The 61,478-nt window shown below is 39.0% G+C and overlaps 4 protein-coding genes across 4 annotated transcripts; 2 read left to right on the forward strand and 2 right to left on the reverse strand.

Annotated features, from left to right (window-relative positions):
* Positions 1-13,224: 13,224 nt before the first annotated feature.
* LOC119661511 (putative odorant receptor 92a) lies at positions 13,225-27,885 on the forward strand. Its single transcript, XM_038070882.1, has 5 exons — positions 13,225-13,257; positions 18,596-19,404; positions 19,474-19,675; positions 27,505-27,660; positions 27,722-27,885. The coding sequence occupies exons 2-5, from the start codon at positions 18,623-18,625 to the stop codon at positions 27,779-27,781; spliced, it is 1,200 nt and encodes a 399-aa protein (XP_037926810.1). The 5' UTR covers positions 13,225-13,257; positions 18,596-18,622; the 3' UTR covers positions 27,782-27,885.
* Positions 27,886-36,314: 8,429 nt separating this feature from the next.
* On the reverse strand, positions 36,315-36,683 carry LOC119650767 (short-chain collagen C4-like). The gene has a single exon (XM_038053911.1). The coding sequence runs from the start codon at positions 36,681-36,683 to the stop codon at positions 36,315-36,317; it is 369 nt and encodes a 122-aa protein (XP_037909839.1).
* A 21,454-nt stretch (positions 36,684-58,137) lies between these two features.
* LOC119650842 lies at positions 58,138-59,337 on the forward strand. The gene has a single exon (XM_038054025.1). It carries the CDS (start codon positions 58,138-58,140, stop codon positions 59,335-59,337), a length of 1,200 nt encoding a protein of 399 aa, XP_037909953.1.
* Positions 59,338-59,847: 510 nt separating this feature from the next.
* Positions 59,848-60,364, reverse strand: LOC119650906. Its single transcript, XM_038054150.1, has 3 exons — positions 60,252-60,364; positions 59,998-60,184; positions 59,848-59,865 (listed from the first exon to the last, which is right to left on the reverse strand). The coding sequence occupies exons 1-3, from the start codon at positions 60,362-60,364 to the stop codon at positions 59,848-59,850; spliced, it is 318 nt and encodes a 105-aa protein (XP_037910078.1).
* Positions 60,365-61,478: the final 1,114 nt, after the last annotated feature.

Here is a 61,478-nt window from a genome sequence, read left to right on the forward strand (position 1 = left end):
ACTTAGATGACATCAAGCTGTATGCTGGGACTGACAACCATCTTAGAAGTCTGGCTGTACTGTTATGGCTGTACTGTAATTGCAACATTGAACGGAAATACGTGGAGAAAAAGGTGAACTATGAGTCATTGGCTCGGGAAATCGAAGAAATTTGACGTCTCGAGCGAGTGGTTGTAGTTCCCACAATATTGTCAGCTACATGTATTGTATCTAAATCCCTCACGGCTTCCCTTGATGTCCTGGGACTTTCTGGTCTGGTTCACACCATGCAGAAGTACACCATTCTGCATACGTGCTCGATGTTGCGGGGAGTACTCGACGGATTCTCCCACTGACCTACCACCGGCCACCACCATCAGCGCCTCTTTAGTTTTTAAGTAAGTAGGATCGTCCGAGCCTAAATGCTTGGCACCTAGTGCTAGTATTAGGTGAAATCCGGCATCTGCCGAGGTTGTGATAACTCGGATAATAATAATAATAATAATAATAATCGTTGGCGCAACAATCCATGTTGGATCAGAGCTTTGAAGTGTGTTAGAGTACTTCATTCAGGCCGTAACGGTACACTACAGTACACTGTAGGAGGCAATGTGGTCAGCATTGCGCTCGCTCGAGATTATTACCCTGATTTGACTCAGATACTCATTCACAGCTGAGTCGACTGGTATCCGACGTCAAATCACGATACAAATTCACTGCCACCAGTGGGATTTTAACCGCGACCTTCCCTACGACAGCCTTGCGCTCTAACCACTCAGCTACCCGGGCACCAATGTCGATACATGCGGTAAATTACATCTGAACTTAGAGGGGGTCTTCAAACATGCAATAGGGGGTGTAATTTCTTTTTCAGCGAATATAGTCATATCGGGTATTAAATGAAAGGTCTCGATTAGTGCGTTTCGAAGTCCTAGTTTTGACATTTGTTTGGAAGGTTGGAAGTCCTGGGGTTGAAATTGATTATTTCTTTAATAGACCCATTCTCAGAAATTAACCAATCGAAAACTTTGAAAAAAAAAAAACACGAAGCTGCCTTTGCATGGTGTCCAGGCCTCAAAATACCCTCTATATCGATATATACTGAAATTAAGTTAATAATAGTGTGAGAAAAATCACATTGGAGAAACTATGTGTGGCGCCAATTTAAATCGTAGTAATGACAATTGGCTAGGACACCCAAATTGTGTAACAGTGGGGCGAATATTTAGTTAGGATAATTGTTAACAGATGCCTCTAATGCTACTAATGCTACTAAGGAGATCTTGTCAAAGGCATAAAGTAGTTTTCTAGCAAAGTGTTTGCATGTGTTTCTGGAACATTCCGTGGGGTATACCAGTCGACTCAGCTGTGAATGAGTATCTGAGTCAAATCAGGGTAATAATCTTGGACGAGCGAAAGGCTGACCACATTGCCTGCTATAGGGTAATGTAATCCTGTAGTGTATCGTTACGGTCTTGAATGAAGTGCCCTAACAAATTTGAAGGCCTCAATTCAACTGGATTGTTGTGCAAACGATTATTATTATCATTACAGTTGTATAATTTAGTGTCAAATAAATGCTTATGATAAAATTATACAACTAGTTTTTGCCTAGTGCAAATCAATCCGGTGATACGGATCTACGTAAAGTAAGTATGTAACAATAGGATATTACTATGTTTTTGGGAAATTGACTAGAAACCCACCTGAGTGTATTCCAGAGTTATAAAAATTTGCAATATTATAGGCTATAGTATGTAGCATGGTATCCACAAATTGGATCAGAATTATACTATTACCGAGCAAGTTGCAGTAGCCCAAATTTCCTTTTTCCGTGTAAATTTACTGCAACCCGAAATACTAAATAACAATACCACATTAAAGAGAGTAGTCTGACTTGCTAAATATACATATACATTAAGGACTACGTATAAATGGGATAGTTTTGCACTCAAATTTACGTAATTAAAACAACTTACATATATTTATTACAATTTAGAAAAACTTCGGCAGACTTACTAGGCGGTTTTTAAGGTGAATACAGGTATATCATACCCATGGCGTGTTGTGAATTATATATAAGGGAGCAAACAACACCTGTAACCTCTTCGGTCACGCTGCTCCCAGGGAAGAGGCAGCGTCTAATGAGGTGCCTCTGCCTTGGATGAAAACACAAGTTATTGTTCTTCTTCTTCATTTTCAGCCTTTGTCCCGTTCAGAAGTGGGGTCGTCTCATTTTGATCGGTTTCGTCATTTTGCTATGTCAAAGGTGTGATCTAGATACAGTCGCGAGGCTTTCAAATCGCCACTAACGGTTTTCTTTCAAGCCACCGTTGCTTTGGTAGGGTTCGGGGCTGGGGAATCAAAAATTCTAGTTTATTCAAATTCAATATGAAATCGTGTTGCATGTTCATTCCATTTTTAAGCAAGTTGCTCGAGATGAGCTTTGCTACGAGATGCCAGGAGAACAGCATCTGCATAGAGCAGTGAACGGGGCGCTAAACGTTGGATGTCCCATGTGACAGTGTCCATGACCAGAACAAAGAGGGATAGTGGCAGAACGCTTCCTTGATGAAAACCGACAGAGACACGAAGCGGTTTTGATATACCTGTCACATTTCGAACTTCATTTTTCGAATTGTGGTAGAGCAGTGGAACCCAACGTGCGATTTCTTCTGGTACTGGGTGTTCATACCAGATGGGTAGTTCCGCAGTGCTGAACAAACCGGCTATTTGAAAAACTTAAAGAATGCGTTCAAAAATATTTTATAATATGAGACACCAACCGAATCGGGCGGTAATTTGAACCCTCTTTTGGTCTACCTTTCTTTTCTGATATTGGAACGGTAGTGCTTTCTTTTCAGTCAGATGGTGGTTTACTTTTTTCAATAACCCGATTGAAGAACTCACTGAGCCACAGTGTTGAGTCCCAGCTCTTCACTTTTCAGAGTTCAGATGCGTCCTGTTGGTTTCCCTGATTTCAATTGTTTTATCGTTTCCTGGACTTCACCTGTTGTAGTACCTGCTGACAGGTACAGTTGGTCCAACTGTCGCAGTGCTTGTGGAATTGTACGATGAACAAATTCTTCCTTCGAAAACTGATCGTAATATTCTCTCCATCTATCCGTTATATCCGGAACTCGCCGATAGGTACACATGTAGCAGACTTCGATATCCTGTGTGCATTGTTGTGGCCTTTAGACAAGTTGATACTGATCTTTCTCACTTCAGCTTATGGTAAAGATCTTTCCAGGACTGCTTGGGTAACAGCAATTGTTATTCTTGCAAATCTGCCAATTGGTCAGCGTCTTATGGTAGAGAATCTTATTATAGAGACGTTACTTTTTACAAATCTTTATTTGGACATCGGACGCAGAAGTTTCACCGTGGACCGAGTTTCTCTGCATGATTTTCACCTTTGGGTGTGCATAAAGTGTCTATTTTGAGTGGTTTCGTGCAGAATACACCACCTTCATTTAAATTTCTCAGCATTTAAAAACTCTAGCTTTTTCTACGAAAATACGCCCGATTGTAAAGCGTGCTGAAAAAACCAATTGCTAAGTCGCAAATTCCTCTTGGTACTTTATCTTCCAAAAAGCAAATAAAGGAACGCAGCTGATAAACTGAATGGTTCAGTTTAATGAGAGGCAGCAATTACCCTACCGGCGAACCAATATTGAAAGAAAAGGTCCTAGGATTCGCAAAAGCCTTGAATTGCCTTGTGATTGAAGTAGACATGGGATCTATGAAAAAAATATATCTGGAGAAAGTGGAGCAATCAACAAGCGGTAGATGATTTCGACTGCTGAAGTCGAAAGAAAGCAGCATTTTCTGCTTATCAAATGACATTTTAGTGCTAATACGAGATATGAGATACGAGATGGCTGAAAGCGTAGCAAAGAATACTGATTAGAGCCAACTGGTTGGGTTAAACAAGTTGAAGTCTTCAATAATAGGGAGAAGTAACAAATCTCGTTGATTTCAACGAATACATTATCTATTAGGTTGTTGCATATGAAATGGCCGTTTTGGCAATCAAGTGAAGTTAGTTGCGATTTTGGTGTACCAAACCACCACCAGTTGGCGCTGTTGATGTTGAATATTGAAGTATAAATACTCCTACATTTAATCAAGGAGTCATTTCAGTTTTGACCATCGTTGGGATAACAGGGAATAGAAAGGAAAAAAGGATGGAAAAGAGTGAAGAACGTATACTTTTTTTGTATGAGTCCAAACTCGGTAATAAAGCGGCGGAGATGACCAACAACACTAACAGCACTAAATGCACAGAAATACTATGCCCAACTCGAGAAAATGCACCAAAAATTGAGTATTCAACGGCCGTGATTAGTCAACAGAAATGGTATGATACTCCTTCACGACAATGCACGACCTCATGTTTCCATAACAACGGTTCAAAAGTTGAACGAATTGCAGTATGAGACTCTGCCTCATCCACCATATTCACCGGACCTTTCGCCAACCGACTACCACTTTTTTAAACATTTGGATCATTTTTTGGCGGAAAAACAATTTAGGAACGAAGAGGCTGTCAAAATTGCCTTCGACGAATTTATCAACAGTTGGACTTCTACGAAATTGGCATACATGCTTTTGAATCTCGCTGGGAGAAGTGTTTTGAATCGACAGGCACCTATTTTGATTAAATAAATAAATTTTTGTAAGCTTTACAGTCGTTCCTAATTTTAGTACAAAAACAGGCATTTCATTTGCAACAACCTAATATCTGTAGAGTATATGGGAAATAAGCGGTCATGGATGGCAGGGGATATTTTTTTCAAGTTGGCTGAGGACAAGAACATGATGGGTAAAATTCAATTAAAGACTTACGGGAACCATCATCATCGTCAACGGCGCAAAAACCGGTATCTGGTCTAGGCCTGCCTTAATAAGGAACTCCAGACATCCCGGTTTTGGGCCGAGGTTCACCAATTCGATATCCCTAAAATCTCCATATAGGTCAGTAGTAGGTTGGACTTGAAGAGGATGGTGAATGTCGCATTTACCTCAGGATCATGGATCACTTTTTCCAGGGTTAGGTTAAAGAGGACGCAGTCTATATTGGCCCTCCGATATTTTCTGACATAGATCAAGGCTAAGAGGTGGGGGCGTTCGATGAGCATGTGGTCAATTTGTGTGTGTTATGCCAACGTATTGCCTGAATACAGGCACCGTCCCTACTTGGCAGTATGATTGTGATATCATATCTGGAACAGGCTTTGAGGGTTCGTTCCACTGCCTCGTAGAAGGTATCCTTCTCCGACTCTGCAGTTTCCTCTGTAGGGGCGTGAACGTTAATGAGGCTTATATTTCTAAATATGCCTCGGAAGCGTAGAGAGCATAGTCGTTCACTTATGTTTTCAAAGCCGATTACATCAGGCACATGGTTTACTGGATGACCACTATAATATATGGTGTGCTCTTCTCCAGGAAACCGGTCCCTGTCCAACACATCTCCTGCAACGCTGTTACATTAGCATCAGCATCAGAAACAAGTTAAAAATGGTTTGCATGTTAACTTGCGGAAAATAAAAAAAATCAGTCAGTACTCAACATAAATCCGAATTGTTGCGTAGTTTTCGAGAAATTTGAGTGGAATGACTTCCAACGCTACTGTACTGCCCAAGTTGAAAATGATCCCTGCTAGCTAATATTCTTGGTGAATCTCAAATTCGAGAGGACGTTTGCCAAATAGAAAGAAACGAGAGCGATGATGAGGATGATATTGATGAAAATACTCGATAGGGAATAAATCAACCAATCTATTGCTAATTTGCAAATAACTTTGCCAATGCTTAATGCACTGTAATATATTTGATAAAAGACAGTAACAAGCCGCTCACACAAAAATAACAGATTACTTTAAAAATTAGGAGATTATACATACATACACGTGCAAGTGATTTAGATTTTTAATTACTTAAGGGGTTGTTCTAGCGTTAAACAAGTAAAACAGAGTCACATTTTAACCATGTTATAAACAAGTCAGGAAACTGGAAGCTAAACGGATCACGTATAAAAGGTTTTTTGTTTCCTGATGTGAGGAATGATGAGCGCATGACAGTTCCGTGGGTACTTAGTTACAAATTTAATTGCCTTCTACTTTCTAAAAAGCCATTTACATAAGTAATTTGATCTGGAAAGCACTGTATTGATAATAGTCAGTTCAATATTATTAGCAAATGTGAAGCAGTTAAGTTAAGATACCAAAAGTGGGGGGGACTTATTAATTATGACGTCAGCATCTTATTTGCATGGCAGATGCTGTAAATTCACGCGAAATTGATAAGTTTGAACTGCTGCAACATTGACACTAACAGACGGATTTCCATGAAACTTGGCAGCAAAATTTAGTACTCATAGGATGAACTTAAGGTGGGTTTTTCAATTTCTAAAAGTTGGGAATGTACTAGTAGCAAGTTTATTGGAGCTGATATCAGAATAGGACATATTTTGAGATTTCATATAAGCGCACGACGAGTCTTAAACAGCTCGAAGAACTGGATGGGTCCTGGTCTGGATCGGGTGCAGAATTTCTGGTACAAGAAATTTATCAGTATACACAGTCGATTGGCACATAGCATAAATCAGATCATTTGTCGGCCGAAGGAATTCCCACGCTTCCTCACTGCGGGAATTGCCTACCTTATCCCTCAAAAGGACACGGTGCAGGCCCCACGGACATAAGACCCATTACTTGCTTACCCTAACCCTCTACAAATTCCAAACGTCCATTATCAGTGGTTAATGCGTAGGTCGAGACCAACAACATTCTGTCCGAGCAGCGGAAGGACTGTTGAGTCGGGTCAAGGGATTGCAAAGAGTAACTTATTATCAACTCGGTAGTTGTGGAACAAACAACTAGAGGCCAAAGAAACCTCTTTAGTTGCTATATCGATTATGCCAAGGCTTTTGATAGCATTCCGCATACCTGGCTAATCGATATCCTACATCTGTATCGCATTGATCCGAAACTAATAAAGTTTTTGGCGACAGTCATGGAAGGGTGGCACCTTATTAGTGCGTACATCTGAGGGTGCTAATACCTCAGAGCCCATCCATATACGGAGGGGCATCTTTCAGGGGGATTCATTGAGTCCTCTTTGGTTTTGTATGGCACTGAACCCCCTTTCATGGCTACTGAATGATGCTAGAGGGTATGCAATGCGAACTGACACACTTGATGTACTTAGATGACATTAAGTGGTATGCTGGTAATGACCACCTTAGAAGTCTGTTGCGAATACTAACTATAATATGTTCAGCCGTGATATTCGGATGGAATTTGGATTAGACAAGTGTCGGATAAAAGCAATCCGTGAGGCGGATGAATCTGCCTGGTGACATCTTAGGCGGGGGCGTAGTTCACGGAGCGGCACAACATCATGGTCATATCGGCTCACTGCGCGCTTATTTTGACAGCAAGGAGCAGGCGAGTCCCTTGCATGCAGCTGTTTGTAAGACAGGCTGTGGGCTGACTACACTTAGTTTGAAGGATTGATCTTTAAATCCTCTGGAGTGAAGTCAGACCAAGAGCGGATCGATGAATGAAAGTCGAAGGCAATGCACGGTAAACACGTGAATTGTGTTTGGCACCCATTTGTCGAACAGATGGCTTTGTGGTGGGGAGCTCTTTGTTGGCAGAGAGGTATTCATGTGTTTCATTCAGGACGCGTGATTACCATCCGAGCTTATAAAAAGCTCGTAATGAAAGAACGGGTGGAGAACGACCAGTGCAGAATGTGTGGTTCGGCGTTAGAAATGTTGGACCATCTCATGCTGCGGGGCAATAGCACCGGTGCAATAGACGAACAGGTATAATGCTGTATGTAAAGTGATCCATCAAAACCTTGCATACAAGCACGGACTGATCACAGGAACGTGTCCGGTTTCCCGATATGAGCCACAAACAATATTTGATAGTTCTGCTTACAGAATGTATTGGGATCGGCAAATTATAACTGATCGCCATACACAACAAGCCTGATGTGCTCCGCGTATATTATTGCTGTTCCTATCAGTCATAATTGCAATATTGAACGGAAATACGTGAAGAAGAAGGTGAACTACAACTGAGCTACTGGCTCAAGAAATCAAAGAAATTTGCAGTCTCGAGAAAGCGGTTGTAGTTCCCATAATATTGTCAGCTAAGGTATTGTGCCTAAATTTCTTATGGTTTCTCTTGATGTAGTGGGACTCCCACACAGTCTGTTTCAAACCATGCAGAAATACACCATTCTGCATACATGTTTAATGTTGCGGGGAGTTCTCGACGGATTCTCCCACTAACCTACCACCGGCCGCCACCACCAGCTCTCTTTTATCTTTTAAGTAGGTAGGATCTTCCGAGCAAAATGTTTGGCACTTCGTGCTAGTATTATGTAAAATCCGGCATCTGCCGAGATTGTGGCAACTCGGATAATAATAAATGTATGTGAAGCTCGATACATTGTAAAGTATTGTTGGATGGGATCGATTGAACTATATAAACACCTGTAGTTTACTGAAAAGATAAAAGGGGTTGCGCGAAATGTCGTTCAAGGTCAGACGTGCTATTTCTTCCCAGTAGCTTATAGTCGAACAAGATTTGCTATTCCAGGTTTTGTGGTTTTTCTGTTTGTGCTAATATTGACGTTTAATTTGGATAAATTACTGTTTGATGTATGGAGGCATGCGAATAATGGCGATTGCAGAATATCTGCAAACCACAACCACATGCCCAATAAAATATGTTACTTTGCACAGTAAGGAAATGTTTCCATTGCACGATTGTTCCGATATACATATGTACATACATAGTTCATTTCATAATAATTGACAGGTAAATCGTTTCTGTAACTTACACTGGTTTTATGTAGATATCACCACATCATATAAGATATCACTGAATCGTTAATAATTTATGCATTCACCACTACGTAATGCTATGGTATTTTGAACTGTTTGTCCTCGTTAGACCTGCAAATCTATATTTACCTTTATGAAGGCACACATATGTCTTTGGGTCGACAAAATATTCAACATTTGAAAAATATATTTTTGATAGACTAATGATGGATTAACGGTTTGTGAGCAAATAGTCAATAAGTCTAAACGAGTCTTTTTTATCTATATCTAGTTATTTGATTAACAATGAAGGGAGAATACTCCTATTACTTATTGTATATAAATGCATATAGAAAATAAAAGGACAACAAAAAATTCTAAAGTGTCAATAACTCTATTTTTGTGAGTGGCTAGGGATCAAGCTAGAGGACGATGCTGCAAACGGTTATAATCCCGTAACATTCTGGGCAAGGGTGATTTGATATTTCAAGTGCCATTGCACGAGAGCTCCTCAAAAATATTAACGTTGCAGGTATTGTGTGATGTGATGGTCATGGTAATGAATTTCGGAGACTATAGAACTGTCCATCAAGCCACTATAAAGTTTGAAAAGGACATATGCGTCAGTCAAAGATCTACGGGATTCCAGAGATGTCAGGTTAAGGAAAGGCAAACGTTCAGGATAGGGACGTTCAGGAATAGGAACCGAGTAAATTTGTTTTGTACAGATTCAATTCCATCGCAATTACAATTGTGGTAAGGGGTGCGTACTACCGAAGCATATTCACGAATATTACGGACGGAGGATGACTGAGGAATGGATTCCCATGAATTTATAGTAGGAACGAAGGGTAAAGCTGAACAGGTCGGCTTAGTGGAATAATAAAAAGTAAATCGGAGTTTGCTGTCAAAGGTCACACCTAGGTTCTTGTAAGAGGTAATTACGGCCAAGGGCTGACCATCAAGATAATTAACGAGGGTCGGGGGAGAAGTTTTTAGTGAATAGCATAGAAAGAAGCATTTTTTATATTAAGTGGCAAGTTGTTACGAACGCGCCACTGAGATAATGTGACATAGGTTCATTGAAGGCTGCACTGATCAGTAGGCGAACCGACAACAGAAAACAATTTTAAATCGTCTGCATATAAAACTACTGGGTCACGCAAACGATATTGAAATTATGGAAGAACAACCCGTACACTGTACATTGTACCTTCATCTAGATCGAGCAAGTGGCGCGAGATCTCGGGCTGCATGCACATTAATGAAGGCAAGACGAAGTACATGGTGGCAACGTCAGCACCAAAAACCAAAGAACGAACAACATCGAATCGCACTGGTCAAACGAAAACAGTAAAGAGAGGAGACTACAACTTTGAGACCGTCGAAAATTTATGTATTCCTCGGAGACCTGGGTTCTTAGCAAGAAAAGTCTTGGCCGCGTTTTAGAGAAGAGTCCTCCGAAAAATTGTTGGCCTCCTACATGAGGATGGACAATTCCGTAGCCTCCATAACGACGAAATCTATGAATGATACTATGACCGTCAGGTTGTTCATAAAATACGGTTCAACAGGTTGGGCGGGTCACCTAATCCGTATGGATGAGGATGATATGGTAGAAAAAGAAGACGAGGCAGACCCTGCCTGAGATGGAACGATGGCGTTGGTCGGGCGCCACACAGCTTTTAAGAATATCGAATTGGTAGATAGATCTCGCAAAACCGGGTTGCCGGGAGTCCCTTAATAAGGCAGGCCTAGGCTGGATACCGGTTGTTACGCCTCTGATGATGATGATACTCGTACATGTTCTAGGACAGTGTTAATGCACCTACGAGGATACTGAACACCAGATGTAAGCGTGAAATACTTCGAAGTAAAAAACATATTAAAAGACTGTATAATTGGTGCGGTTGCTCCCTATGCTCTTCGAATTTACAGACTGGTTGGTTCTCCTAGGCTTTCTTTCTCCATCTGTCGCTTTTCCACTCGACGGAGCTCGTGGTAAGTCTCTGCGCCTGTCCGCGTTCTTTGAGAATGCAACATTACTCGGGAGGCAGCATTCTTCCGTTCCATTGCTAGCTTACGTTCATCGGCGAACGAGCCGTTCCCACTTTTTTTGCACCTGGGGCCAGGCATGTTTGTGGTCGCATCAATGATGACGGTCTTCAGGTGGTTGTGAAGATCATTTGTTGATCCTTCATCTCCAGGACATCGGTTGACTGCGGTTATTGCGGCAGGGTTTTGTTGTGGATGGTTTCATTATTCACTCTCATCTGATTGTTAGATTGTCGCCTACAGTGTTGTAATTCAAACCCGAAGCACTATACCAAAGGTTTAGAGATCCGAGTCTATATTGGCCCATTATATGTTTCGACATTCGGTGGCGGCGTTCAATCAACAGATGGTCAATTTGGTTGAAAGTGGTCTCGTCTGGAGAGGCCCATGTATGATTATGGACAAGTTCCCGCGCAAACCATGTACTTTCGACAACCATTTCGGACGATAGTGCTAACTGAATAATCCGCAGCCCGTTATCATTGGTATCCCAACGTATCGCTTGAATACGGGGTCTCTCCTTACTTGGCTGTTAAAATCCCCAATTATGATCATATCTGGGACAGGCTTCGAGGGTTCGTTCTACTGCCTCCTAGAAGGTATCCTTCTCCGACTCTGAAGTCTCCTCTATGGGGGCGTGAACGTTAATGAGGCTTATATTTCTAAACTCGCCTCGCAAGCGCAGAGTGATAGCCGTTCACTTATGTTTTCAAAGCCGATAACAGCAGGTTTCATTTTTCGGCCGACTAAGAAACCTACTCGGAGCACACGGTTGACTGGATGGCCGCTATAATATATAGTGGAGCAGCTCTTCTTCAGAAAACCGGTCCCTGTCCATGGCATCTCTTGCAACGCTGTTACATCAGCGCTCTTACATCGGGTAGGGAATCAGCTAACTGCTGAATGGCATTCGGTGTGCACCCGTAGGTTTTAAGCGCCATCATGGGTACCAATCCACGTTTCGCCCTGGGCCCTATACTACCCTTTGATCCCCATGCCTAAGTGTAGAGATTTCATTACTCTTTCTAGAAAATCTGTAGACAGTGCTAGCAGATAACTCTACTTTCCTGAGGAGCATGCAATGATTGACGGGTATTCTTACAATAGGAAGGTTTAAACAATTTTGCGGCGTCCACTCCAAGGTCACACTAACCAAAAACTTACACTCACTCAACTGAATTTCCATAGCTAACATTTGTAAAATTCTTGCAATTAATTCATGGTAAAATACTAGTAATCCGTTCATTGTCATCAGCAAACCACATTTATTTACTAGAAAATATTTGAATCCATTACAAAACATAAAGGACTCGAATATGTGCGCGTACAATGTCAGTGTCAATTTTAGCTTTTCATTGCTTCACTCATAGTTCACGTAATCGAAGTAGGATATGCGTAACTTGTTGACCACATGCATAATATCTAACACGATATTCATAGAGCATTTCTTATCACCCGCACAAGTTAAACGTGATATGCATCACGTATGGGAAGATTACAGGTGCGTGAATTAAACGTGCTCACTAAGCAATTTTTGTGAATGAATTAAGGAACAAAATTCAGAAAATATACAATTGTCAAGCGAAACTGTCGTACGTGGAGTTAAGCATTGCTGTTCTCTTTTCCTTGTTCTTGTCTGGAGTTGAGATTTTAGCTACTCCGCCTAAGTCCTTTTGACAAGTGGAGGTACGCGTTGCTGCTCCCTTCTTCAGTTTAGTGTGGAGGTGCTTAGATGCTCCGACTAAAAAGGAAATCCTTCGATCGAAGAGCAAATATTACATGACGACCGTAAATCAATAAAATACTACACATTATTGTGATTTTCTCTTTCTTCACCGTTTGTCCCGTTCACAAGCGGGGTCGACTCTACACATTATTGTGATTAAATATGTCAAACATATCTTCCGGGTATCTTACCAAAAACCACAGGGTTCTTTCAGTTGATGGAATCTCAAATGAAGCGCTACGTCACTGGATGGGTACTTCATCTGAAGCGGAACTGGAAGTGGATAGGTCACATATTACGAAAGGAGGAAAATTCTAATTTTTTTCACTGAAAGCTGCTTTTATTTTCAGAGAGTATTGTAGAGGGGTGAAACATATCTAGATCGGTGGTGTGTTATCCTCCCGTTAAGTGGTTCACAATAGCCATGATTATAATTGAATTGCCTAGCGGACAATATATGCTATCGCTAAACTCCCTAATGATGTCGACGCGTCGCTTCGTATGGATATGGCAATGTTTCTTATATTTACGTTATGAGAAGAGAATGTTCTACAATTTTATCGGAAAAGGATATAAAACCGCAAACACATAGCAGTCGGAATCCAGACACAGTACAGGTAGTACGTGAAATAAGTTCCAACGAGCAGTTAGTGAGTAGTTATTCAAAAGTTGAATTTGGTGAAGTGTCTTAATTTGTAAAGTTTCTTTGCCTGTCTTATATGAATTCAATAGGCAACGATTATTACTTCAGTCACATTCGATTGCAATCAAATTTTTATGTAAAACTTTGCTTTCAATTGGGCTTTGAATTGAGTTTCCTAATTTTAGCAAATGTCATATAGCAACAGACCATTTAGGAAATCATCAGGAATACAGAGAAAATCAACAGATTTTGACTGCATCCATTTCCATTTCTGTTTATATTGTGGAGTTTGTTATCATAAAAATGTCTTATGAGTCAAATCAGGGTAATAATCTCGGGCGAGCGCAATGCTGACCACATTGCCTCCTAGTGTACCGTTACGGTCTTGAATGAAGTGCTCTAACACACTTCAAGACCCTGATCCAACAAGGATTGTTGCGCCAACGATTATTAATATTATTATTATGCGAAAAAAAGCCTTACTAAAATCGCTTCAATGTCTCTCTGTCACTTTGTCTTTCTTTTAAGGGGGTGGAAATCTCCAAAAGACTGTGGGATTTTTACCCAATAAAACCGTCTCTGACTTTCCCTTTAACCCGATTAAGTATTACATCGGGGCGGAGTAAGCTTACTTTATAGCTAAGGTTGCCCCTCTACGTGCGGAGTTCGTAACCGCGCCTTACTCACTTCTTCTGCTTTTCGTAATTTATTCTGCTGCGATCATGGGATTGATCACATTTCAATCCTCCTGACAAGCTACCATTCTCCTGACAACATTTTCTGGTGATAGCGCTTCATCTAGAGTTTCCTTTGGGTTTCTCCTTTCTTCCATCAACTTTGGACATTGGAAGAATGCGTGCATTGGTCCCTCTGGGACCCCGTTGGAGGTGAGGTGTTCATATTAAGTCTGTAGAGGTATTGAAGATATTCACGATGGCCGGTGAAAATCTGGGGGAGATTATAATTGATGCTGCCCGTGCTTTCTGTAAGTCAAATGATCCTTATATGGCTAGCCCCATCGTTGTTCTCTTGCAGCGTTTTTCTCCAAACTGGGACTGCATGCAGATAGAACTTACTACCCTGGTTATGAGCAGCCTGAAAATATGTCGCGGACCTCCTTCATTTGGCATAATCCTTGCCAGAGCCATACTCGTGGTCGATGCTTTTTCGAAGGTATGATCTATGCGATGCTTTAAATTGAGTTTTTCGTCTATCATCACTCCCAAGTATTTGATGGTCAGCTTGGAACTGATGACATGATTCCTAATTCTAATACAGGCGTAATTTCTCTTCCGGCACTTAGCGACGACGGCGGCTTCCGTCTTTTCCTCCGCGAGTGCCAGCCTACCACTCTCTAACCAAGCCTTAACAGCACTGATTGTTTAAATACGACTTAGCATCTTCGAGATGCTTGGCGACCACAACCAGTGCTTTGTCGTAGGTGTAACCCACCACCGAGGTTTCCTCCGGAACCGAAAGGTCAAGTAGACCATTGTATACATTGGTCCACTACTGTGGGATCACCCGCGGAGACAACGCACTCACTCAATGTCCGCTCTTGCAAGTAGCTATCGACAATAGTAGCTAGATTATTGGGAACACCAATCGCCGCCCAGGACTTTCGTTCCGAATGGCCGAGTTGAATGCATTCTTCACATCCAGGGTCACCACCACGCAATATTTGGTGGTATAATCCGTTCTGTGAATTGCATTTTCGGCCAAGCCAGTAACCATTTTGATGGCGCCAATGGTTGATCCGGCTTTACCGAACTCATACAGCCGATCTCAAAGGCCTCCTTGGCTCTCAAAGACCGGTAGTAATCTATTATAAATCAGTAGCTTCAAGATTTTCCTCATAGCGTCTAAAAGACATATGGGCCTATTAAAGGACTATCATGTTTACCAGCCTTAGGCCGCAGCACTAGCTTCTGCCGCTGCCATGATGCAGGAAACGCAAATAAAGACCTTATTCGGTATGCCATCCACATCCGAGGCTTTCCTGTCGGTTGTTCGACGGTAGCAGCTCGTCCCTGGTGACTGGTGCAACCGGCGTTACATTCAGGGGCTATTGGAAGGTGTCGATACCTCCGTCTTGCTAGGGAAAACAAAGCCACTAGCCGCTTGACCCATGTTATATTGTATGGCTTGATGACCACTCGCCCATATTGCCGCTCTACCAGTCGAATCTGTGACCCATACACCTCCGTGAAGGCTTCTGTACGGTTCACTTATGTTGGCAATCTCCATCGCGTATACGTAAGTGGGTTGCGCAAGCAAATCCTATGCGACCCTGCAATGATTGAGGTTTATTTGTATGCACCTCATTTTTCATTGTACTTAACGCCTTCCTAAATTTCGGGCATGTACCATCCCGTCCTTCCTTTCCTTCGTACAAAATGCATTTGGGGTCGCTATTGAACTCTTTGGCAATATGTTCTTTTTACTCACACCTTCGACATCGATCGAACCGATCGATAGCGCTAGTGTATGCCTTCGCGAAATGTTCAAACATCTGACATTTAAAAGACCTCTTTAAAGAGATCTGCTCCCTTAGCCGGCAAACAATTCATCCAATCCGGACTTTCCCCATGCCAATAACTTCTGCAGTGCCTCCACTGGCAGCATTGTGGCCGTAGGATAGGCTTTTCTTAGGCTCACGACAGATTCTTTCCCGAATTTCTCCAACTTGAATTGTTGTTTCAATGCAGTCCGATTCTCTTTTTTGGATGTTACCTCATCGAGATCCGCGCATTGTATTAGGTTGTTGCAAATGAAATGTCGGATTTTTCAATGAAGTGAAGTTAGTTATGATTTTAATGTTTAAAACTGCCGCAAGGTGACTCTGGTGGTATGGGATAATTGAGTATAAATAGTCGTTCGTTCGATCAAGGAGTCATTTCAGTTTCAATCGTCATTGAAGTTCCAAGTAAAACTCAAAGAAAAAAGCATGGAAGGGAATCAAAAACGTCTACTTTTTCTATATGAATTTAAACTTGGTCACAACGCATTTGGAGCTGACGCAGCAAACGAACGAACGACACAGCGGTGGTTCGAAAAATTCCGATCAGGCGACATGACCCTCCAAAGTGAACCTCGTGGACACCCAGGACCATCGATCGACAACGACGAGTTGCGTTTGATAGTGGAATCTGACCCCCGATCATCGATTCGTGACATTGCAGAGAAAATAGGCGTACACTATTCGACAGTATCTCGGCACTTACAACACCTTGGAAAGGTGAAGAAGCTTGATAAGTGGGTTCCGCATGAACTCAACGAGCAAAACATGGCGCTGCGAATGAAAATATCCAGTTCTCTACTCAACCGCAACAGGAACAATCCCTTTTTGCGCAGAATAGTGACATGCGATGAAAAGTGGATATTGTACGACAACCGTCGCAGATCAGCGCAATGGCTAGATGCCGATCAGCCTCCACAACACATGCCAAAACCGAGCCTTCACCCGAAGAAGGTAATGGTAACTGTTTGGTGGTCTGCATCTGGAATTATTCATTATTCGTTTTTGGAGCGTGGTGAAACAATTAATGCAGAGAAATATTGTGCCCAACTTGATGAAATGCACGAGAAATTACGTGTTCAGCGGCCTAGATTGGTCAACAGAGATGGAGTGATACTGCTCCATGATAACGCCCGACCTCATGTTTCCAGAATGACGGTCCAAAAATTAAATGAATTACGATATGAGACTCTTCCTCATCCACCATATTCACCCGACCTCTCGCCAACCGACTACCACTTTTTTAAGCATTTGGATCACTTTTTGGCGGGGAAACAATTCAGCAATGAAGTAGCTGTCAAAAGTGCCTTTGAAGAATTTCTTAGCTCTAGAAACCCAGACTTTTACGAAACTGGAATAAATGTCCTTGTATCTCGTTGGGAGAAGTGCATTGAAGCTGCTGGTTCTTATTTTGACTAATAAAATTAATTTTCATAAAAGTTATAGTTTTTTGAAATTTTACTCAAATATCTGACATTTCATTTGCAACAACCTAATATATAGATCTCATGTTTTTGGGAACGTTCCCCGACATTCTCCTCAAGTGAGTTTGTAACTTGGTTACGAAAGCCGTCAGTGTTTCCGGATTTTGCTGATAGTTCCGTCTAGGTTTCTCAGATCGGGGTCAGCTTTCACCTTTTTCAGTATCCTCGCATGCGCTAAATTTCCTTTTTTGGAGATTACAAATGCCTCTGGGATTCGCACCTTTTTGTTTACGACCTTAGCCCATCTACCGTTTCTATTTTCCTTGAGTTTCCCATCGCTAGTCGGCATTCCTACTTTGGGTATATTCCCCCTTCTGAAGTTTTAGTACGGTTTGTTGGACTTTTCAAGTCGCTTTTTTTTCCATTTTGGCGCCTGTTGATTCCCTAAAGTTCCCCCTATTTGTCTCGCTTCTTTTACTTGATCGGAGTTCGATTACTTTGTGCTTTGGTATCAGTATTGGGCAGAAGTTTTCGGCTTTCCCGTACATCTTCTTTCTTCTTCCTGGGACCTATTATAAAGCACCTTGATATCTCTCACCATGTCTTTAATTGTCTGCTGCTGGTTCTTGAAGAATACAGACAGCTCAACTATTTTAATCTCACGCTGCATGAAAGGTAGTTTTTCCGGGTCAGGGTTCTGCTACAGATAGGTTCTGGCACAACGGCAGATTCACTTGAAATCGTCCGCCATCGTTCTGTCGAAGATTGATTAGAAGCTCTTCAGTGTGATTATTCTTTATCAATGGTGCTGTTTTAATGGCTCAGAGACGTTGTGTTGGTTAAGATCGGTAACGCTGATTCCCGAAAAACATTTGGATGATTTGTCTGTCGATATGCGGCCCGACATGGCCCATCCATGAACCGCATTCTACAAGGTTGGAAGATTTTGGTCTAACCTTATCTGGTCGATAATCAAAGTTCACAATAAAAATCTGCTTCCAGTATAGGGCAGTAGGTTTATTGGGGTGCAAGCTGGTGTTAGCTACTGCTGATTTGTCTGGTTTGATAGCTGCCTTATTCAGATGGAGCAAGGTATTGTGCTTACCTTGACACTTTGAGCAGTTTCTCGATGTTGTCGACACTTAGTCTTATCATTAATGCCATGTCTATGGCAATCATTGAAAAATTATAAAAGGAATCACTGCAAGCTGCATCCTTGTTTTATAAATCACGAGGTTGCTTTGTTGCTGATAATTTCAGATAAGTAGATAGTAAAATTTTTTAAATACTTAAAAGTTTGACTTCAACATATTTAAAAGGCATTTTCTCACATCATACTTTTTAAGATTTAATTTAAGGCGAATTAATATTTAATTTTCACATAAAATCCTACATTTTTATAGGAAACAATTAACCCCGGGTTGACCAGAATGAAGCCACAAGAGAAAATTGTTAAGTTTGGTGATTTCATGGACATTGCGGTTGTTTTCTATAAATCGCTGGGAATCGACGCATTAGCTTCACAAGGAAAACGAAACATTCTGGAGAACATTTTTCAGGTTTCTATCTTCGCTCTAGGGACCGGAAATTTGTGTTTGGCAGTCGTATTGGAAGTCGTCTATCTCATAAAGTCGTTTGGAATATTTAAAAATATTCTCGAAATAACAGCACTGCTTCCTTGCACCATTATTAGCACTGCATCGGTGATTAAAATCGTGACACTTTGGAGCAAAAACGCCCAACTGACCGCAATTTTGCAACAACTCCAGGATATGTTTCCGCAAACTTTTGCTGAACAAGAAAAATTTGACATCGAATGCTATCGAAAGCATATACGGAGGGTGATACTCCCTTGCGCTCTATTGACCATGATGACAGGAGTGATGTTCAATTGTTATGAAATATTTAAGTCTATAATTAATTACATTCGCACTGGAAATTTTGAAAAAACCTATCCTTATTTTTTCTGGTACCCTTTTGATGATCAGACGAATTGGGTCTACCCGGTAATTTATCTGCATCAATTTTATGCGGGTTATGTAACTGTGGTTGCTAATATAACGGCGGATTTACTATTGTGTTGCATTATCACTCAACTTCAAATGCATTTCGACTTTATTTTGAGGCAGCTTTTGGAAATGGTACCCAGAGGGGAGCCAAATGATATGCGTTGTTTGAAACAGTTGATCCAGCATCATATAATGATTTTACGGTAATTAGATTAAATAAACTTAACTCAAAGGCGAAATGTTTTAAATGTCCATTTGTTGGTTTTTCCCAGATTGTCGGACGAAGTTAACGATGTTTTTGGCATTCCGAATCTCTATACCTTTGTCTTCGCTTCTCCGATCATTTGTTTTACTGGATTTCAAGTATCGATTGGCGCTGCCAATAATGTTTTCGGAAAATACATTCTGTTTCTTATATGTCAGTTACTTATTGTGTTTGCGGTGTGCTACCATGGAAATATCGTGGTTGATTCGGTAAGCAACTGGTCAGATATATATTTATATATGTATAAGGTGCGTTTTATAATTACAAGGCACTTTAAAAATCCCTTCATTTTCAAAATAGCAAACTGTAAGGTACCATAATATTCAACAAAGATGATTACGAAGGAGAAATGAAAAAAAAATCTTGCCAAATTTTGTAAATTAAGGGTATTTTTTAAGGTTTTGTGTAAAACAAAGCTTCATTAAAATCTGTCTGTCCATCTGTCTGTCTGTCTGTCACACCCATTTTTATCGGAGACGGTTATAGCGATTGACATCAAATTTGGAAGAAAGATGGGAACTATGAACGCTCACGCATACAGTGAGTTACATGCTTTTACGTTGAATTTAAGGGGGGTTCCCATACATGCAAAAGCGAGGCGTACATTTTTTTTCACCAAATATAGTCATGTTTGGTATCAAATTAAAGGTCTCGATTAGTACTTTTCGAAGCCGGTCTTAGTTTTGACATTTGTTAGAAAAGTGGGGAGTGCGGGGGGTTGAAATTGATCATTTTTTTAAGGGGGTCATTCTCAGAAACTACCCAACCAAAAAATCTGAAAAAAAACCAGGAGGCTGCCACTATGTGGTGCCTGGGCTCCGAAATACCTTCCATACTGATATATGTTCAAATAAAGTTAGTAATAGTATATTACTACAATTGTTAGTAATTGGCTGCAGAATCCCCCTTAAGTTCCGCCTAGCACCACGGAATTTTGCAGTGATGCTATAATACAGAGCACGATATTACCATTGGTGGAAATCGTACTATTACTAACAAAGTTATAATACGTCAAATTTGTTGCTTCTTTGCAAATTCAAGACAATGAATGTTACACGCTGAAACAGCTGTTAGTAATTGGCTGCAGAATCCCCCTTAAGTTCCGCCTAGCACCACGGAATTTTGCAGTGATGCTATAATACAGAGCACGATATTACCATTGGTGGAAATCGTACTATTACTAACAAAGTTATAATACGTCAAATTTGTTGCTTCTTTGCAAATTCAAGACAATGAATGTTACACGCTGAAACAGCTGTGTGACCCTTTCCACCGCTGTTCCATCCGGATCATGGGTTCCCTCCAATGCGGCCAGGAATGTCTCCTCGTCGAAAGCTCCGATAGACCAGCCAACCGCCTTAGCCTTTCCACCTCCAGAGCGTCGTTGACTGCTTCCCCGGTTCCTAATGCGGAGGAAGATGGCCTGGTGGTCACTGTGGGTATAGTGCTCACTCACTTGCCAAGCCTCACCAGTGAAGTGCTAACAAATGTCAGGTCAACGATCGAACCCGACCCTCTTCCTCGAAAGGTGGGCACGCATCCAACGTTGGCCAGCACGATGTCCAGCTCCGCAAATGACTCCAACAGAATTTGACTTCTGGTGTTCGTCGATCGGCTTCCCCACTCCAGGGCCCACGCGTTGAAATCGCCCGCAATGATTTTAGGGCTGCGGTCTCTAGCATCCAACACCAGACTGTCTAACATCTCCTCATATTGTGCTATGGTTGCACTAGGAGGAGCGTAGCAGCTGTAAATATGGACACCGTTGACCTTCGTCCTTATAAAACCGGCTGCCGGGGGGGCCATGACTTCCTGAATGGCCTGTCTTCCGCACGCCCAGATTGCGGCGTTGCCAGACGCATCCACCGCCCAAGTCGCACCGCCGTAGTTTCTGTACGGCTCGTAAATAACCGCAACATCGACATTCGACTCTCGAATGGACCCGAAAGTGGATACTCTCACATAATATATGCATATATTATATTACGTGCTACGTACTAAGAGCTACACAAAAACTTCCGTACCTGAAGCATCCAGTTTCCGGTTTCCCGACTTGTTTAATTCAATTGTACTTACTTCGCCCTTGCTTCAAAATTAAGGTCACACAATAATTATAATCGTTGACAAAAGAATCAATATTGGGTCAATGCCTTTAAGTGTGTTAGAGCACTTCATTCAAGACCGTAATGGTACACTATGAGATTAGATTACCCTGTAGGAGGCAATGTCGTCAGCATTGCGCTCGCCCGAGATTATTTCCCTGAGTTAACTTAGGTACTCACATTCACAGCTGAGCCGACTGGTATCCGACGTCAAATCACGATACAAATCCCACTGCCACTCCTGAGATTCGAACCCCGACCTTTCGTACGACAGCCTTGTGTTCTAACTACTTAGCTACCTGGACACATACATTTTCTTATTATTAACTTAACTGGTGACAAACAGAATTATGTCACCATCTCAGAAGGTTTTCAATCAAATGTTCGTCAATTTTCTGCCACTCATACTGTAGCGCCGTTATGAGCTCTTTTACCGTATCGAATTGCCGATTATCTTTATAAAGCCGCTGTTTAAGTATACCCCATAGGTTCTCAATTGGCTTCAACAAACAGGCCACTCCATAACTTTGATGGATTTTGACAAAAGCCAAGCTTTTGTTTCACGGCTGACATGAACTCGTGCGTTGTCCTGTGTCCATAATGCGTAAGCATTTTCATTTAAAAATGGCACAGACTGTTTTCTAGGATCTGAATGTATCGCTACTTTTCATTCGAGATGTAACGACTTGCAGTGAAAGGCATTTTATCAAATTTACCTAAGTCAAATTTAATTAAATCGAAAATACTTATTCGAGCACAATTTAAGTTGCTGAACTGCAACGCAAATATCAAATCCTGACAATGACTTTATGATTATGAAACCTAATAAAGCGATGCCAACTTGCTAAACAAAGTACCGTTAGTTTTGCACGTGCAGAAGTTATTTGCGTGCTTTTGTTTCTCGCCTCTTGTCACTTTCGTTGAACCTTATGTTACCCTAAAGTCTGCCATTTTGGAAATAATGTGATTTTTAAAGTGACCTTATAACTATGAAACGCGTCTTATAATTTGTTGCCAATGAAATGTTATAAGGTTTTTAACAAAGCTTAAAATTCAGAGTCCATTTAAGTTAACTTTACATCTTGCGATTACAAGTGTTGCATGCTCGCAATTTCTAACTTATTAAGGCTTTGTGTGAAACAGAAACTTATTAGAATCAAGTCAATGTTTGTCTGTCTGTCTGCCACACTCGATTTATTGGGAAGCGGTTCGACCGATTGTCACGAAAATTGGTGAGAACATGTGGTCCTTGGTTTTCTTTATATACAGCAAGTGGGGCCATTTGATTTTAAGTTTAAGGCGGGGCTCCTCATACATGCGGAAGGTGGGTGCAAAATTTCACAGTATGTTACCATGTACGGTCCCATATTTGATCTCGAGTGAAAACTGTAACAGGCCTCGTTCTCAGAATCTATCCAACCGACTCAGCTGTGAATGAGTACCTGAGTCAAATCAGGGTAATAATCTCGGGCGACCGCAATGCTGACCACATTGCCTCCTAGTGTACCGTTACGGTCTTGAATGAAGTGCTCTAACACACTTCAAGGCCCTGATCCAATATGGATTGTTGTGCCAACGATTATTATTATTAATACTCTTGAGTGCAAGTGCTGCGTAGCACTAAAGAAAAACCCGTTCTATAAATTTAATATAAGCATTTATTAAACACTAAATTATACAACCACACTGTATAATTAATTATAGAACAATTCTTTAACTGGTACAATTCGAGACGTATTCATTATCGACGCGATCTGTTCTAACCCTCGAACTAGACTGACTTTGTGGGCGGATTCCCGGCACTTTTATACCCCGCGGAACATTCTAGAAAGGCATGTAAACACTTTACTAGAAAACTACTTTGCGGATTGGACAATATCTTCTTGCAGACATTAGAGTCGTCTGTTAACAATTATCGTAACTAAATATTCACCCTACTGTTATACAATTTTGGCGTATTGGGTAATTGTCATAACTACGATTTACATTGACGTCACACATAATTTTCCAAAGTGATTTTCGTCACAGTATAAAGCCATCATAATATATCAATTCATCAATACTACAACAAATTGAGCTCACATGAATGGCAGAATTCAGATAGATATATTTGAATTCAGATAGATATATTTGTATGATATATTGAACAAGCGGTATTCAATATACAAATTTTATATGTGTACATATGTATACTTTTATGCACGAAGTAAATCGAAAATACGTTCAATTTATATACATGCATATAGAATACAGTATTCGGCAATGCTTGTTTGTTTAATAATAACAATAATCGTTGGCACAACAATCCATATTGGATCAGGGCCTTGAAGTGTGTTAGAGCACTTCATTCAAGACCGTAACGGTACACTACAGTAGACTGTAGGAGGCAATGTGGTCAGCATTGCGCTCGCCCGAGATTATTACCCTGATTTGACTCAGGTACTCATTCACAGCTGAGTCGACTGGTATCCGACGCTAAATCACGATACAAATCCCTCTTCCACCAACGAGATTTGAACCGCGACCTTCCGTACGACAGCCTTGTTTGTTTAGGGTGAGCATAATATCTACGTCTGTAATATATCCTATAGTTTGAAAAAAATATGAAGGAATATTTTGGGTTTTTAGCCATATATAAAAGTAGATCTCTCGTTTCTGGCCCAGATATGATATCAATCATAATTAGCGATTTTAACAGCCAAGTAGGGACGGAGCCCGTATTCAGGCAATACGTCGGCTCCCATAGCTTACATAGGGATACCAATGATAACGGACTGCGCATTATTCAGTTAGCAGCATCGCACGAAATGGTTGCTGGAAGTACCTGGTTTGCGCGGAAAGCGGTCCACAAACATACGTGGGCCCCTCCAGACGAGACCACTTTCAACCAAATTGACCACGTGCTGAATGAACGCCGCCACCTCTCAAACTTGATGAATGTCAGAACATATAGGGGGGCCAAAATAGACTCGGAGCACTATCTCGTTGGCATGGTGCTCCGAGTTCGAATTACGACACCGCCTACAATCCCAATGAATACTGAAGTCATTCACAATTCAGCTTTCCGCAACAGCTATAAGGGCGAAGTGAATACCGCAATAAGCACAGTCAACAGAGATCCTGAAAATGAAGCATCAACAAATGATCTTGACAACCATCTAAAGACCGTTATCATTGATACGGTTACAATCATATTTGGCCCCAGCCGCCAGAAAAGTTGGAACGGCTGATTTGGCGATGAATTTAAGCTTGAAACGGAACGGAAGAATTCCACATACCGAGTAATGTTGCATTCTCAAAGAACGCGAGCACGCGCGGAGACATATCATTCCGTCGAGCGGAAAGCGACTTCACAAACGGAAAAAGGAAGCCTGGGAGAACCAACAAGTCTGCGAACTAGAAAAGTACAGGGAGCAACCGCAACAGGTGCGGAAGTTTTACCAACAAGTCAGCAGGATGAAGCCTTATACACCTCGATGCTTACCCGAGACAAAGAGGAAATTCTGATTTCCGACAGAATGGGCATATTGTGAGTGATGGGTTGAGTATTTCGATAAACTGCTTAACAACCAAAATATCGGCGAGTTGGAGGTCCCGTCAACTGAAGATGACGAACAAATACTGCCACAATCAAGCATAGAATAAGTAGTCCGTGCAATTCATCGGCTTAAAAACCATTACACCAAGCGGTTCATCAACTGATGCTCAAAGTATGGGACAGCGAATCAATGTCTGACGAGTGGCAAAAAGGCATTATCTGTCTCATACATAAAAAGGGAGATATAACGCAGTGCAGCAATTGTAGAGGTATCACGTTGCTGAGTACCATCTATAAGATATTCTCCTCTATCTTGCTAGACCAGATAACTTCGTACGCCCAGAACATTACTGGTCCATACCAAAGAGGTTTCACTCCAGGCAAATAAGCAACAGATCAGATTTTCTCTTTGTGGCAAGCGATGGAAAAACTCTTGAAATATGGCCATCAGTTGCACCATCTTTTCATCGTCATTGTTTGATTTTATTATTAATTCAAATCTATCCGTATGTAACAGGGGCAGTACACCAACCTTCCATTCTCCCAGCTCGGGAACTATGACGGCTGGGAGAATATCCTTAATATCATCCTACTAACGGAGATTGGGATTCTTAGAGTGGAGAACTGGAGAACGTCTGGCCAGAGATCCCTCTCACACTATACTTGGATACTTTTCAGTCTGGATTTTGTCGCAGAGCTCTCCAAACCTTTCAGAGGCCCCAGTGGGATCGACTGGAGGAAGTTTGGTCAAGTTATCAAGAACAAACTCTCCGGTGCGTAAATTGGTAAGATTGGAACGAGAGACGAACAGGAGTCAAAGAACGGGGGTCTGGAGAAAGCATTCGATATCGAGTTTAAAGTCACATGCCCTGCTAAATACAGCAAGAAGACATTGCCAAGTGGAATAAAGATCTGCCCAGCCTCCAGGCGCAAATTAAGGCGGCGCCATCTCTTCGGTGCTCTGGTTAATAGTGATGGATTAAATTTTACGGATATTGGAGAGGAGCGGGGTGAACGTGGTCGCGTATGCCTATGATTTGGTGATATTGTTGTCAGGGATATTTCCTTCCATTATGAATTACATGAAGGAAGGAGCGTTTGGAAAGTTGTGCCTGTGGGCCGCAAGATGCGGACTCGGCATACACCCAACTAGAGCGGAATTGTTGCTATAGCCGCGAACCTCTAATGGCAAAAACTGCTAAGGCACGGATGATAACGTATAATAAAACCCTATCGCGACAGCTTTTGTTCCAGACGTGTGCACACTGCGTACTTTACAATTAACATTGCCGAAGCTACAGAGAAGAGGAGAACCCTCAGGCACTCCTTTTGCGATTGCCCAGCTCTAGCTAGAGTAAGGGCACGAACACTAGATAGACTTCAGAGAGACCTTTAGTTGCAGGGTGGAAGAGCTGCTTTCCTTCGTGAATGCTACGCGTTTTCTATGAAGATCTGAGTCGGCTGAAATTTGGCGCCTTTGCAGTTGTGGTCTTTGGAGTTTGTGAAATCCAAGGTGCGCACTATCAGAACGTCGACTGATTCTTTTCTAATTAGCCAGGGCTATGTAGTCTAACACAGAAAGAACTGGGAACCTTGGTTTTGTTGGTGTGTATTTTCAGTTCAACTCTACTTGCCTCTCTCTTCAAATCGGGAGCCATTTGGCCAAGGTTTAGCCAAGGACCCGGTGCGGGATAGACAGAAGCAAGAATAAATAATATCCGTGATAGAATGCAACCCTGCTGATTCCGCTTTGGATCTCAAAATCCTACGAGATTTTACTTCGGTGCAGCACGTGACAACGACCTACTAGGTGGTAATTTGAAAACGCTACACACCACTCGGACAAGGCCTATGACCGAGAAGGGTGGCAATTACCATGCAGAGGGCCGATCTCGCTATCGAACCGATTGTTGTATAGCTACTTGAAGTCCACGGGAATATATAGTATAAATGCAATAATTTTTTTTACTAGATATTCTGGTTGATTGCTGATTTTCCTCGTACAAATATTCCTTGTATACGCCAATAATTGTCTCTGAGATGTCTGTGCCTTGCTGAGATTTTGTGTAAAGCTAAACTTCATTAAAATCGGTTTACTATCTGTCAGCCCAAAATGCTTTTCTAGAAAATGGAAAAACAATTTTTGAATTGGCATCGGCTGCGAAGTAGGTGGTGAGGTAACGAAATTTAGTCAGATAGGACCTACTCACAAGAACCACCCAACTAAAAATCTCAACGTAGAAGGATATCACTCACTGCATGTCTGGGCGTCCACAGTTCCCACCTTCTCACCAAATTTCGTGTGACCGATAGTCAGACAGACAGACGGACGGACGTCAGTAAAGTAGGTGCAAAGCAGGGGGGGATTAGAAGTTGATGATAAATTCTATATTTTCAGAGCCTTAACGTGGCCGATGCTGCATATGGTCAGGAATGGTTTCAAGCCAGCAAAGAATACAAGAAAATATTGTTGGTGTTAATTACCAGAGCAAATAATCCTTCTACATTGACAGCCACGAGTTTCGTAACTGCTTCGTTGAAAACATTTAGCAGTGTAGGTTAAGGACTCTGATATAAATGGTCGAACTTTCACCTATTGTTTTCATATTTTCTAGGTTATAAGTACTTCATATCAGTTCTTTGCATTGGTGAGGACCATGTACAGCGATGGCTGAGTTGGTGAGAACTGGAGGCTTTGTCTTAAATAAAGTGAAGTGGACCATTTTAATTTCAATTGTTAAAATAATTTAGCTGTTATTGAATAGAGGAAAGTGATGATTAAAAAAGTAGTCGCAAATCATTTTTGTTTGTTTTTTTAAACAAAATCCCACAATTTTTCCTAAGTAGCTAGATTATTTTAAACTCTGAATTTGTCTTGGAATTGAGTAGAATTTTCTTTGTTTATTATTTTTACCCTTCCAACTTCCACCTTTCTCCCAATGTTGAGTCCCCTTGCATGTTTTTTTTACTTTAACGATGCCCTTTAGATTTTGGAATTCCATTTTACTCAAACGTAGTGTACTTTTATTTCTAAATGGATGGAAGCAATTATACTATTTTTTGAATCCAGTTAACAGTTAGTGATCAAAGCGTAGTATAGGCCCCAGGTCGAAACATGGCTTGGTTCTCACGATGGGGCATAAAACCTGGGAAACGCCTGCTAAACCAACATCAACAGCTCTAATGCCAAACCCTATCTGCACCTCCACGTGGTGATCGTTGGGAGTTCTTTCTTTACGAAAAACTGCAGACGGAGAAGAATGAAGGCCCTCGCGTATGAAAACGGGCCAAATGTGCCAACTGGTCCTCAAATGTAGGAGTTTGGGGGCATGGCTTGCAGTTTCACACGGAAAACAACTACTTACGAAGCCACAAACGGAGCCCCGGACTGGACGAATTTTAGAACGACGAACCCGGCAACGAAAAAAGAATAACGATTTCCGCATTTTCTCATTGAACGTGTGCTCCCTGCACAAACAGAATGCTGCTCAGTTAGTCGATGCTTTGTCCCAATATAAGGCTGATTTAATAGCGTTACTAGAAATGCGCTGCAGAGGGACCGGTTTCCCGGAGAAGAGCCACTACACCATATATTATAGCGGCCATGCCGTAAACCATGTGTTCGGAGAAGGTTTTCTAGCCAATCAAAAAATGAAACCTGTTGTTATTGGCTTTGAAAACATAAGCAAAAGGCTATGCACTCTGAGCTTGCGAGGCAAGTTTAGAAATATAAGCCTCATTAATGTTCATGCCCCTAAAGAGGAGACTGCAGAGTTGCAGAAGTATAAATCTTCCAAGGCAGTACAACGGACCCTTGAAGTCTGTCTCAGGTATGATATCAAAATCATATTTGGGGATTTTAACAGTCAAGTGTTGTGTTGTGTGTTGATTGAACGCCGCCACCTCCCAACCTTGATGAATGTTAGCTAGCAACGGAAAGGAAGAATGCTGCATACCGAGTAATATTGTACTAGTTATGTTTTTCACTCCGTTATAAAAAACAGAGTTTCCGTTCCTAAGATCATACGATCTTCTTTATTTCCGAATCAGAACTCCGCACTTACATGTAGGATCTTAACTATTTATACTATATCTACGCAGGCCAAATATTGTTCTTTTCTTATGAAGAACAAGTCATAAAATTGATTTCTATTTTTGACACGCAGGTCAAACTCTTATTCAACCATCTGCGATGGAGATGTCATAATATCTAATACTCGTACATTCCCATCACGTAGTGCACAAATGTTACACTGATTGGGTCAGAGTGCATCTTGTAATCATGCGTTACACAGATGTTACATTGTTTGACGCGCAGGTCAAAGTACAAAGATATCTTATCTTAGAACTATGGTACAAGCAATATAAATAACATATGCTCGTACTGTAGATTTCCTTAAACAAATAATAGAGGAGAAGGTCTAAATTTGGCCCCTGCTGGTATTTTGGCCCCCTACGATTCTACGCGACACAAAACAGCCACAGATAAAAACGCCACTGTGCAACAACCACAATCTTAACAGCTGTTTTTTCATGTATCCATATGTCATTTAAATGACAAATGGTAGAGACAAATTCTAGTTTCTGTTCTTTGTGTTCTTCTAACTTTCTTCCAAGAAGATATTTGTTGTCGGTATTCCTGTAAATGTGGCATGTTTAAATGGTGTTTTGTGCTAAAAAGTTTTTACAGGTTCAGCAGTATTACATATCAAGGTAATGCTGGAGCACGGCTTACTTTTCGTTTTATTTTTTGCTTTTTTTTTCTGTGATTGCATAAGTCTAATATGGCCCCCCGTTCGGTTTCGATTATGGCCTCCGGGGGCCATAATCGATGTTTGAAACACAAAAGTATTAAAGATTGCTGCATTGTTTCCTATAGATGCCCCGGAACAGCATTATGTTAACCGTAGCCAAAAAGAGGAAAACATGGGACCCGGAACAAATGAAAAAAGCTATAGATGCAGTCAGGAGTAAGACAATGGGTTACAAAAAAGCCGTAAAAATGTTTGGCGTACCGAGGACTACATTAAGAAGGTTGGTGCACGATCTAGGAGAGTCTGAAAAAATTGTTGAAAAACCGCTAGGCAGGAAAACTGTACTTCCACCTAATATAGAAAAGAAACTCGTGGAGTATATTCTTCTAATGGAAGCGAAATACTATGGTCTAACACGAATAGATGTTCGCCGAATGGCCTATCAGTTAGCTTTGAAAAATAACATACCCAACAATTTTACAAAGGAAATAGCAGGGCGTTCGTGGTTAGACCTTTTTCTACGAAGACACAAACACGAACTTTCTTTAAGGAAACCATTAGGAACATCTTTTGCCCGTGTTCAAGGCTTTAACCGTGAGGCAGTAAAGGAATTTTTTGAGATTTTGAAGGCGGGAATGGAAAAAATTTGATACCCTCCTGATCGCATTTTCAACGTTGACGAGACCGGGCTGACAATCGTTCAATCTAAAGTTCCTCAAATAATTGGGAAGAAAGGCAAAAAACAAATAGGTGCTTTAACTGTTGCGGAACGAGGATCATTGATGACCGTGGTTTGCTGTATGAATGTTTCCGGGTTTTTTATACCACCCATGATGATTTTCCCCAGAAAAAATTATTCCGATATACTTATGAAAGGAACTCCGCATGGTGCTATCGGCAAAGTCCACCCATCCGGCTGGATTCAAACGAATTTATTCACCGATTGGTTTCGTCATTTTCTTTCTAAAACAAATCCAACTAAGGAGTCGCCTGTACTGTTAATACTCGACGGGTATTACAGCCACACTCGTAACATTGAACTTCTGGAGTTAGCTCATGAGAACTATGTAACAATAGTTACTCTTCCACCTCACACCACGCATAAATTGCAGCCTCTGGATAAAACCTTTATGGGGGCACTAAAAACCTATTATAGTGAAGAAATCCGAAATTTCTTGTTGCATTCCGATCGGTTGCTTAAACCCTACGATATCGCCGAATTGTTTGGTCGAGCCTATCTACGAAGCTCAACAGTAGAAATCGCTGCAAATGGATTTCGCGTCACCGGAATCTACCCCTTTAATCCGCAGATTTTTTCTGACGCAGATTTTTTAGCAGAAGCTCAAGTTTATAACGATGAAAACACTTCCGAAAACCGCCCAGGGAGCAACACACAGGAAAATTTGACTGCATCGCAAAGAGATGAGTTGTTGCATCATCAGTTAAACATCATAGTTTCACCAGAAATTATTCAACCAATACCAAAACCTAAAAATAAAACTTCGAATCGAGGGCGAAAACGTACCACACCAAAAGTACTCACTTCTTCTGCATATAGAACACACCTGGCAGATACATCAACTGCTTCAGATGGAAATTAGAATCCTGACAATATCCAAAGTCGTAGCCGTGGAGGGAAAACCACTGTCTCAGATGAAAATCATTTAGACACACAATCCGACAGCTTCGACGAAGGACCTTCAAATGATAAAATACCAACGAGCTTAGATGCAGAATGCTTATTTTGTGATGCAAGGTATTCAAATGACCAACAAGGGGAGGAGTGGATTCAATGCCAGGGATGCAATTTATGGGCTCATTGCGTTTGGGCGGGAAACGAAGGAGATTATTATATTTGCGATTTTTGCCGATAACTTTATTTTATATGTATTTTATCTTGATTTCGTTTTTATTATGTTCATTATTATTTTTTTATTAATGGATTTACTTAATTTCAAGAAAAGAAGGTAATTTATTGTTTATTTTTTACTTAATTGTTAAGTTTTGGAGAATATTTTTTAAAGAATTTTTCATACTTCCAATATGGCCCCCTGGGTGCCATATTACCCACACTTTACATCAAAACCAAAATTTTGGATACGTCGAAATATACGATTTTGTTAAAAATGTATGGAATTTTATCATGTTTTTTCCTTACGAATCAATGACCAGGAGAATATTGAAATGCATAGCACATGAAACTTGACATGCCGATCTTCATTTTTCTTTTCATGCTCGAAAAACAAAAGGGGGGGCCACATTTGGACCTTCTCCTCTATTATTGTTGTACTATAATTTACTCTCAAAGAACGCGAGCACCCACAGAGACGTATCACGAACTCCGTCGGCCGAGGACAAGCAACTTCACCAACGAAAAAAGGAAGACTGGGAGAACCAACAGATCTGTGAATTCAAGAAGTACAGGGAACAACTGCACCAGGCGCGCCAGTTTTACCAATAAGTCAGCAGAATGAAGCCTATACACTTCGACGCTCATTCTGGAGAGACAACGGGGGAAATCTGATTTCCGAAACAGTCCGTACAATTCATCGGCTTAAAAATCATAAATCCCCAGAAGCCGATGGAATTGGTCAAATATGGTAGCGACCAACTCAATCAATACCTGATGATCAGGTCATCAGGGCATCATCTGTCCCATACATGAAAAGGGAGATATTACGCAGTTCAGCAATTATAGAGGCATGTAGTATAAATATGTATGTTCTAATCCACTTTCATATAAAAGTCTTGCGGTTTTGAGACGGCATGTATGTTCGAATCCAGTTTCATATGAAAATGTTGTGGTTTGGGGCGGCCGGTTTGGCGCGTGCCGGGGGCGACTTTTAGGGATGCGTAGTTCGTTGTGGGTCATCCGCGCCGGTTCCTTGAGACTCGGTCCGGGCCGGGGCGGGGCGGGGCGGCGTGCGTGTTTGTTGTTGTTGGATGTCATGTGCGTATTGCTTGGGTGATGGGGAATTGCTTATCAGGTTGACATATTTGGGAGCGTGTGTATATTAGACCGCGGGTAAATATGTAGTAAGTTTGAAAATGATAGTTTTTTTTCTTTTTTTGTGAATTTTAAATGTACTTGGCTGATTTTGTTGTTGAAGTTACTGATAAGAGGTGGTCGTTTGAGTGCCATGTGCTAATTGTTTGGGTGACGGAAAATCGCTTATCAAGTTGATATATATTAGGGACTGTGTGAATATTAAACCGCAGGTGAATATATTGTAAGTTTGAAAGTGATGTTTGTCAGTTGTGAAGGAAGATTAGAAGTGTTAAGCGATAAGCCATGTTTTGGATTGAGCGGTTATCGCATAGAGATAAATATTGTACATGTGAACAAGTATGGAAGAGTTTTAAAATTATCAACGTGAAGATTGATTCGGGTTATCTGGAGGTTTATATGACACCTGAGGATGGTTCAAGGGTGCTTGTACTAAGCTTAAGGAATGGAGAGGATTGCAAACCTGGAAATTTCGATACGACATTTACATTTCAAATCTGGCAACATGTTAAGATTGAAGTATTTGGTGAGTGGGATGGTGATGAAGGGAATAGTGTATTTTTATTGCAACTTTGGTGTTGTTGTTTCATGTAATGGTGAAATTACTATAATGGGAAAAGTGTTGCCAGGTTTGACTAGATGTAAGACGAAAAGCCGATATCCGAAGGGTTGTCCGTTCAACGACATAGATGGTGGTGATGATGTTGAATGGGTGCAAAAATATGGAATAAATGAATTTGAAAAAGGGGAAGAGGAAAGAATTAAAGAGGTTCTTCGCCGAAATGGAAGTCATCATGATTATTATGGAGATGATATCATACGAATTCAGCGGGAGTTTGATCGATTGATTCGAAGAAAACAAAATAAAAAATCTTTATCGAGTAAAATTATTGCAAAAGAGGAGGGGGAGAATGGAAGATCTCAGAAAACGTTTCGCATAAGGAGTGGTTATCTGGAGGCTGTTGATGAGGAAAATCTTGAAGTTGATTTAGCTGAAAGAGAATTTTAAATAGTCAATGATAAATTTTGAAATGTGTGTATATCCAACCTGATTGTTTTTTTTTGTAAATATTTGTTTATTGTTCATTCGTTTTCTTTATTATATAAGTTTGAAAGGCTTTCACTTGAGGATATTTATAGATGACATGACAATGTGGTTTTGAACAAAACCATCGAGACTCCAAAATGATTTTCACATTTTAATATAAGAATGGATGTAAACTAGAATAAAATGATTCATATGATAATAATCACATCCAGTAGACTAGAAAAAAAAGTTTTCTTTCTCTCTCTTTTTTATGGAATAGAAGCAGAAAGGGTAAGTAATTTCAATCGTTCAGAGCAGTATAAATAGATCTCATGACGGTAAATATACAATTAGTTGGTTTTCTCAAATCGATTGGAATTGATGGAGTTTTTAAATATACTTCTTGTGTTAGGTTTTGGTGTGCCTTTTCTTTTAGGTAGCCCATTGCCAGTGGTGAATCTTAATACCAACCAAAGTACAAACAATTTAGCGTTTAATCTCGTGCTACCTGATAACAATACAGCGCAAGTGACATTATCTTTTCGACTTATGACTGTTAGTACAGTTTCAACAGAAACGAACACGTCGTTTCAAAATGATGCCGATGTTGCTATTTCATCATCATCATCATGGCTGACGTCGACGTCAACAACAACAACAACAGAACCGTCTAGAAGATATGTTACAGTCGATGAAGCAATAGAAGGATTTCGGCAAGCTTTGATTAAGAAGGAAATGGAAATAGCTGGAATTATCGAGAGTGAAAATATTTTTTACAGGCACTTTAAATTAGAGTTCGATGATGACAAAATTTTAACAGTTCGATGTACATATGATAGCAACTATTCCATGCGCTCACTGAAAATCGCATGTTATGAATACCATGAGTTCGAAACCGAAAGAATACTCAGTAATGGCGAGGTTGAGTATATAAAACAGGCAGATCCAGACTATAGGAGCAATATAGAATTTCTGGACTTGAAGAAAATGAAGCAAACCTATTCTATGAGTATTGCTTGAACCGCGAACCTGTGCACAACGAATTAAAAAAATGACGACGACGAATAAAAACAACAACGATGTGGACGACGACCTTCAACGTTTTATTGAGGACTTGAAACAATTTTTTTGTACCAACAGATTGCTAATTCTTACGGAGCACTTTAACCAATTTATAAGCAGCTATACGTTTTTGAAACCATACGCTGAAATGCCGCAGAAAGCCAGCCAATTTGGAAAACATTACGTGAGCTGCCCGTGGGCATATGACGATGCAAAATGCGGACCAGACACTTGTGAATGTTATAGTGTGCGTAGGAGAATAAATGAAATGAAAAACCTTGTTCAGTTTTACAAAAGATTAACTAATAAATAAATTTTATTCTTCAATCAAAATTACAGTGTTTCATTGTGAATCTTAATATATCATATCCTTGGTATTTATCCAGGAATTGTGTTTGGTTGAGAACCCTAGCCACTTCACAAACGCTTGGTTACCATTCCCTTTCAATATTTTTTCCACAAGATAAATTGACGGATGCTCGGCTTTCAATAGTTCAGGCTCATAAAAACCACCTTCAATTTTATTTCCTTCGTAATCTTCTAATAGATATGTAACGGGATTGGTAATACGAATTTCGCGAATCTTGAAAATTTCCGTGGTCCAATTGGGTGTGTAGCTCTTTTCAAATACATGCTTGTATTTACTGATTCGAACATGATCACCCACATTATATTTAAATGGACCCATCGCCTTAATGTTGTTGTATACGGTAGACAGGAGTAATTTTTCATTGGAACTATTCACAGCAGACGGAGCCATTTTAATTGTTCGGTGTTTATTATTATTGTAGGCGTCAACTATATCATCGACTTGATTGATCCACTTGTAGTTTCCATTCATACTAAACTCTTTCCACATCATATTCTTTAGGGTACGATTGAATCGTTTAACAATTGATGCCTTAAGTGGACTATACGTGGAATAATGGTTTATTTGATATTTTGTCATAACATTTTTAAAATGTTTATTGTAGAATTCTTTTCCGTCGTCTGTTTGTAGGTTTTTAGCAATGCGTCCTCGTTGGAGAATCTGTTCAATTGCTATAGCAACTTCTTTGCCCCTTTTTGTTTTGATGGAAGCCGTCCACGCAAACTTGGAAAACGTGTCGATGATCGTAAGAAGGAAACGGAACCCCGTATTGTCGCTAACATATGCTCCCATTTCAACTAAATCGGCCTGCCACAAGTCATCCAAACCTTTAATTATGACTCGTCGTCGGTTAAAATTTTTTCGAGCTGATCTATGTAATTCGTTTACTACTTGCCGTTTGCTCATTTTAGAAAGAACTGAATTTCGTAATATGATTGATAATTGTATTTGTTGTTTTTTAAGGTATGACTTTGAACTGTTATCATCATCATAGTTTTGTAAGTTCGTCGATTTCAAGTTGAATTTGTCTGTCTATATATTCTTTGAGTTTCTCAATGTTAATATCAACGTAGTTCTTTGTAGAAGCATCAGCATCCTCAACGGGTTCTCCAAGATTCTTGAGTTGTTTGAATTTGATGTTGTAATCACCGCTTTCCGTTTTATTAAATCCCGCGCCATGCAAACCTTGTAGACCATCCTTACCAGGTTTTCCTTCCGGACCTCGGGGACCCGATGGCCCCTGCTGACCTATAGGACCTTGAGGACCTTGGGGACCCGGGGGTCCTTGAAGTCCTTGCAAACCACGTTTTCCTCCTCCAGTATCGTTTGAAAATCGACCAAATTTATCAACACCCATTTAATAAATGATGTGAGCTGCGTGTTTATTCTATTATTTGTGATTCTTTCAATTCTCCAATGATTGATATAATTTCATTGTTATGGTTATTGTGACCGGCTTGCTGTGACGCAATGAGTAACCGCAATCGACTCACTAGTTCATTGGGATCATCCCAATATATATAGTCAATTTGTTTGTTAGACGTTTCCATTAAATTAGGGTTTTTGCATTTAATATTAGGGGTTCGTGTTAACCCTTTTCCTTCTTTTCTATTTAACAATTTAGAAATTATTCTTGTATATTTAAAGCTTCGATTTCCATTGATTTGATTGCTACTGTCATAAGAACGCCTGTGGGCATTAGAGTGTAGAAATATACTTTTATAATTCTCTAACTCATCGTCGGAATATATAAACCCCGACTTCCAATGTAAGATTTTTCATCTACAATTATATGATTATCATCGATTGCGAAATCTGAATTTCCTATTTTCCACTGATTTCCATCATTGTCATCCCTATATACCCCATAAATACTGTCAATGATGGTTGATTTACATAGATATCTAGATATTGCCTAGCAACATCTGAAAAATGATTTTGCTTCAGGTATTCTCCCAGATATTCTTGTCCTTCCGGAGTGGCAACATATTGGCGAACAGCTTTTGTAGAAGACTTAGGAGTTTCAAAAATGTGTTTATTTTCTTCATAGACACGATCTCTCTTTAATTCCTCATCTTTGCATTTAATACGAGCTGATGAAGACTCTTCTTTGACCTTTTGTTTTTTTATGTCTTGTTCCTGCAATACTTTAGCTTTTTTAACAAATTCTTTGAGGGGTTCCGTGATGGGCTTAAATGTTTCTTCCAACTGAATCTCTGTTCCGGCTTTGTTAGCTTTCAGCTGTTGATATTAGTAGTAAGGGATGTACCCTCAGCATAGGCTCTGTGTGTTAGAGGGAGATAGCATGCTAGAGCTTTTAAGCTTTCATGCTATCTCGCTCACTCCGTCTCTTTCGCACTATGAGCTTTTTGGGTGTGCGCCTTGGGTAAGTGGTGTGAGCCTTGGGTAAGGGGGTGCGCTTTTAGTGGGGGCTCTGGGTGTGAGCCTGTGCTGTGGGCTTTGGGCTGTGAGCTTTTAGTGGGGGCTCCGGGTGTGTGCCTGTGCTGTGGGCTTTGGGCTGTGAGCTTTTAGTGGGGGCTCTGGGTGTGTGCCTTGGGTGAGGGTGCCTTTGGAACCTTTGGGTTTGCGACTTGGGAACGGGGTGTTGCTGTGTGTGTGGGGGCCTGTGCTTTGTCGGGGGTTGTGTCTTGGGGATATTAAGCTCTATTGCTGTTTCTCTTGTTTTTCTATGTGTCTCGGATATGTTTTGGTGTGTTTCTGAGATCTTTTTCAAGTGTCTCTGGGGAGTGTCAAGTTGTTTGTGTGCGTTTATGGGCTATCGATCTTTTTGGTGTGCTTTTTGTGGAATGTCAAGTTGTTTGTGTGCCTTTATGGGGTATCGGTGTGCTTTTTGTGGGTTATTAAGCTGGTTTGGTGTGTATATGAGATAGCGATGCTTTCCGAGTGCTTTCTGGGGAGTGTCAAGTTGTTTGTGTGTCTCTTTGTAGGGGTATCGATCTTTTTGGTGTGCTTTTTGATTTATTAAGCTGTTTTGATGTATTTGCCTGGGTATCGGTCTTTGCGGTGAGTGTCTTGGTTGAAGTGGGGTCTGTGGGGTTCACGGCGGGCGGCTAAGGTGTGGGCTTTAGGTGGTAGGCTTCGCCGCGGGCTTGAGGCGGTTGGCTGGCCGATGCAGATTTTGCGGTTATCATTGCTGACTTGGGACTTGGGATTAAGTTTAAATGAAAAAGTTCGTTAAAGTTCAAATATTTATTTTATTATACTTATTTACACATACATCATTCAATATTCTTTAAATTAACAATATGTGTACACTTATTTATATATATTTTCTACTGTGCATCTAAAATGTGTGCAATTCGCAATGTTTGATGAAGCCATTACAATTTTGGTGTATATAATAGGCAAAACCTAGGGCTATAACTACTGCCGCTATAGGCTTCATTAGGTTGAAAATATGGTTGTGACTCTTCGAAGACGATGATTTAACACTCGGTCGATTAAATGGTCCGCACACATCTTCTCCGTTAACATAAACACATGTTGGTGAAAGACGCAGATGTTCAGCTTCAATGTCTGAGGGAGTGTTGAATGCGTTGACTTCTAACGCACAGAAATAGCACTTAACATAGTCTTTTAAATTTGTGTAAAAAAATCCACTTTTTGCAAATTTTTGCGCCTTTCTATCCTCAATGTTCAAATTGCTGAAAGTTTTCAGACGATCGTATTCACGTTTTAAGTTTAACATTTTGACTGTGAATTTCCACTTTAAATGACGTCTTTTATATTAATCCAGGAGTTGTGGTCGGATGTGAAACCAAGCCACTTGACAAGAACACGATCCCCCCTCCTTTTTAAGATCTTTTCCACGAGATATACATCTGGTTGCTTTGTTTGTAGTAATTCCAGTTCATAGAACCCTCCTTTTATTAAATTTCCTTGGTAATCTTTAAGAGTATAAGTACGCGGTTCTGTATTTTTTATCTGATCTACCCTGAATATTTCTGTGGACCAATTTGGAGTGTAGCCCTTTTCAAAGACATGTTTGTGCTTGCTAATTCTTACATAATCGCCTTTTTTTAATTTCGGTTTCGAGGTTACGTTAACCTTTCTATACACGGTTGATAATAACTTGATTTCGTTTGATGGGCCAACATCTACCGGCTTCATTTTAATGGTACGATGTTTGGTCATATTGTATTTCTTTATTAATCTGCCGAGCAAATTGATCCAATGGTAGTTCCCGTTCATACTGAATTCTTTCCACATAAAATGTTTTAACGTACGGTTAAATCTTTCTACAATTGACGCTTTCAAGGAACTGTAGGTAGAGTAGTGATTGATCTCGAATTTCTTCATCAATTGTTTAAACGTTTTATTAAAAAATTCTTTGCCATCATCTGTCTGCAAATTTCTTGGTACACGTTTTTGGTTTAGAATTGTCTCCATAGCTCTTGCCACTTCGCCCCCGCTTTTATTTTTGATTGGCGCTGCCCAGGCAAATTTCGAAAATGTGTCGATGACTGTAAGGAGAAATTTGAATCCTTGGTTGTCACTCAAAAATGCACTCATATCAACCAAATCTGCCTGCCATAAGTCATCTATACCTTTGATAACGACACCTCGACGTCTAAAATTTCTGCGAGCCGGTTTATGTAACTCGTTGATAACCTGTCTCCTACTCATTTTCATAATAAATGCGTATAAATATCGGCTCGGATTTTATTTTTATATTGGTTGTACGTACCAGTGGCTTTGTACACGAGATAAGAACTATGTTAAAGTTTATTCATCCATTTACAATGATGCTTGCCGGTCCTTCAGGATGCGGGAAGACAACATTTATAGAAAATCTTCTAAACAACACATCTCTAATACAGCCTCAAATTAAGAAAATTCTTTGGTGTAATGCGGAGAAACATGCCCTACCTTCAAACTTATCATTTGCAAACATTGAATACTTGGATACTATTCCAGATGAATTTACCAACATCCAAAATGAGCCGACACTAATTGTATTAGACGACATGATGTTGAATGCTTTTTCAAGGCAGGTGTGTGAGCTTTTCACAAAAGGATCCCATCATCGTAACTTTTCAGTAGTTTTAGTCACACAAAATGTGTTTCACCAAGGCAAATTCTGTCGCGACATATCGCTTAATTGCAAATACCTAGTAGTTTTTAAAAACCCGCGGGACAAAAGTCAGTTTCTCCATCTTGCTAAACAGATTTATCCAGAGAATAGTAGAGAGCTAGTGAAAATATATAAAGATATCACACAGAGGCCGTATAGTTATTTACTGGTGGATTTAACCCAAGGTATAAACGAAATCCTTAGATTTCGGACCGATATTTTTAAAAAAAGTTTCCTTACATGCTATTGTTCACCAGACGGTATAAGGAATAATCATGGTGTCGAAAGTGAGACGATTAAAGGACAACAAGCATATATTGTGCGTTCTCAAGAATGCTAAATCCTGTTTAAGAAATGCAATAATCAAGACGGCTGATCCAGAAGTGATAAAAGCGATATGTGAAATAACACTAAACACCCTCAATGGTAACCACCTTCCAAGCAGAAAAGTATTTAACCAACTCTGCAAGTATAAAAAGAATATGCGAAAGTTGGCTGAAGCAAAACGCTCTGTTCGAAAACAACGGAAAGTGCTTATACAGCGGGGTGGCTTTGTTCCCATATTATTAGATAGTCTACTTTCAAGTCCTATAGGAGCAGTTATTTAAAAGCAAATATGCAGAGAAACAATGTTCTTAACAAAATGCTTCTATTATCACCCGAGGTATACGAAAACCTCAAAGACGTTATTGAAGAATCGAACAATCAGACTTTATTTGATAAGGCGATGAGTAAAATACTGAAGAATAAAAACCTTCCTGATATGAATAAGTGGTATAGCTATAGAAATGAGCTAATAAAATTTTTAAACACCAAATGGCGAGGTAGACATTTTCCAGAGCTAAAAGGCGATTTTCCAGCAGCTAGTAGAGGTTTGAGCAAAAAGGAAAGTCTTCGAGACAATCAGACGCAGACAAGATTGATTTTTAAAGAAGATTTATCAACTCAGACATCACCAGAAAGGGAACCGTTCTTGACGGGAGAGAAATACTTTGAGGCAGAGGCTGAAGAAATAACGCCACCCAGAAAATCCCTTTCACCTGCAGCTAAACGACGTTTATCAGCAAGTAGTATTGCCAAAAATCTTCAGCAACCGAAAATACAGAAAACTAGTACAAGTAGATCAGGCACGGATGATTATAGGATAATAACAGCTGATGATGGTATAACTCAATACACAGTTCCTATAGACATGAGTCCCGGTGAAGTTGCCAGAGCTATGGAGAAGTTAGAGGAGAGAGAAGAGGAAGGGTATAAAAGGAAGCAAACAGGTGCTGTCAAAAAGACTACATTAAAACCTTCACGTCTAGATCCTGGTCAATATGAAATATCTTTTCCAGTGAAAAAAACTGCAAGGCAAAGTGAACGTTTGAAAGGTAGAAAGGAGCGAGCCGCTAGTGTACCGGATTTTGATTGGGAAAGGATATAAAGTGATAAAGATGCCCGTCGATATCGAAAGCGATGACTTTTATATTTCCCTCCTAAGTAATAGTTCGTTGCTCTTTTACCCTGATAACACACACGCACGTTTTCGAAATATATTACCAAGATTGTGTAAACTAAACGATACCTGGTGTGTAGGAATCACAGAAGTAGCATTGCCAGTGCAAAAGGTGAGCACAAAAAGATTTCCCGGCGAGTCAATTGAGGAAAGTGGTAAGAAGAGAACAAAACGTGCTTTACCAGAAATAACTAAAGCTGATCCCATAGCTTTGCGAATTGTACTGGACTTTGATGACTTTCATGGTTCACTTAACTGGACGCAAAAGCAGCTCAAAGAGATAAGCAATAAAGATGGATCAATTGATTTTACAGCGTTGCTTTACTCTTTTCTAACCAGAATAGATCCTCCTGATCCAAGTAATCGGGGGGTCACCAGAGTAAAAGAGAAAATGTGGAAACGTGTAGAGGCTGATTTAATAGATAAAGTCATAGCTGAAGCTTCTTACGAGGCTCTTCCGACTGAATTTACACTAAACATAAAACAATCCGACACTGCTGTAGAGAAAGTTATTTTGAAAAGCTATACATATCCCTCTATTGAACACTTCATTGATGTGATTATAAGTCAAATCCCAAGGAAACGAAGAATGTATGACAGTTTAGAATCCATTATTGTTTTAGGTGCAACTTTGCCGCCACCATCCACTGAATCTCTTAGCAAGATTCCAACTACTGACAGTACAATATTATTAGAGAAGGTTAAAACAATGGAAAGCGATATTCATCGTATAATGGAAAGGCTCCCGGATGAAAAACCGCATCATCTGAAAAGATTCATGAAGAATACACCTCAATAATGAATAAAATTAGCAGTCTTAATGAATTAATTGGTGAAGTTAGTGGAAAGCTTGACAAGAAAACCTCTGATTCTGGTAGAGGCTTTAGCAAAGAACTTTCAATGATATTAGATGAAATTCGATATTTGGATAAAAAAGTTGGGGGAATATCGAAGAGTGCTTCAGAAAAGTCGCCTACTGTATCTAGCAAATATGGCAATGGAGGAATGGCTTTTATCTCCAGTGACATTGTAAGACCGACAATGGTGGGTGATAGATTCGTACGATGCCTACGTGTAATACCACTGGAAGAGTGTGGGAAATTGTTAAGATTTGAACATATAGAATATCATCCAATCGAAAAAACTTTTATTGAAAGTATTTCTGTGGAAGTAACTAAACAGCAAGGCGAATTGATTGAATTCCGTGCAAGCGAGGCTCCATCATACCTCATGTTGCATTTCAAACGTCGATAAAGTATAAATATACTGTCTGGATGTCAACCAGCTATACTCTGATTAGAAGACTTAAGGAGTTTGAATTGTCACAGACATGGATTCCTATTTCACACGTCATTACCTAATCCAGAGCGGCGGGAATTCCTCAATTCAGAATTTATATCGATCGCCAGATATTAGTCAGCATGGTGGAGGTGTTGGGAGTTTCTTTAGAGGTTTAGTGCGACACGCAAGCCCGCTGGTCTCGGCAGGAGCTACAACCTTAAAACAACAAGCAGTAAAAACTGGTAAGGCAATACTATCAGAAGTAGGAAGTAAGTCGATTAAGACCATTCTAAAGAGGCAGGCTAAAACTGCTGCCCGGAAGCTAACCCAGAAAGGTATAAATAAACTCTTCAGAGGTTTACATAATGTTGTTATCAATAATCATTCATCTCGAAAAAGACCCAATCCCTTTGAGACGAAAAAATCAAGATCGATTTCGAAGTTTAAACGCAGGAGGTATTCTAAAGGAAGAAAAGCTGTTAAAAAATCTCCGTCTTCAAAGCAAGGCAAACCACGCAAAAAGCAGATACGTAAACGTGTGATAGACATTTTTGATAAGTAAAAATGTCGTACAAAGAGTGCATGAAGTCTGAACTAGATCTTTTCTCAAGTTCGCCAATTCAAAGTAATATTTTAAAAACAGAGGAAGTAGCATACAAACCCATAGCTTCATTAGATAACTCTACCGTTTTAGAATTTGTGTCGTTAGGTCATGGCGATACATACCGCGATCTGTCTAGCATATATCTTCGACTAAAAGTACAACTTATTAAAGCAAAAGATGGGAAAGAGGAATTGTACGATAGAGGTGCTCCACCAATTGGCGTTGTCAATAATGTTCTGCATTCGTTGTTCAGACAATGTACAATACAGTTAAATGGTAGGCCAATAGCGCAAACTGACCACAATTACCAATACAGAGCGTATATTGAGAATTTGCTAAATTATGGCAAGAATACCGCCGAAACTCACTTGGAGTCTGTCGGATGGTATCTCGATGAGAATGAGATGGACATAGTTGAAAGTGGCAAGCCATCTGATTCAAACCAAGGATATAATAAAAGATCCAAATTGCTTGCACATAGCAATGTGGTGGAGTTTATGGGAAAAGTTCATGGAGATATCTTAAATCAAGATAAGTTGCTAATCAACGGGGTAGATTTGCGTGTCATTTTTTCGCTAGAAAAACCCGAATTTTACTTGCATTGTAAAGACGACGTTCAGCCATCACTAATCAAAATTATAGAGGCGACAATGTACATGAACCATGTAACTGTCAATCCGAACATCTTACTTGCGCATGAAAGTGTTCTCCAAAGATCTAATGTAATATATCCATATAAACGTGTAGAAGTGAAGACATATACTCTACCTGCAAACACATTTTCACTTTCACTCGATAATGTGGTCATTGGACAATTACCTAACTTGCTAGTGTTTGGTATGGTAGACAATGAGGCATATACAGGAAAACGGTCGAAAAATTCATACAACTTTAAACACAATAATCTGACAAGGTTCAATTTATCAGTCAATGGAGTACAAGTACCGAACCAACCTCTAGAGTTTGACTTTTCAAATGAAACTCCCATTAGTACGCGAGGATATCTGAGCTTGTTCAAGGGTACTGGAATACATTATTCCGACAAGGATCATCAAATATCAAAAAAATTCTTCGATAATGGAGCGTTCTTGTTGGCGTTTGATCTCACTCCGGACAATTCTTACAATTCAACATGTGGAAGTCTACTCAACCAGGGCACGATTAGGATCGAGGGGCGATTCAAAGACGCTCTAAAGAAAAGCGTCACCTGCGTTGTTTACGCAGAGTATGATAGCAGTATCGAGATAGACAAGGCTCGGAATGTTTTCACAAGCTATTAAAATCTATATATAGTGCCGACATTCCGACATTCTTCCACATTTATTAAAAAGTCGAAATGAGCTGTTTAGTGAATGTTGACTATCTCCCTGGAGGTGATTTAGCTTTCTTTAAAAAGGTGTCGTTCGCTGGTATTACTGCGGATAATAAGTTGTTCATCAGAGAGATCACCTTTAGATATCCTACTACAACAAGCAATCTAGCAGGTGTGGAACAATTGGGAAGATGCGGCAACTTGGAGCTGAGACGGTTGGATGAAGACGTTATAAAAACATTGGCGAAATTTACTACGGTATTTGTTCAAGATGATGGTGCAAAGGAATTTATAAAGCACTATGTAACATCGCACTCGAAAATTATTAATATTGAAGCTTGCAACTTTTCTGAACAGGAATGAACACGATTGAACTAAACAGAACACTCAGAACGAACAAAATACCATCAAGATTCTTCAAAGGCGTTTTTCCATGTAATTATTTACCGAAGCGAGTTAAAAGACCGGCATGTGTAATAGCTAATACAGATCCTTCTTACAAAAGTGGAACTCATTGGGTTGCATTCTTCATTCCGAAAAAAGGACCTGCGGAGTACTTTGATTCATTTGGAGGTTACCCAGTAAATAAATTTTTTCAAAAGTTTCTCATGACTAATTCGTCCGTATTTATAAATAATAAGAAACGATTACAAAGTGCGTTTGCATCCACTTGTGGGTATTACTGTTGTATGTATCTTTACTGGCGTTGTAAGGGACGAAGTCTTAGAAATTTTCTAAACCAATTTTCATCATATGATTTCACTTGGAATGACGCTAAGGTTGTTACTTTATACAGAAAAGTGTATTTAAAGAATCATGTGCATATATAGCAGGAGGAAATCTATGTACTCATCGAGATGAAAACTAAGTATAAAAACCCGAAACGACATATTTTACATCCAGTTTCGCAACCACATTTGTTCACGATGAAGCCTGATACCAAGAAGTTAAAAAGTGAGAAAAAAACAACGACCAAAACGGTGAAAGAAAGAAAATCTGCAGTGCCGGGAGAACAAGTGCTGTTAAATTACACCTATTACTTGGATGGATGTCAGAACCGAAAAATCGTGCTTGGTTTTGATCCTTCCAATTTTGAAGCCAAAATCATTTTTCATCTTCATGGACGGTTTCCAGTTTCGACAAATTATTCAGGATGGTGTGCAGTTTTCGATCATATAAACAAGCTTAAAGAGGAAACAGGAGAATTTTTACCGGAAAATCAGTTTGGGCTTTCGAAAAAATACAAAATTCCAGTGGGTGAGGGCAGTATCCAATTGCAGACACTTGAACTTTTGAAGCTATATGAGATGATGCGATTCTTCAATATTGTTATGTACCACAACAACAGTGCATCAGAGAGCGTGAAAGAATACTATAATGGATACGTCACAAAATGCCGAGAGAAAAACACCATCAAACTGCCAGACGAAGATTTCTTTATACCATTGAGAGCATCTTACGTTCATGTTAATTATTCCAGACTTTTTTATGAAATTCCAATATTTTGTAGCGCTAATGTACTGTTTAATACTTTGTGTTTATAAAGAAATAAAAGAGTATATTAAATAAAAGGCAATATTTTCTGTTTTATTCAATGATTTTATTTTTCAGCAGATACATATACATATTCACAGTATTTTCTAAAGCACATCTAACATTTGGTGATTCCCCATGTAGTATACAATTTGTTTTATACTTTTTTAAAAGACCGAGTTTGGGGATATCTGCCTGAATAATTTCAACGTCTTTAAGGTATTTTTTCAAAACTTTTGCTTTCTCTTCTCCTTTTAGATATATTACTGAACCTTCTAGGGTTGATAAAATTTCTGGTAAATGATTATAATCAATGACGCCATTCGACCACGTTAATCCATTTATGAATTTATAATTATAATCTGATTGCCATGCACTATTTGGGTTAAGTTCTTCCTGCGGGAACGGAGGTTTGAAATGATACAAAACTGGGTTAATGGAGTCAGTGTTCAATGTAACTAGTTCTTTTACAAACATTTGCTTATTGTTACCAACTACAAACTGGACATCAACAATAACCGACTTTTTGTTAGATTCCATAATGTATTGCACTATCTTTTTCGAGTCTGCCATCAGAATACTAAAAAATAAAAGAAGCATCCCTATTTATATTTATTATTCTTCTCTTTTCATTCTTGTAATTTAATTCTCTTAAAGCCGTATGGATAGGATAAATGATTATCCACGAGAATTCTTTTATTAAAAGTAAATGCCAGAGTTTTTTTCTGCGGTTCTGTTATAACAATTCCTACTCGTTTTCGCTTAATTTTATTTTCATACTTGATAATCGCCCCATTTTCTTCCTCAGCTTCTCCCATTACCAAAGATTTTAAATGATTAAAGTTTACAATTTTGGATGTTTGAAAATTAATTGTTATACCCTTACATTTTGTGATATATTGAGCATCAGGGGAAATTTCAACTTTAAAACTATATGTTTTAGGACCAATGGATACAAATTCCGAAATAAATGCATTAGGACCAAAGGATTCCACTTCATCTGTTAAATCGCCTAAATAATCTGATATTTTAAAAACGGAAGGTGTCTTTTTATTTTCAATAAAAATTAAACTGTCAGTGTCACAATAAAGAAGCGCGTTACCGATATTTTGCATTGCTTCATACAGTTTTATCCGTGCAAAGGCAGTTGTGTATGCTGCAACGGGAATATTAATGTGCGGGAGCATGTTTAGATTTTCATCAAAATATCTCCAGTTTACCCACATTGTGTCCTCATTGATAGGTAAAATGGATGATATCTCTATTCCTGGTGATTGAATAAAATTGCAAAACTCTTTGAAATCACCAAACACACTTGTAAATGATTTATTTTCCCTTTGAGCAAACTTACCCCAAAAACAATTCAAAATCAGTTTTGCCGCCGCTCGCTTTCCAGAATTTTTCTTTATATTGTCTATATCCAGTTTAATACTTTCACGTTCTTCAAATTTTTTCAAGAAATTCTCTTTATCTACTTCTGTTTTACATTCTCTACTCCAACCGCTAGCTTCTTGCTTGATTTTAAAAAATGTGTTTACATATTCGGTGAATAACCCACCATTTTGCGTTTTTGGGTCAAATATTGTGTAATCATATTTCCACACTTCAAAAACCTTAAGTATTTTATAACCTTGCTTAACTGCCAAGGCTACTTCAGGGATCACCCATGTGCCGGTAATTTGTCTTTCACATTCTTCGTGTATACATCTAAAGACATTATTTTCTGCACATTTTCTACAAAGTGGGAAATATAATTTATTGTCATATTTGTAAGGTAAAACGGGTAAGAAGAGATTATCAGGAGGGAGAATAGAGCAAGAAATAAATCCATGCATTTCTAAAATTTCAGAAACTGGTGGAGTTTGGTTTCTGAATATTGTTGGATGCCCAATGGGGTATGGTGCGTATTTATTAATGTATGGATACAGACTTGTAAAATCTAAATAACGAATTATTTCATTTTCAGCATTAATTTTTGCATAAGTCCTAAATACTTCTGTTCTTCCCCCATAAACGGCGTCGCGGGGGGTCAAAGGTAAAGTAAAATATGCGAGATCTTCGGTTATTTGTTTGTCTACCGCGGGGTTCCTTTTTAAAAAGTCTTTAAAATCGCATTCCCAAATGTATTCCAAATTATAACCATTCTTCCTAATAGCGGAAATTTTTTTCATGGTGCTTTCGTGCCTCTGACTTAACGTGTCACACTTACTACCCTTAATAATATCTGACGAATTGAATTTAAAACAGTCTGGGCATCCATGGTGAAAACAACCAAAAAATTCGTAAACAGTGTTTGTTTTTGGGTCAAACCCATCGACGAAGAGTCCGCCTTTCTCTAATTTCACTTCACCTGTATTTAGTGCGGATAAAATTCCAACTGTAGTATTCATGCCTTTGAAATGTAGCCATTTGAGTGAAGCAAATGAAAATTGTTTTCCTTTCAAATATTTATTTTTTGGCATGATAGCCAAGGTTTGAGCTTTTAAGAAATTTTTTCGAAATACCAACATGCAGGCAGATGCTATTGTTAAGGATTCTGTGAAAGGGTTAACCGCAGTTATTTCCAGAAATTCTTTCATAAAGGATAAGCATCCTAAACGTAAAATAGTGACATCATTGATACAGTACTTTAACATTTCATTTTTATTATCAAACATTTTTGTACAATTTGAACTATACCATTCTAAGAATTTCTGTCTCTCTTTTTGTTTCATTGAATTGTAACCATACATTTTTGGTGTCGGGTATTTCCCAATATAATTAAAATTTTCCTTTGTATTGAAAAAGTATGGGTAGTAACCCTTATTATGATTTTCAAATCCAAACACATCAGAAAATTTGGATAAAGGAAATGGCAGAAAATTTAAGGAATCAATAAAACTAACATTTTTACAAGTTAGTTTCATTATTTTAGTGCCATTCATTACAGGATTAATGGCGAATTTTCTATTCAAAAGTTCTGATATTAGAAAGTGTCCATCGAAGCCTTGAAAGTTATGCGCAACGCAAATAATGTTTGTCACATAAGATCGTATCATAAACACGTAATCGATAAATTGCTTCACAACATCGATGTCTTCATTATATTGGAAGATATGCTCTCTTTTACCACAATTGACACAATCATTTGATATGTCAGAGCCATTATAACATGAAAAACACACTTGATGGGTAGTTATTAAATTTACAATATGTAAATGTGTATCTGGAGATGCACCGTAAATAGTATCTTGTGTGGTTTCGCAGTCGAAAAAAATAATTAGAAAACGTGAATTACCTTTCCCCCGGTATGGTTGAATGTAACATAGATGTTCTTGTGGAACTACTTTATAACATGTTTGGCAATAGTACTCATTACATGTATGATCTCTTTTACCTCTAATAACAAAGTTCAAGAACTTGTTACATATCTTACAGATTTGTAAGGAGTCACAAACACTATCTTTACGAATTTTATTCTGAATATGTTGTAGATAACAGTGTTCTCCTCTAAACGATCTATTACACTTTAGGCAATCCCTCAATGTAGAAGTAAATTGGCAAGGAGGATAGCAATAACAGTATGGACACTTCATTGCACATTTATGAAATCTGTAATTGCTGACATTATCGCAATAATTGCAGGTATAATTCTTATTAAAAAAGGCTGTAAGCGATTTGATAACGTAGTAATGGTTTTGTAATGCGGAATAATACAGGTAAATTTTTTTTATTTCGGTCATAAAAAAATTATATGGAATTTTAAATAGTATAGAATTTGGATCAGTGATATCATTGAACACAACAATCTGATAATTGTTGAGATACTTTTGAAATTTGTACAGATCTAGTAAGCTACAGCCATTTATTTCACTCACATTTACATTTGCAAGTTTACAAAGTTTTTTAGCTGCCTTGCTTAAACTATTTTTTGCTATTTCACTATCCAAAACATAGCAAATACTTCTCGGAAGACAATGGACATCCCCTTCTTTGCCAACATCTACAACGCTAGTTTTTTTCAATAGGACGTCAGCTTCACTTAGCATTTTTGGATTAATTCTACCCTTCCCAAATGGAAAATTGACGATATTTGCATCAATCTGTATAATGTCGTCTGAAAGAAATGTTGAATTTGACTGATTAATGCTTGATATTAATGATAGAATGTGTTCACCATTTAGCTCGCTTACAGGTCTTAAACTAGACCATATAGGTTTCTCGTGCGGCGAGTTTGGCAATGAAATATACATTGAAATTTTACTACCCTCCTTAGAATTTTTCACGATTTCATTTACAACTTCGTTAAAGGTATTTCTAAGACCTTCCAAAATATTTTCCTCAGGATCTTTAAACTCATTCAGTCGGAAAACCATTTTTACTCCCATCACATTAAATTTCTTGAAATTTGTCACTTTTTTTGAAATTAGTTCAATTTTTTCTTTTAATCCTGAACCGACTTGATAATTTTGATTATTGCTATTACTACGCGCATTCGTAACAGTAGTAGCTACACATATCGATGAAGTGGAAACTGCTGGTCTATTGGTACTATTGTTTGTAGTTGAACAATCTGACAATTCTGGACACTCATCTATAATTTTGAAAAATTTATGAAAAATTACGTCATCCTGATTTATTTTAAACTGCTTGGAACATTCAAGAAGAATCTTGAAAAATGAATTCTTTTCTTGCACTGTTATTGAAACTTTTTGTTTTTCCAAGTAACTAATAACAGTGTTCATCACCTCAAAGCAAAACTCTTTACCCAAAGCAACAGAATTTTGTAACAGCTGAATTAAATTAAAAGTGAAAGACATTTTTAGAAAATTTTGTTTTACTGTATGCTTCTTTTATATTTTTTTTTTGTTATTTTGAAAGAGCTGAAAAGCTCATTATCAAATACCTTAGCTAATAAGCCAACGGTACTGGTTCTTTATTTTATTATTCGTTTTATCTGAATCTGAAATGAAATTAGAAAACCTGTTAATAATTGTTGAAAAAAAATTTTCAAAAGACTCTTACCCCAATGCTACCTTCCTTCCTGATCGTTTCAAAATTTCTGTGGAGTTTCCACTTGAAATTTGCACTATTTATACGTATCATAAAACTGCACCGGATAAATCAAGGCATATGCCTGCGTATTTTTCTTGTTCACAAGTAACACATCATCATTATCGCAATCTCTTGGCTCCGTGTATTTTTTCATGGGAAATATTGCAATAAATCAACAGACAAATGAACTTATAAGGAGTTTACATTCGCAGACGCTGGGTAATTAATTTCAGTGAACATAAAAATATCATAAAACTGCACCGGATAAATCAAGGCATATGCATGCGTATTTTTCTTGTTCACAAGTAACACATCATCATGATCGCAGTATCTTAATCCATTGCATTTTTATGCATCATTTCGCATCAATCAATCAATCAATAAATCAAGGCGGAAGCATATGCAATTCCCTTTTTGTTGGTAAGCAACTTATGCATATCTCCATGATCGCAATGGCTCCATACAGTTTTTTTTTTGTTTTACGCAACATGCGAAATGTATAATATAGACCATAAGACAAGTATATTATTCCCAAGCATTTGGTTGCATGGAATAATGAAATTACAGATGTCGGGTAATTGTTTTCAGGGAACATAAAAATATAAAACTGCACCGGATAAATCAATGCATATGCATGCGTATTTTTTCTTATTCGCAAGTCACACATCATCATGATCGCAGTATCTTAGTCCATTGCATTTTTATGCATCATTTCGCATCAATCAATCAATCAATAAATCAAGGCGGAAGCATATGCAATTCCCTTTTTGTTGGTAAGCATGCTGGTAAGTATAATATAAGCCATAAGACAAGTATATTATTCCCAAGCAATTGGTTGCATGGAATTATGAAATTGCAGATGTCGGGTAATTGCTTTCAGAGAATTTAAAAATATCAAAAAAGTTGCAGTGGATAACTCAAAGAACCAAGAGATAAGCATAAGCACTGTTTTTTTTTTTTTTTTTTTTGACGGGCAACCTGTCTTCATGATCGCAATATCTTAGGCCAATGTATTTTGTTTTTGTTTTTATTCATTTTGAAAATCATACCAAATGTTGCAATAAATTATACGACAAATATCTGCGGAATCTTGTTCGCAGGCATATGGTTGCATATGTTAGTATTATGAATTTGTAGGAAGTTTACATGCTGTGTAATTCATTTCATAAAACATCACAAAACTGTCCTGGATAAATTACAAGGCGAGTATCATGATGATGACGATTTTTTATGAGCTATGTAGATATCTTCATGATCGCTATATGATGTTCTCATGTAGCGAAGACATGTATAAAAGGAATTTCTGCTGGAGGTAAGTATCATTTCCAAGGCTGCATCATACAAACATGGTAAGTTTATTTTATTTAATTCAATGCGCTTTTAGCGCAAGAAAGCTGAGCGCCAACTTTATGTTTGGGTCGCTATTATATACTTTTTAACTTTGATGAAACACAAAAAATCTGTCTCCGAAACTAAAAAAAAAATCTCTGAAGTAAAATTCTATGTGCTTTTAGCGCAAGAAAACTCAGCGCCAACTTTATGTATGGGTCGCTAATATTTCTTCCATTTCGATTGTAAATTGGTTTTAAAATAAAATTCGATGCGCCCAAGAGAACCGAGCGCCAACTTCAAGTTTGGGTCACTAGTACAATTTTCTTGATTTACTTTGGAAAATATTTTACAACAGTTTATTATTTGTTTCCTTAGAATACCATCGAAATCCTGAACAATGTCAGCGAAACATTACCCCAGACCTATGTGTCAATATCCAGTTTAGAGGTGGGTAAGAAATATCTCATCACCGAATTCAAGCTTGTTAAAACTAAATTTGGACAGCGTTTGACAGTCCATTTTAGTAATGACAATTTTGTTTTCTTACCCCCTCGCTTCTCCGAAAAGATTCGTAACCAGAAGCAGATCGATGAGCTGAACGCCATACAGGAGCACTATTTCGTTTTCGAAGGTGTGGATGTGCAGAAACACAATTATTTGAAAATAAAATTTGTTCAAAATAACGATTATTCAGCTTATGCACTGTAATTTGAAGTAATATTCAAAATGTCAAAATGTCGAATAGTTTTATAAGAATTTTGATGTTATCACCACCCGATTTGTAATGAATTTCATAATTTGTATATGAAATTTTTACGTTATACTGTGAAATAAATTTCTAGAGTCATTGTTTGATATTGAGAAAGATATATAAATAAGTGTACACATATTGTTAATTCTAAAGAATATTGAATGATGTATGTGTAAATAAGTATAATAAAATAAATATTTGAACTTTAACGAACTTTTTCATTTAAACTTAATCCCAAGTCCCAAGTCAGCAATGATAACCGCAAAATCTGCATCGGCCAGCCAACCGCCTCAAGCCCGCGGCGAAGCCTACCACCTAAAGCCCACACCTTAGCCGCCCGCCGTGAACCCCACAGACCCCACTTCAACCAAGACACTCAACGCAAAGACCGATACCCAGGCAAATACATCAAAACAGCTTAATAAATCAAAAAGCACACCAAAAAGATCGATACCCCTACAAAGAGACACACAAACAACTTGACACTCCCCAGGGACACTTGAAAAAGATCTCAGAAACACACCAAAACATATCCGAGACACATAGAAAAACAAGAGAAACAGCAATAGAGCTTAATATCCCCAAGACACAACCCCCGACAAAGCACAGGCCCCCACACACACAGCAACACCCCGTTCCCAAGTCGCAAACCCAAAGGTTCCAAAGGCACCCTCACCCAAGGCACACACCCAGAGCCCCCACTAAAAGCTCACAGCCCAAAGCCCACAGCACAGGCTCACACCCAGAGCCCCCCACTAAAAGCTCACAGCCCAAAGCCCACAGCACAGGCTCACACCCAGAGCCCCACTAAAAGCTCACAGCCCAAAGCCCACAGCACAGACTCACGCCCCTTACCCAAGGCGCACACCACTCACCCAAGGCGCGCACCCAAAAAGCTCATAGTGCGAAAGAGACGGAGTGAGCGAGATAGCATGAAAGCTTAAAAGCTCTAGCATGCTATCTCCCTCTAACACACAGAGCCTATGCTGAGGGTACATCCCTTACTACTGATATTTTTTCCTTATTGAATCGGTTGTCTTTACAATATCACTGAGCAACTGTTTGTCAAGCTTTGTTCTTTTCATTGTTTAGGGAAACAGCAACGGATGCAATTGGTCAAATTTCGAAATATATATAAAATGTTTTGAAATATTCTTTCAATAGGTTCTAGTTTGATTTTGAACTGATTTTTGCAGCACCTAAATCGATTTGTTTCTCTTTTGAATTGTTTGGAACTGTCCTCACTGTTGCTGCACTCAAACTGTATTGAACTGTTATCGAACTGTATTGAACAGCTATTGAGCTGCATCAAACTGATCCTTTGAACTGAACTGCTTTGAACTGTTCGTGAACTGATTTTAACTGCTTTGAACTGCTCCTGGACTGCTTTGAACTGCTTCTGAACTGCTTTGAACTGCTCTGAACTGCTTTGAACTGCTCCTGAACTGCTAAGTTGGTAATGATGCTTTTAATAGATGTGGGGTTCCTTCCATACTGTGGATTTGCTTTTATAGTATTATGAATATATCGAATCCCTTTCGATATCGACCCTTCTCTAAGGAGCTGTCTTTATCAATTACACAGAATCCATATTTATCATTCCAACATTCAGCACAAATGGTTCTAAACTGTTCGAAAGTCATGTCGGTGTTTACGAGATCATTGTAAATGTGTCTTAAATTCATATCATCCTGTTTGAATATAATCAAAAAATTTGCGTTATCTCGAATAAGGTGTTTCGGTATTCTTATATATGTTTGACACAGATAAAAGCTATCAATATTATGATGTCGTCCCATACAGAAATATGATCGAATATTCTCTTGTTTCTCGCTGGCAATATCATCGAAAATGAAAACAGAGTCAGATTTGGCTTCTTCAGGCGAAATCACTTCACTATTATTTGAGAATGTATAGAAGCCCAATCCGGAAATAGCTTTAACAGCCTGCTTCAAATGTTCATATTTGGGTTGATGTAATGATTTCGAGTAGATGTAAATATTTTCAAATTTTATACCATTTGGGTGCTTCAATAGAGAAAGCATAACATTAGTTTTGCCGCAGTTAGAAGGACCCGTAATAATACCCCGAATATTATTAGGCAATAAATTGCTGTGTTTAGCTATACAGCTTTCATTTGTAATGTCAGTGTTTTCCACCACCAACCTTTGTTGTTGTTGTATAAACCGCATTATCAGTGCCACTAAACAACCAGACTGAAAGTAATTACGTTGTTGCAAAAAGTGTTATAGTCTGCGAGAGTTGTTGAACCGAGCAGGATTATACGCATACATACACGCAAAGAGAACGGTCACTATAAAATGATTGATCATAAAAATAAATATACTAGTACAACACGAAAAGCGGTGAAAGGAAGAGGTGTGATTAATACCCTAATCAATAAACTTCCAATTGAACTGCATCTACCTGGTTATCAATACTGTGGTCTTGGTACAAAACTAAGTGAGCGGCTTGCTAGAGGTGATCCAGGAATAAACTTATTGGATCAAGCCTGTAAAGAGCATGATATTGGATATTCAAAATTTAAAGAAACGGCTGATCGTCATATATTAGATAAAATATTAGCTGAAAAGGCATGGCAACGAGTCAGATCAGCAGACGCAGGATTGTCAGAACGAGCTAACGCACTACTTGTAACCAACATGATGAAAGCTAAAGTAAAATTAGGAATGGGAATGAAGAATAAACCGAAATTTGGAACAATTGTTTCCAAAGTCCGAAGGGTTGTCAAAAGAAAGAAACTCGACACAATGAAAGCGAGTATTAAAGTAACCTTAGCTGCTGCAAAGAATATAACAAACGGACGGAAGAAGACTCTCAAGACTCCAAGGATAATACCCATTCCTAAAGTTGGTGGAGTTCTACCTTTTCTAGTTCCTCTTTTCGCAGGATTATCTGCTATTGGTGCTTTATCAGGTGGAGCTGCGGGAATAGCGAAAGCTGTTAATGATGCTACCAATGCCAAAAAGACCTTAGAAGAAAAACAGCGTCATAATCAAAAAATGGAGGAGATAACATTAGGCCGAGGATTGCATTTAAAACCGTACAGAAAAGGATTAGGGTTGTTTTTGAATCCTGCTTCAAAAAACTTTTAAAAACGCTACCCAAGAGAGCATTAAATGAGAATGATTTAAAGAGATTCGCCAGATTCTTGTCAAACTTCAGAGGAGTTTTCATGCGAAATAATTTACCGAGGGGAGCTGCAAAGCAAAACGAATGTGGTATTGTAAATCTGGATAATATGCAGGGTTCTGGTACTCATTGGGTAGCATACAAAAAACAGAATCGATATGTGGAATACTTTGATAGTTTTGGAAATTTACCTCCACCGAAAGAGCTAATAGATTATCTATTTTATTATATAAAATACAACTACAATGCATATCAAAGCTACGACTCATATAACTGTGGACATTTATGTTTGAAATTTTTGTACAATCTTTTGTAAATTTTCAATGCATCTATGTAAATATATATAAATACTTTTAAAATTGAAAATCAATCATTGTTTTATATACTGCCATGGCACTTACATTAACTCTAAGTGGAAAATCATCCATTCTTACAACTGAATATTTTCCACCAATCGATTTACAAGGTGGTTACGTATGCGGACTTGTTGATTTTCAAACATATAATTCTATACCTAACGTGGATGAAAAAAATAATTTATTTCACATTGGGAAGCACATTATAGAAATACCCATTGGATCGTACGAAATTGATGATATTGCCAACTATCTGTATAAAGAATTAGCGAAGATCAATGACAAAATAATTCTTTTAATACAGGCTAATAATAATACACTCAAAAGTGAAATAAAGTCAAATGCTCCAATTTACTTCAATGAAGAAAGATCCATTGGTCAATTGTTGGGATTCGCTAAACGAGAATTGAAAATCAATGAAAAACATACTTCTGATCTACCTGTGAGTATAAGTAAAGTGAACGTAATACGGATTGAGTGTAACATAGTTGGAAATTCTTACATCAATAATATTCCCTCACACACAATCCATGAATTCTCACCTGAAGTAGGACCAGGTTATAAAATAGTGGAGGTTCCTAGTAACGTCATTTATTTACCGGTAAGCCTTAAACGAATAAGTACGCTAACTCTTAAGTTGATTGATCAAAACGGAGATATAATAAACTTCAAGGGGGAAACAATAACGATTAGACTTCATTTGAAGCCTCAGGATGCTGCTATATAACAATGATAAATACCTGCCCGATAATGTAGATAGAACCAGTTCAATCAGCAAAATCGAACGAGCTAGACCGCGATTAACATTGCAAAATAAACAGTATCTAAAATTATTGGGATTCAAATTGAAACAAAAATAATGAGCGATATCCTGAACGTTACACGTAAAATCAGTTTTGATAATAGTATATCAAAAATCGAATACCATAGCTACTCTCCATTCTTATCATCATACAACTCCAGTGATGAAATCCGAATACCCATACAACAACAGGATTTGTGTATTTTGCCGAGTCAGAGTTTCATTTACATTGAAGGCGCCTTAACTAAAACAGATGGAACAATATCAGCAGTAGCTAAATTGACGAATAATAGCGTAGCTTTCCTATTTGATGAGATAAGATATGAACTGAATGGAGTAGAAATCGATCGAAACAAAAATGTGGGAATAACATCGACGTTAAAAAATTATGTATCACTTAATGAAAACGAAAGTAAAATGCTTTATAATGCCGCTTGGTCACCGAACGAATCTATCACGCCGTCAAGTGGTTACTTCAACTTTTCTATTCCGCTAAGAAAACTTTTGGGATTTGCCGAGGACTACAAGAAAATTATTGTAAACGCTAAACACGAACTAATTTTGGTTCGCACTAGAAGCGATGAAAATGCATTTATTTCATCCACTGATAATGTACACATCAAAATTTTTAAACTACAGTGGAAGGTGCCCCATGTTAGTCCCGATGGCGCTGAAAAATTGTCAATGTTGAAATATATTGAATCGGAACATCCGATTCAAATAAGCTTTCGAAATTGGGAACTGTACGAATATCCGGTTCTACCCACAACAACAGATCATGTGTGGAATGTGAAAACCACAGGTCAACTCGAAAAACCTCGATATGTTATTTTAGCTTTACAGACAAATCGAAAAAATCTCAAAAACAAAGATGCCAGCAAATTTGATCACTGTGATTTAACAAATATTAAAATACATTTAAACTCCGAATCATATCCTTATGACGATATGAATATTAAATTTCCCCGTGGTCGATTCGCTCTTCTCTATGATATGTACTGTAATTTTCAACAATCTTATTACGGTGTACAACCTCAGTCACTACTTTCACGAAGCGAATATAAGGAATCTGCACCAATTATAGTAATTGATTTTTCACGTCAAAATGAATCCATGAAATCTGGCTCAGTGGACATAAGGTTAGACATGAAAACATCTGTAGATGTGCCTGCCTTAACAACAGCTTACTGCTTGCTCCTACATGATCGTGTGATAGAGTACAACCCACTCACTTCTTCAGTTCAAAAACTTGTATAAAAACTATGGAAACTATAAATGTTAATCCAGTATCACGTTTACATTCTGCACGCAAGCAAACTACACCATTTCATCACCATGACGACGATTTTCGTTATCGATATGCAAGGATTTAGAGGATGCAATAATACTTTCATCATCAAAGAGTTAGCTGTCGTAAATGTAAACGAAAATTTTCATCGACACTTTATACTGAAACCTCCCTTCAGTTTTTCAACACTATCAAGAGAGCTGCAATGCCAGGCACACTGGGTATACGAAAATCATCATGGATTGAAATGGGAAGGTGGGCTAACAACATTTTGGGAAGTGAAAGAATATTTACTTCTAACCATGAAAAATGCAACCATCTACGTCAAAGGAACAGAGAAGAAAAAATGGCTGGATGATTTGCTGGGAAATATTGCACTAGTATTCAATGTGGAAGATCACAGCTGTCCGAATCTAAAATCACTGAAACAAAATTATCTCGACATGTTACGCTGTAATGCCCACAGCGGATGTTGCGCGCTACAAAACGCATTCCTTCTGAACAAATTAATAACTCAAAATAATAATAATCAAATGTAATAAAAAGAAATTTTCATTGTAAATAATAAATTTTGTTTTTTTTCTTTATTGTAAGTAATTTTTCTGTGAATAATAATAATAAATTTTCACATCTAAATCTACATTTTCATGGTCTATTATATAAGAAGATGGAATTCCAAGTTTTTGGAATTGACCGCACCGCTGCAACTTCCCTGTATTGAAGTCGTCCAACACATTATCGCTACATTTACTATAGCGCGATGGTAAAGATAGCCGCATAGTACCCTCCAAATCCACGACGATAGTCTGTCCATATCTATAGAAAAAGCAATAAAAAAAAAAATGTTAGCGGAAGAAAAGTTTAATTTTAAATTTTAACTTACCGTGTTTTCATTCTTTCGCCTCCAGTGATGTGGTACCGCTTTCCCACTTCCAACTCTGACGTTTTAATATAAATGAGCGGTTTGCAGCCCAATAATTCGTTAATCGAATCCATCCTCTACGGCAACTTTTCACTTATAACAAAATCTCTTCACAAATTCCACTATTTATATTAATTTATCATCCAAACAATTAGCACATGGCACTCAAACGATCGCCTCTTATCAGCAACCTCAACAACAACAACAAAATCAGCCAAGTACATTTAAAATCTACAAAAAACCATCATTTTCAAACTTATTACATATTTACCCGCGGTCTAATATACACACGCTCCCAAATATGTCAACCTGATAAGCAATTCCCCATCACCCAAGCAATACGCACATGACATCCAACAACAACAAACACGCACGCCGCCCCGCCCCGCCCCGGCCCGGACCGAGTCTCAAGGAACCGGCGCGGATGACCCACAACGAACTACGCATCCCTAAAAGTCGCCCCCGGCACGCGCAAAACCGGCCGCCCCAAACCACAACATTTTCATATGAAACTGGATTCGAACATACATGCCGTCTCAAAACCGCAATATTTTTATATGAAAGTGGATTAGAACATACATATTTATACTACTCCAAGCTATCCGCAAAGGTCATTACCAGCTGTATGTCGGAGTGAATTGGTGATCTTCACATCCAGGCTATGACTGAGGCACACTACAAATGCTCGAGTTGGTGATCTGAAGGATGCTTTGCTGTCCGAATTCCTGCGACGTGTAAAGCTGGTACTGAAATCGCACCTTTCGGGGAAGAATGAGATAGGGACATTGAATGCATTCACTACCCCTTCACTGGTTTACGCATTCGGAATATTGCCGTGGACGAAAACCGATCTGGAAAACGTGCAGCGGCGGATATGGACTACTATGTCCAAATTTTGAATGCATCATCCAAACTCTGCCGTGGTGCGGATGGGTATGATTGGTGTGGCGGCACAACATCACCGCCAAGTCGACTCGCTACAGCCAAGAGCAGGCGACTCTCTTGCATGCTACTGTTTGTAAGGCAGACTTTGGGCTGACTCCACTTAATTTAAAGGATCGATATTTCAATCCTCTGAGTGGGGTGAAGTCGAACCAAGAGCGGACCGATGAATGGAAGTCGAAGAAAATGCATGGTAACACGTGAATAGCGTTTGGCAGCCATTTGTCGATTTGCATTTGTCGAACA

Source organism: Hermetia illucens, chromosome 1 (genome assembly GCF_905115235.1).
Source record: "Hermetia illucens chromosome 1, iHerIll2.2.curated.20191125, whole genome shotgun sequence".
In the NCBI taxonomy this organism is placed as follows: Eukaryota; Metazoa; Arthropoda; class Insecta; order Diptera; family Stratiomyidae; genus Hermetia; species Hermetia illucens.

Excerpts from the sequence above, each read along its gene's own strand:
- LOC119661511 (XM_038070882.1), top strand. The coding sequence starts at position 18,623 with ATGAAGCCACAAGAGAAAATTGTTAAGTTTGGTGATTTCATGGACATT. Across the intron at positions 19,405-19,473 it reads CATCATATAATGATTTTACG|ATTGTCGGACGAAGTTAACG; the intron begins GTAATTAGATTA and ends GGTTTTTCCCAG. Across the intron at positions 19,676-27,504 it reads GAAATATCGTGGTTGATTCG|AGCCTTAACGTGGCCGATGC; the intron begins GTAAGCAACTGG and ends CTATATTTTCAG.
- LOC119650767 (XM_038053911.1), bottom strand. The coding sequence starts at position 36,683 with ATGGGTGTTGATAAATTTGGTCGATTTTCAAACGATACTGGAGGAGGA.
- LOC119650842 (XM_038054025.1), top strand. The coding sequence starts at position 58,138 with ATGAGCGATATCCTGAACGTTACACGTAAAATCAGTTTTGATAATAGT.
- LOC119650906 (XM_038054150.1), bottom strand. The coding sequence starts at position 60,364 with ATGGATTCGATTAACGAATTATTGGGCTGCAAACCGCTCATTTATATT. Across the intron at positions 60,185-60,251 it reads GGCGAAAGAATGAAAACACG|ATATGGACAGACTATCGTCG; the intron begins GTAAGTTAAAAT and ends CTTTTTCTATAG.